This window comes from Rutidosis leptorrhynchoides, chromosome 1, assembly GCF_046630445.1.
Source record: "Rutidosis leptorrhynchoides isolate AG116_Rl617_1_P2 chromosome 1, CSIRO_AGI_Rlap_v1, whole genome shotgun sequence".
In the NCBI taxonomy this organism is placed as follows: Eukaryota; Viridiplantae; Streptophyta; class Magnoliopsida; order Asterales; family Asteraceae; genus Rutidosis; species Rutidosis leptorrhynchoides.
Window position 1 is genome coordinate 381,118,008 of NC_092333.1, and position 72,089 is coordinate 381,190,096.

Genomic DNA, 72,089 nt, shown 5'->3' on the forward strand with positions numbered 1-72,089 from the left:
AATTTCTAATGGAATGTGATGATGGTTCACAGATCTTACCCTCATCATGTGCCATGATACATAACTCTTTCATTCTACTTAACCTCTAAACATATCAAGAGATTATTTTCTTGATAGTTCTATCCTTACAGTGATTCCAGCAGTTTGCTAATTAATCATGGTATTACATTTTCTTTCTGATTATAAGATTTCCTTAAATTTCTTGAATTTCGGAAATCCACCTTGACTACGTCAAAATTTCAGACGAAACTTTTCACTCTTTTGTGATAGCTTCACTCATACACTTCACATGATCGAATCGTTTTATCTATATTAATCAATAATAATAAAACTCTATTTATCAACTCATATTCGTCATGAAAACATTTTTATTGTTAGCCATGACGACCTCACTCAAATTTCGCGACGAAATTTCTTTAACGAGTAGGTACTGTGACGACCCGGAAATTTCCGACCAAATTTAAACTTAATCTTTATATGATTTCGACACGATAAGCAAAGTCTGTAATGTTAAATCTTAAAAATTTTGAACATGTGTTTATGTATACATTTAATATTTGACTGCGCTCGATGATTCACGAACCTATAAACGTAAATAGAAATGTACATGTAATTAACTATGCGTATAAATAATCATATTTTGTAAAATAAATATAGTAAAGAACTGATATATAATTTAGTTGTTATGAAAGATAAATTAAAATAACTAAAACTTTTTATTAAACGATTTCAAACATAATTTGTCAACGATTAACAAAATATTAAATGGATAAAGTTATACTTTGAGTTTAAATTGTGTTGATATATATATAAAGAATACATCTATATAAGTAATGAACCTGAATATGTAAAATATAATTATATATAATAGATTGAATATACATATGATATATACACATGTTTATTAATATATGTATGTTGATAAAATGTATAAATAATAAGTATTTAATAAAAGTTATTACATATGATTATCAAATACTACATAATTAATAATGTATTATTAACAAATTAAAATGTAATTGTTATATTAATATTATTATTACTTCCATTACTATTATTAATATTAATATCAGTGTTATCATTATTATTATTATTATTATTATTATTATTATGTATAACACATAATTATGGAATTTTATACAATTAATTATTTATACTATTATCATTAATAACATGATTATTATATTTTTTTATGATTTCCATTAATATTATCAGTATTATTATTATTAACATAATAATCATTATTATTAACATTATTGACATATTCATTAGTAATATTTTGATTTAACTAGTAATATTATTATTATTATCATTTCTGATTATCAGTAATTTTAATATATTAATAATATTATTATTATTAATATTAATATATTTATTATTAACATATATAAACATTATATACCATCAGATTGCGTTTTCAATCACAACAAAACTGTTTTGGATCTTGTTTTATCTGTAAAATTGGTAACAAATCGAACCAAGATCACAGAATACAACAAAATTGGTTATAAGTCGATATCCTCTTTTATTTATTTTATTTTATTTTCCTTTATTTCTTCCTTACGTGGTCTACTCTGTCGACTGTATTTGGGTAGAAAACAAATCGATTCTCTCGGAATTTCTATGACAATCATTCACAAGCAAACAGCAAAATTACTTACACATTTCAATATTCATTAATATCCAAAAATCAAACGATTTTGAGAAGGATATAAACCGTTCTCTGTTCTTGAGTAAAAATCCCGAAATCCACGAAATCGATTACAAGTCAAATACATAAATACAGAAGGGTTAGGAGTCGACTGTTTAAACTACTTGTAAGATTTCAGGATTCAATTCTTTGAATTGAGTTCTAATTTGTTGAGTCAAACTATAATCTTAAAAAGTCAAATATTATGTTCATGTAAAAATTCGTAATTTCTCTAATGATTTAAATTAAATTGTCGACTCAGAAGTGTTTTAGGAAGGAATTCCAATCTTTTTCATGTTGAAAGTATTGTCTAAAACGTTCTTGAATTGAAGATTTAAGTTTGAGTTTTGAAATATATTTTTTCGTGTTAAAAATAACAGGCCTCTTTTATTTCTGTTTGAGTTTTGTTTTCTGATTAATTTCAATATATCCAGTTGATTACATTTCAATTATAATTGTTAAAATAAACGATTAACATCTGATGATAAACATGGTCTCTGGTCGATTGCTTATGGTATGGAAGAAGTAGATAACAGATAGATACAGTTTAAATAAATAATAGGTTGGTATTGATTTAGAAAAACGAACTTGGCAGAATGGTTGAGTGTTGTGTTGGTGAGCGAGAGGTCTTGGGTTTGATTCTAGGCTTGGTCATCTAAATTTTTTTAAAGCTCCTTCAAAGGTAGTCTCATGTTCTATTAAATTTTTATTATTATTATTATTATTTTTTTTTTATTTTTTTTATCATTGTTATTATTATTATTAATATTGTTACCATAGGTAGTATTATTAAAATTATCATTATTAATATTAATTCGATCCTTTTAAGTATTATTATTATTAGTAGTAAATCAATATTAACTAAATTATCATGTTTACAAATAAATCTTTGGTACACTATATATATATATATATATATATATATATATATATATATATATATATATATACATATTACATATACTCGAATTGTATTAATAATTCACATAACAAACAAATAATATTTCGTAAATACAATACTAAACACATATATGTTCATAGATTTATTAATATCACTAGTTTCATAAATATTAATCAATATAAATATAAATATATATATATATATATATATATATATATATATATATATATATATATATATATATATATATATATATATATATACACACAAAAACGATATATAAAATATAATTTAAGATATAATATAAGTATACGTTTTAAAATGGAATTTAGTATAAATTCTATATAACTATAAATATATAAATAATACATACTAATAAAGGAAATCTTGTGATTTACATTATATGTGTTAATAAATATACAAATGATATAGGTTCGTGAATCCGAGGCCTACCCTGCATTGTTCAATGTCGTCATATGTATTTTTACTACAAAATATAGTACAGTGAGTTTCATTTGCTCCCTTTTTAATTGCTTTTGCAATATATAATTTTGGGCTGAGAATACATGCGCTGCTTTTATAAATGCTTTACGAAATAGAGACAAGTGATTAAAAATAATATTCTGCGGATTGATGTGCTAGGTAATTTAGTTACATGTTAAAAGAGCATGTGAGCGTGAATCCTAAAGATAGATCTATCGGGCTTAACACCCCCATCCTGTAGGCTGCACTAGACATAAGAGCTAGTGGTCGGATGTTTAGTACTTCAAGGATTATTTATACACTTGCGAGTATACGTATCCATCTTTGCGAAGATGAATTATTATATTATTGTTAAGGTAGGTTACGGAGGCCTCAACATAAGCAGAACGGTTTTATACACTTGCGAGTGTACATATATTTATAAACGGAAATCTTGTGGTCTATTAATATATTGAAATGATTATTATGATAAACCTATGAACTCACCAACCTTTTAGTTGACAATTTTAAGCATGTTTATTTTCAGGTATGAAAGAAATTTTCCGCTGTGCATTTTCTCATTTTAAAGATATTACTTGGAGTCTACATGGCATATTTAGGTCAGTACCTCACAATGGGACCAGATGTTGATGACTTCGTCCAGGTGGATAAGGACGGGTCGTCACATGAGAGGGACAGTTTATGTAATTTTTATTTAATAATTAATGATCGAATTTTATACCATAATGACTGAAATAAATAAAGACATTTAATTTAAAATTATGGAATTTTTTGAAGGACTTTTGGTCGCCGCTAATTAACAACGGCGCACGAGATAATGCCTGAAATCTTATGTCGATTAAATAGTAACCGATGGCTATCCTATTTCATTTCCTGTGCTTGATTGAGTGATTGAATTTATTTTTCATTCACTTACTACATTATGATTGTAAATATAATATATATATATATATATATATATATATATATATATATATATATATATATATATATATATATATATATATATATATATATATATATATATATATATATATATATATATATCACATATGAGAGGAAAAGCACGATCATCTCTTTCTCTCACTTGTCCATCTCTCTATCTTAATTCTGTTTTCTGTTCTTCTATCACCAACATACACACCATTGTTGCTTCTATCAATAATGCTGCTATATCGACTGCTACTATTTCAAATGGATCAACCTTACCTCTATTTGTACTTGTGAGTAACGCAACCAGAAAATCATTCAAACAACCTCCACACCCGATCAACCTCACCCTCGGTTCAATCACCATTAAGCCTCACCCGTCTAACAAACCATGTCACTATCTTCAAATTGCCACCCTACACCATAAACAACCACCAACATTATCTATTGTTCCGGTTACCATCAAGAATCACCACCAACGACTACCATCACCTTGAACCCATTTCCATGCGTCACCACAACAACTCCATAACCACCATCATTAAAACACCACTCAATCTCCATTCATTCATGTGAACTGCTACTATTGTTTCGCTGTTAACAACAAGAGTCATATGTAACCACCACTATAACCATCAAAAAAATATAAAGGTCTTCCTATTCTTTATCTTTGCTATTATTAGAACTAGCCAAACCATGTTTTACTACTACTTGTCGTGATCTTCTATTGCCTTTATACTACATCTGTTTCAATCAAGACCCAAATAAAACTGAGCCACCACCACCAACGAGTCCTACTTCTGTATTTATTTTTTTCTGTTTCGTTAATGACCTACAATGAATCTAATTTACCACCATTTACTATTCGCTTCTATCTTTCTTGTTTCCTATTCGTTCAGATCAAACCCAACACAGACACCATCGTGTTTTACTGCTACTGTAGTCTACTTATTTTCTGTTTCTAATTAGGCCACTACGCTGCAATGGCAGCTGCTATTTTTCTCTTTAGTTCGAACAAAAACAAACCCTTAAACCACCACCTTTTGCTTATTTTTTTTCTCAAACCATCCCCACTTGTAGGTTGTTTTCCCATTTATTTATTTATTCAAAATATGGAACTTTACTCCCAAATACTTATATCAATAGTCCACTTGTGCATATGGGAACTGGTATATAAAGGAGGAGACAACGTGTTTTTGGTTATTGATAATGGGGTGTGGGGCATGATAGCGACATGCACTAGAAGGAATAGGTCAGATGGTTAGTTTAAAATTATTGAGATTGATGTAGTACTCATTCGTTTAACAGCAAATATACGTGGGACTGATTAAGGCTTAAATAAACGTGGCTTACATATTTCAAATATGGGCATGTTGGGCCAAAGTGAAATTGGGCCAGACTAATGATTGGTATATTACATATAAAAATTTATTAACATAATTACTGCTAATGGATTTTGCTGGTAACGTGCTCTAATATCCACAAGAAAGAGAGATAACGAGATAATGGTTATCAGGTAAAAAGTATAAAGGTGATGATGATTGCGATTAGGATAAAGATGATGATGTAATATTGACGAGTATTAGATTATAAAAATGATCGTTAGATGATGGTGATTATATGACTTAGATGATATTGACGATACATGATAATGATGTTAAAGTTAAGGTGAAAAGATGATGATGAAAATGAAGCAATGATGATCATGTTATGAACGACGAGTTGATGATGAGTAAGAATTTGAGTTGATATGGGATGATCAGGTTATGATGTATGATGATAATAGAAGGTGAAGGTTAAGTAAACAGAAATTAACGGGTTAGATATAATTGAATCTTGAATTAAAACAGATAAGTAGTAACATAGGAATGGTCTGAGGAATTATCGGGTTAGCGGGATATCGCGGGTTCAAACCCGGACTTGGGCATTTTTTTTAAGAGCTACTTCTTTGAGGTAGTATTACTATTACCATCATTGTTATTATTATTATTATTATTATTATTATTATTATTATTATTATTATTATTATTATTATTATTATTATTATTATTATTATTATTATTATCATCATTATGATGATGATGATGATGATTATTATTATTATTATTATTATTATTATTATTATTATTATTATTATTATTATTATTATTATTATTATTATTATTATTATTATTATTATTATTATTATTATTATTATTATTATTATTATTATTATTAAACAAAAGTATCATTTTTAAAAATATCATTATTATTATTATTATTATTATTATTATCATTTTTAAAAATGTTATTATTATTATTAGTAAATCATTAATATCAAAACTATCATTTTTAGAACAAATAAATATATTGTACATAAAAACATACTTATTATATATAATACAATTATATTAATATTCCATATAGCTATATATAAATCATATTAACATTGCTTATATAAAAACTTACATACAACAAATTAAGTATTTTTAATATAATACTAAATATATAGATATTAATATAACTATATTAATCACTTTAAATACATATACTATATATATATATATATATATATATATATATATATATATATATATATATATATATATATATATATATATATATATATATATATATATATATATAATTTAAGATATAAAATAAAATATATGTTTTAAAAAGGAATCTAGTATAAACATTATATAACTACAAAATATATAGAAATAATATATATATTAATAAATGAAATTATGATAATTCTATTATATGTTTTAATAAGAATACAAATGATATAGGTTCGTGAATCCGAGACCAACCTTGCATCGTTCAGTTGTTCAGTATCGTCATATATATTTTTACTACAAAATACAGTATGTGAGTTCATTTGATTCCCTTTTACTCTTTATATTTTTGGGACTGAGAATACATGCGCTGTTTTTACAACTGCTTTATTAAATGCTTTGGAAATATATTTTTGAACAGCGAATGAATGAAATGCTTTTATAAATGTTTGACGAAATAGACACACGTACTTATAAACATTCTACGAATGAGTTATTAGGACGTACACCGGATATCACCCCTTTTAGTCTGGTAATCTGAGAATTTGGAAACCGAGCTCCAAATTAACGCGAATCCTAAAGATAGATCTATGGGCACTAACAAGCCCCAGTCAGAGAATTTGAACTGCTTTATTACTTCGAAATAGGTATACAACCGCCAGCTTTAAAAGATATGATCTGTTTGTGAGGTGTACACAACCATCATATTTAAAAGAGTGGCCTGTTTGTATGCTATTGCATGACTGTGCGGAATGCCGGTATGCGGGGGATATTCTATATGCATCTTGTTAAGGTCGATTACCAGGTGTTTGTAGTTCGTATGAATGACTTTTATCTCTATGCCATGCGAAATGCCTGATATGAGATTATGTTTATGAAAGATATTAAAAATCGCGAGGCAACCTACGGGGGGAGAAAAGGATACGAACCTACTCTGCTAAGCATTATGAAATATAGTTTTGTACACGAGATAGGTGTACTGTATTTAAATCTTGTGGTCTATTAAAATGATGAATTTTTTGTTTATGATAAACCTATGAACTCACCAACCTTTTGGTTGACACTTTAAAGTATGTTTATTCTTAGGTATGAAAGAAATCTTCCGCTGTGCATTTGCTCATATTAGAGATATTACTTGGAGTCATTCATGACATATTTTAAAAGACGTTCAATTCGAGTCGTTGAGTTCATCAAGATTATTATTAAGTCAATTATAGTCGGATATATTATGAAATGGTATGCATGCCGTCAACTTTCGATGTATTGATTGTAATGCTCAATTGTCATTCGATAGATAGTAAACGAGTTAAAAAGAACTTATGTGATTTTGAAATAAACGGTGATCCGAAAATGAGTTATATAAAGTATAGGCTTATTAAAAAATATATTTAGGAACTATTTGTTGAGTTTTAAATTTTTTTATATTTTACTTATGGTTTGGGGTGAATAATTAATATAATTTTTATTTAATAGATAATGATTGAATTTTATACTATAATGACCAAAATAAATAAATATAGTTAATTTAAAAATTTAGGATTTTTCAGAAGACTTTTATCCGTCATTGATTAACAATGGAGCACGAAACCCAGTCCAAAAATAAGTGTCGGTACATACAACCAAGAATCATGGCTGCTTTACTATAGATATTACTATTTAACACGTTCAATTTGCTTCATTCCTTTCCAACTATTATATTTATTATTAATTATTAATTATTAAATTATAATGTTATATATAGATATATATCACATATATACATATACAAGTGATACATATAATTTTAAAGAGGTAGTCATTTTCGTCGAAAGAACGACATCTTGATGACCATTTTGAAAAACATACTTCCACTTTGAGTTTAACCATGATTTTTGGATATAGTTTCATGTTCATAAGAAAAATCATTTTCCCAGAAGAACAACTTTTAAATCAAAGTTTATCATAGTTTTTAATTATCATACCCAAAACAGCCTGCGGTGTTACTACAACGGCGTATGTCCAGTTTTACGGTGTTTTTCGTGTTTCCAAGTTTTAAATCATTAAGTTAGCATATCATATTGATATAGAACATATGTTCAGTTGATTTTAAAAGTTAAGTTAGAAGGATTAACTTTTTTTGGGAACAAATTTAGAATTAACTAAACTATATTCTAGTGGTTACATGTTCAAATCTTCGAATAAGATAGTTTTATATATATGAATCGAATGATGTTATGAACATCATTACTACCTCAACTATAGTAGGTAAACCTACTGGAAGTGGTAAAAATTGATCTAGCTTCAAAGGATTCTTGGATAGCTTGAAAGTTCTTGAAGTAGAATCATAACACGAAAACAAGTTCAAGTAAGATTTCCACTCGAAATAAGATTGTTATAGTTATAGAAATTGAACCAAAGTTTGAATATGAGTATTACCTTGAATTAGAGAGATAAACTACTATAAATAACAAAGGTTTCTTGATCCTAGATGATTACTTGGAATGGATTAGAAAGCTTGAAAGTAGACTTGCAAACTTGAAAGTGTTCTTGAAGTTTTCTTGAGTAGTTGTTTTGTATGTTGATATAGGTTAGGATTTATGAGCAAGATTGATGTAGATTATGAAGGAAATGATGAAGAATACTTAGAACAATGGAAGAACACTTGAGAGAGAGTTGTTTGATGGAAAAATAATTGAAAATGAATGTGTTTGTGATGAGTACCAAAAACATGATTATGCTAGTCAATATAAGGTCACATTTGTTTGTTATTTTGTGAGATATTTCATGCTAGATGTTAAATGATGGTTCCTACATGGTTAGGTGACTCACAGGGGCTGCTAAGAGCTGATCATTGAAGTGTATATACCAATAGTAAATACATTTAGAAGCTGGGTATTGTACGAGTATAAATACGGGTGCATACGAGTAGAATTGTTGATGAAAATGAATGAGAATGCAATTGTAAGCATTTTTGATAAGTAGATGTACATTGATATGTATCTTGAAGTCTTTCAAAAGTGTATGAATACATCTTAAAATACTACATGTATATGCATTTTAACTGAGTCGTTAAGTCATTATTAGTCGTTACATGTAAGTGTTGTTTTGAAACTTTTAAGTTAACGATCTCATTTAATGTAGTTAACCCATTGTTTATTATATCTAATGAGATGTTAAATTATTACATTATCATGATATTATGATGTATTAATATATCTTAATATGATATATGTACATTAAAATGTCGATACAACGATAATCGTTACATATATGTGTCGTTTTGAAATCCTTAAGTTAGTAGTCTTGTTTTACATATGTAGTTCATTATTAACATACATAATGATATATATAATTATCATTTTATCATGTTAAATATAGTGTAACAATACCTTAATATGATACATATGTATTTAGTAAGGCGTTGTTATAACAATAATCGTTATATATATCGTTTCGAGTTTCTTAACTTAGTAATCTCATTTTTTTAGGTATATAACTCATTGTTAATATACCTAGTGAGATACTTACTTATCATAATATCATGTTAACTATATATATATATATATATATATATATATATATATATATATATATATATATATATATATATATATATATATATATATATATATATATATATATCCATATATATATCATCATATAGTTGTTACAAGTTTTAACGTTCGTGAATCGCCGATCAACTCGGGTGGTCAATTGTTTACATGAATCTCATTTTAATTAATCAAGTCTTAACAAGTTTGATTGCTTAACATGTTGAAAATATTTAATCATGTAAATATCAATTTCATTAATATATATATATATATATATATATATATATATATATATATATATATATATACATATACATATATATATATATATATATATATATATATATATATATATGGAAAAGTTCGGGTCACTACAGTACCTACCCGTTAAATAAATTTCGTCCCGAAATTTTAAGTTGTTGAAGGTGTTGACGCATCTTCTGGAAATAGGTGTGGATATTTCTTCTTCATCTAATCTTCATGCTCCCAGGTGAACTTGGGTCCTCTACGAGCATTCCATCGAACCTTAACAATTGGTATCTTGTTTTGCTTAAGTCTTTTAACCTCGCGATCCATTATTTCGACGGGTTCTTCGATGAATTGAAATTTTTCATTGATTTGGATTTCGTCTAATTAAATAGTGAGATCTTCTTTAGCAAAACATTTCTTCAGATTCGAGACATGAAAAGTATTATGTACTCCGGCGAGTTGTTGAGGTAAGTCAAGTCGGTAAGTTACCGGTCTAACACGATCTATAATCTTGAATGGCCCAATGTACCTTGGATTTAGATTTCCTCGTTTACCAAATCGAACAACACCCTTCTAAGGTGAAACCTTAAGCGTGACCATCTATCCAATCTCAAATTCTATACCTTTTCTCTTAATGTCCGCGTAGCTCTTTTGTCGACTTTGAGCAGTTTTCAACCGTTGTTGTATTTGAATGATTTTCTATGTGGTTTCTTGGATAATTTCTGGACCCATAATCTGTCTATCCCCAACTTCACTCCAAAAAATCGGAGACCTGCACTTTCTACCATAAAGTGCCTCGAATGGTGCCATCTCAATACTCGAATGATAACTGTTGTTGTAGAAAAATTCTGCTAACGGTAGATGTCGATCCCAACTTTTTCTGAAATCGATAACACATACTCGTAGCATGTCTTCAAGGGTCTGTATTGTCCTTTCACTTTTCCCATCAGTTTGTGGGTGATAAGCCGTACTCATGTCTAGACGTGTCCCCAATGCTTGTTGCAACGTCTGCCAGAATCTTGAAACAAATCTGCCATCCCTATCAGAGATAATAGAGACTGGTATTCCATGTCTGGAGATGACTTCCTTCAAGTATAAATGTGCCAACTTTTCCATTTTATCATCTTCTCTCATTGGCAAAGAGTGTGCTGATTTGGTGAGACGATCGACTATTACCCAAATAGTATCATAACCACTTGCAGTCTTTGGCAATTTAGTAATGAAATCCATGGTAATGTTTTCCCATTTCCATTCTGGGATTTCGGGTTGTTGAAGTAGACCTGATGGTTTCTGATGTTCAACTTTGACCTTAGAACACGTCAAACATTCTCCTACGTATGTAACAATGTCGGCTTTCATGCCTGGCCACCAAAAGTGTTTCTTGAGATCTTTGTACATCTTTCCCCTCCAGGATGTATTGAATATCTCGTTTTATGTGCTTCCTTAAGTACCTTTTCTCTCACATCTCCAAACTTTGGTACCCAAATTCTTTCAGCCCTATACCGAGTTTTGTCTTCCTGAATATTAAGATGTTTCTCCGATCCTTTGGGTATTTCATTTTTTAACTGTCCTTCTCTTAAAACTCCTTATTACGCCTCCTTTATTTGAGTAGTAAGGTTAGTACGAATAATCATATTCATAGCCTTTACCCGTATAGGTTCTATGTCCTTTCTACTCAAGGTGTCGGCTACCACATTCGCCTTCCCCGGGTGGTAATGAATCTCAAAGTCATAATCATTCAACAATTCAATCCACCTACGCTGTCTCATGTTCAGTTGTTCCTGATCAAATATATGTTAGAGACTTTTGTGGTCGGTATATATGATACTTTTGACCCCATATAAGTAGTGCCTCCAAGTCTGTAATGCAAAAACAACAGCGCCTAATTCCAAATCGTGAGTCGTATAATTTTTCTCGTGAATCTTTAATTGTCTGGACGCATAAGCAATTACCTTCGTTCGTTGCATTAATACACAACCAAGACCTTGCTTCTAGGCGTCACAATAAATCACAAAATCATCATTCCCTTCAGGCAATGACAATATAGGTGCCGTAGTTAGCTTTTTCTTTAACAATTGAAACGCTTTCTCTTGTTCATCCTTCCATTCAAATTTCTTCCCTTTATGCGTTAATGCAGTCAAGGGTTTTGCTATTTTGGAAAAATATTGGATGAATCTTCTGTAGTAACCAGCCAGTCCTAAAAATTGACATATATGTTTCGGAGTTTTCGGGGTTTCCCACTTTTCAACGGTTTCAATCTTTGCCGGATCCACTTGAATACCTTCTTTATTCACTATGTGACCGAGGAATTGGACTTCTTCCAACCAAAATGCACACTTTGAAAACTTAGCGTACATTTTTTCTTTTCTCAACAATTCTAGCACTTTTCTCAAATATTCTTCATGCTCTTGATCATTCTTTGAGTAAATAAGTATGTCATCGATGAAAATAATGACAAACTTGTCAAGGTATGGTCCACACACTCGGTTCATGAGGTCCATGAACACAGCTGGTGCGTTAGTCAAACCAAATGGCATAACCATAAACTCGTAATGACCGTAACGCGTCCTGAAAGCAGTCTTCAGAATATCATCCTCCTTCACCCGCATTTGATGATACCCGGAACGTAAATCGATCTTCGAAAAATCTGACGAGCCTTGTAGTTGATCAAATAAGTCGTCAATTCTCAATAGTGGGTAACGGTTCTTGATGGTAAGTTTGTTCAACTCTCGTTAGTCGATACACAACCTGAATGTACCATCCTTCTTTTTGACAAACAAAACAGGAGCTCCCCATGGTGATGTACTTGGTCGTATAAAACCACGCTCTAAAAGTTCTTGTAATTGGCTTTGGAGTTCCTTCATTTTGCTGGGTGCGAGTCTGTATAGAGCACGAGCTATTGGTGCAGCTCCTGGTACGAGATCTATTTGAAATTCAACAGATCGGTGTGGAGGTAGTACCGGTAATTCTTTCGGAAATACATCGAGAAATTCTTTTTCTACGGGAACATCATTGATGTTCTTTTCTTCGGTATTGACTTTCTCGACGTGTGCTAGAACGGCATAGCAACCTTTTCTTATTAGTTTTCGTGCCTTCAGGTTACTAATAAGATTTAACTTGGCGTTGCTCTTTTCTCCGTACACCATTAAGGGTTTTCCTTTTTCTCGTACAATGCGAATTGTATTTTTGTAACATACGATTTCTGTTCTCTCCTTTTTCAACCAGTCCATGCCGATTATCACATCAAAACTCCTTAACTCTACTGGTATCAAATCAATCTTAAACGTTTAGCTAACCAGTTTAATTTCTCGATTTCGACATATATTATCTGCTGTAATTAATTTACCGTTTTCTAATTCGAGTAAAATTTTATTATCCAAGGGCGTCGGTGGACAACTTAGTTTAGCACAAAAATCTCTACTCATATAGCTTCTATCCACACCCGAATCAAATAAAACATAAGCAGATTTATTGTCAATAAGAAACGTACCCGTAACAAGCTCCGGGTCTTCCTGCGCTTCTGCTGTATTAATATTGAAAACTCTTCCGCGGCCTAGCCCATTAGTATTCCCCTTATTCGGGCAATCTCTATTAATGTGGCTCGGTTTTTCACATCCAAAACAAACTATGGCGGCATTATTTGTTCTGACATTATTTGTTCTTTTAATTCTGTTATACATTGGTCTGTAGACCTCACACTTCGTCGCGCTATGACCATTTCTTTTACACCTGTTGCAAAATGTCGTGCAGAATCCCAGGTGATGCTCTTCACACATTTAACATGGCTGTTTTTGGTTTTTGTTGCCATTGTTGTTGTTGAGATTGTTGTTGGGATTTTTATTGTTGTTGAAACGATTATTGTAGTTGTTGTTGTTGCTGGGACGTTTGTTGTAGTTATTGTTAGGATTGCGGTTATTGTTGCGATTGTTGTTGTGGTTGTTGTGATTGTGGTTGTGATTGTTGTTGTTGTTGTATTGGTGACCCTTGTCACTGGTTTCTTCCCACTTTCTCTTGACCTATTTCATGTTGGCCTCTTTGGCCGCCTGCTCCTTAATCCTTCCCTCAATCTGGTTTACTAGTTTGTGAGCCATACGGCTTGCCTTTTGTATAGAGGCGGGCTCGTGTGAACTCACATCTTCTTGAATCCTTTCTGGTAACCCTTTAACAAATGCGTCGATCTTCTCTTCTTCATCTTTGAACACTCTTGGACATAATAGGCACAACTTTGTGAATCGACGTTCATACGTGGTAATGTCGAATCCTTGCGTTCGTAATCCTCTAAGCTCTACTTTAAGCTTATTGACCTCGTTTCTGGTGCGATATTATTCATTCATCAGGTGTTTGAATGCCGACTACGGTAGCGCGTAGGCAGTATCTTGTCCCACCTGCTCGAGATAGGTATTCCACCATGTTAACACAGTGCCTGTGAAGGTATGCGTAGCGTACTTTACTTTATCTTCTTCAGTGCACTTACTTATGGCAAACACCGATTCGACCTTCTCGGTCCACCATTTTAATCCAATTGGACCCTCGGTTCCATCGAATTCCAAAGGTTTGCAGGCAGTGAATTCTTTGTAGGAGCATCCTACACTATTTCTTGTGGAATTAGTTCTACTGCTAGATCCAGAGTTGTTGTTATTTTGCATCGCAGCCTGTACTACAGCTATGTTTGTTGCAAGGAAAACACGGAAGTCTTCCTCGCTCATGTTCAAGTTCTTTCGAGTAGTCGGTGCCATTCCCTTCAAAAATAGCCAAAAGAATTAAGTTAATCATATAGAATATTAAGAGTAGTCAATAGTATTTCGTAGCATAATATGAACTTATTTATAAAAGCTTTTTCTTCATATTAGCGTTTTATAATTTTTCATTCGGGTAGTACCTACCCGTTAAGTTCATACTTAGTAGCTAATATACAATTCAACTACTATAATTCTATATGAAAAACTGATTACAATAATATTTCGCGTTCAAACTTTTATACAATATTTTACAAACTTACAATACCACTATATTACATATAGTATAAAATATAGCACACAATAACTTTAATACAAGGCAGTTGCGAAGACAATTCTAGTTAATACGCAAGTCGTTCAGCAAAGGCAATAAAGACACGTAATTCATAAGTCCAAAACAAGTCATGCATTCGGGTTTTACTAGTATTATTTCCCATCCTTGATCTTATTGAAAATAACTGTTGTGACCGTTGGCTAGGAAGCATGTTGTAACGTCTTCAAAAGGACGAGGGTTACGTAATGCCCAACAGTCCCGTAATAATCTAAAAATCTTATTTCTCACCCCACCTACTGAATCCGTCACTTGTGGGAATGTTTTATTTAGTAGTTGCAATCCTATGTTCTTTTTGTCGATTTGGTGAGAAACGAACATTACTAACCCATAGACATAACATGCTTCTTTATGTTGCATGTTTGAAGCTCTTTCTAAAGAACGAAGTCCTATTTTGGGATAGGTAGAGTCAAAATAGGCTCTCAACCCGTAGTGTAAAATTGCATCTGGGTTCCCCGCATTCAATGCTTTAAAGAAAACACGGTGTAACTTATGGTCTCCCCAATGTGATATACCCCATCTATTAAAGGAAAGCCTTTTATAAACTAAGGCATGCCTGGAACGTCTTTCAAATGTTTGACAAACTAATTTCACCATAAATAATTATGCCGATGAACTCTGACCGACTCTAGACAAGATTTCATCAATCATGTCCCCGGGTAGGTCTTCTAAAATATTCGATTGTCTATCCTTAACGTCCATTGTGTGTTTTTATACTGTAAAATAGACGAGGATTAGATTCGTAAAAGATAATTAACAAACAATACAAGCAATTTTTACATATAACATGAAAATACAAGCACACTACAATACATATATTACACAACATGATTACAACTCTTTATTCTGACTCACTCGTTTCTTCCTCTTCGGACTTGGTTCGTTTCGCTAATTTCCTGGGGATATATGGTGCTCCCCTAATATGAGCCGTTCTTTTCTCAAATGGTCTAGAAAAACCTGGTGGCTTAGATGTTCCCGGGTTATAGTGAAAGTTTAAGAAATACGGGTGTTTACGGTACACCCCATCAGGGTACTTCATGTTAACATAAAGTTCATCGGTTTTGGGCTCGGGTTTTTCTATTTTAATGCCTTTTCCCTTATTGTTTTCTTTTGCTTTGTCAAATTGGGTCGAGGTAATTTCTATAACATCATCGGAATCCTCATCGGGATCCGATTCATCAGAAAACTGGTAATTTTCCTAATATTTTGCTTCCTTGGCGGAAACACCATTGACCATTTTTAACTTTGGTCCATTGGTTGAGGATTTTCTTTTATTTAACTATTTTTCTGTAGTTATTAATATTTTTTCCTCCGGAACCTCTTCTTCTTCCGGTTCCTCCTCTTCCGGTTCCTCCTCTTCCGGTTCTTCCTCGGGAATTTGTGAATCTTCCCAAAATATATTCGACTCTTCATTATTATTAGGTGAGTCGATGAGATTTGTACTAGAGGTAGACATCTATCACACAATATCAAACACGTTAAGAGATTAATATATCACATAATATTTACATGTTAATAATATATAGTTTCTAACAAAAAGTGTTAAGCAATAATTTTTGAAGAAAACACGGTCGAAATCCAGACTCACTAATGCATCGTAACAAACTCGGTAAGACACGCTAATGTAAATTTCTGGTTCTCTAAGACCAACGATCGGATACCAACTGAAATGTCCCGTTCATATTGATTATAAACGTTCCATATTAATTGATTTCGTTGTGAGGTTTTGACCTCTATATGAGACGTGTTTCAAAGACTGCATTCGATTTTAAAACAACCCATAACCATTATTTTATCGATAGAGCTTTAAAAATATTACGACGATTATCAAATAATGATAATCTAAAATATAGCGTTTTCACACGATTATTTCATAATGGTTTACAATAATATTACACGTCAATTTAAATCTTCGAATGCAGTTTTTAAACAATATTATACAAGCATGCTGACTCCAACTCTTGTCCATAAATTAGCATGCAACAGTGAAAGTTCTTAATAATCACCTGAGAATAAACATGCTTTAAACGTCAACAAAAATGTTGGTGAGTTATAGGTTTAACCTATATATTTATCAATTCGTAATAATAGACCACAAGATTTCATATTTCCATTTCTTGTAAACAACATGCATGCATAAAAATCATTCATATAGTGAACACCTGGTAATCGACATTAACAAGATGCATATAAGAATATCCCCATCATTCCGAGACATCCATCGGACATGATAAAACAACATCGAAGTACTAAAGCATCCGCAACCATGGATGGGGTTTTTTAGGCCCAATAGATCAATCTTTAGGATTCGCATCAATTAGTAGATCGGTTTACTAATTCTTAGGCTACCAAGCAAAAAAAGGCATATTCGGCTTCGATCATTCACCCATAGAATGTAGTTTCGATTACTTGTGTCTATTTCATAAAACATTTATAAAACTGCATGTATTCTCATCTCAAAAATATTAGATTTTAAAAGTGGGACTATAACTCACTTTCACAGATTTTTACTTCGTCAGGAACTAAGACTTGGCCACTAGTCGATTCACGAACCTATAAAAAATATGTACATATATATCAAGTTATGATCGAAATATATTCACAACATTTTTTATTATGTTTTAATGATTTAAGTTTATTAAGTTAGCAGTCCAACGTTAGTAATCTACAACTAGTTGTCCACAGTTAGATGTACAGAAATAAATCAATATTATCTCGAATCAATCCACGGCCCAGTGTATACAAGTCTCAGGCTAGATCACAACTCAAAGTATATATATTATTTTGGAATCAACCTCAACCCTGTATAGCTAACTCCAGCATTACTGCATATAGAGTGTCTATGGTTGTTCCAAATAATATATATAGATGGGTCGATATTATATGTCAAAACATTGTATACGTGTCTATGGTATCCCAAGATTATATAATATGTATAATACAATATAAATTAGTTAGGATATATTTAGTCTAGATTTGTTACAAAATTTTCGTAGCTAAAACTAGCAAGTTTATCCAATTTTGTTTTACCCGTCATTTCTTCGTTTCAAATCCGTTTTGAGTAATTCAAGTTGCTATGGTTTCATAATGAACTAAAATTTATGAAACTAAATATAAAAAGTATAAGTTTATAGTTGGAAATATATGTTACAAGTCATTTTTTAAAGAGGTAGTCATTTCCATCGAAAGAACGACATCTTGATGACCATTTTGAAAAACATACTTCCACTTTGAGTTTAACCATGATTTTTAGATATAGTTTCATGTTCATAAGAAAAATCATTTTCCCATAAGAACAACTTTTAAATCAAATTTTATCATAGTTTTTAATTATCATACCCAAAACAGCCCGCGGTGTTACTACAACGGCGTATGTTCGGTTTTACGGTGTTTTTCGTGTTTTCAAGTTTTAAATCATTAAGTTAGCATATCATATAGATATAGAACATGTGTTTAGTTGATTTTAAAAGTTAAGTTAGAAGGATTAACTTTGTTTGCGAACAAGTTTAGAATTAACTAAACTATGTTCTAGTGATTACATGTTCAAATCTTCGAATAAGATAGTTTTATATATATGAATCGAATGATGTTATGAACATCATTACTACCTCAACTATAGTAAGTAAACCTAATGGAAGTGACAAAAATTGATCAAGCTTCAAAGGATTCTTGGATGGCTTGAAAGTTCTTGAAGTAGAATCATGACACGAAAACAAGTTCAAGTAAGATTTCCACTCGAAATAAGATTGTTATAGTTATAGAAATTGAACCAAAGTTTGAATATGTGTATTACCTTGAATTGTAGAGATAACCTACTATAAATAACAAAGGTTTCTTGATCCTAAATGATTGCTTGGAATGGATTAGAAAGCTTGGAAGTAGATTTGCAAACTTGAAAGTGTTCTTGAAGTTTTCTTGAGTAGTTATTTTGTATGTTGATATAGGTTAGGATTTATGAGCTAGATTGATATAGATTATGAAGGAAATGATGAAGAACACTTAGAACAATGGAAGAACACTTGAGAGAGAGTTCTTTAATGCAAAAATAATTGAAAATGAATGTGTTCGTGATGAGTACCAAAAACGTGATTATGCTAGTCAATATAAGGTCACATTTGTTTGTTATTTTGTGAGATATTTCATGTTAGATGGTAAATGATGGTTCCCACATGGTTAGGTGACTCACAAGGGTTGCTAAGAGCTAATCATTGAAGTGTATATACCAATAGTAATTACATTTAGAAGCTGTGTATTGTACGAGTACGAATAAAGGTGCATACGAGTAGAATTGTTGATGAAAATGAATGAGAATGCAATTGTAAGCATTTTTGATAAGTAGAAGTACATTGATATGTGTCTTGAATTCTTTCAAAAGTGTATGAATACATCTTAAAATACTACATGTATATACATTTTAACTGAGTCATTAAGTCATCGTTAGTCATTACATGTAAGTGTTGTTTTGAAACTTTTAAGTTAACGATCTCATTTAATGTAGTTAACCCATTGTTTATTATATCTAATGAGATGTTAAATTATTACATTATCATGATATTATGATGTATGAATATATCTTAGTACGATATATATACATTAAAATGTCGATACAATGATAATCGTTACATATATATCTCGTTTTGAAATCCTTAAGTTAGTAGTCTTGTTTTACATATGTAGTTCATTGTTAACATACATAATGATATATATAATTATCATTTTATCATGTTAAATATAGTGTAACAATACCTTAATATGATACATATGTTTTTAGTAAGGCGTTGTTATAACAATAATCGTTATATATATCGTTTCGAGTTTCTTAACTTAGTAATCTCATTTTTTTTAGGTATATAACTCGTTGTTAATATACCTAGTGAGATACTTACTTATCATAATATCATGTTAACTATATATATATATATATATATATATATATATATATATATATATATATATATATATCATATAGTTTTTACAAGTTTTAACGTTCTTGAATCGCCGGTCAACTCGGGTGGTCGATTGTCTACATGAATCTCATTTTAATTAATCAAGTCTTAACAAGTTTGATTGCTTAACATGTTGAAAACATTTAATCATGTAAATATCAATTTCATTAATATATATATAAATATGGAAAAGTTCGGGTCACTACAGCAAACTTGTTCTTTAAGAACATCAAAACACTAACACATTATAATCTAGTGATTTAACACCCAAACCATGAAAAATACTTTCAAATTCATCATCAAACCCTAAACCCATAATAATCGGGTTTACTTACACTAGCAATACAACAAAACCTCCAATTTCATGAGAAATGGGGTTTAGAACCCAACAAGCTCAAACCCTAAACATAAACAAGAATCTTACAATTAAATTCAGAGTTAGGGCTTACCAACACTACCAAAACGTAGCCAAGAACGAGATGAACAACTTTAACACCCGAGCTTTTGATCGATTCAAGCTTCTTCTTCTCCAAAACCCCAAATCTCTCTCTAGAACTCTCTCTCTCTCTCTAAGATAGATGAGAGTGTTTGTGGATGTGAAAGTGAAAGTGATCCAAAATTGGATCTAAGTCTGATAATAAGGCTACAGATCCGTCCTCAAGTGAAAAGACCAAAAAGCTCCTCATTTAACTCAAAATAGAAAAAGGCAGAAAACTGTCCAAGGTGGAGTGCGCGGTGCGCACCCTTGAATGTGCGCGGCACGCACAAGGGTCTAAACAGATTCTGAAGTTCAGGGACTGATTCTGACTAATCCTGATTCTGATGTAAATTCTGAAAACGCTTAAGTGTTAGGTAGACCTTTTGTGGCGCTTTCTGATGCACACATTTACTGACACTTTCAGGAACATTCTCTGATGCACAAAATTCAGGATCTTACATTCAATCAGTTTGATCACCTTCGCTCATTTTCATCAAATTAGCACGAAGTCGTATTTACAGTTCTGACATTTAGATTATCTTGAAAAGCTTAGCGAAGGTGTATTATCATTGTTAGAAAGTTAGTCAATCGATTAAATAGATTTATTTCAACAGCTCATTCGAATTATGAAGATTCAAGCAGTTTATTATAGTTTGTGGCAAAAACTCTTACATTCACACGTTTTAGGCTTGAATCTATGATAAATTGAATTGTTCTGGATTCAGTAGTGACCGGTTAGTCATTACGCATCAATTTGATCAGTCAATTTCAACATTTTGATTGAAAGCGGAAATTTGATCAACATTCGCACAAGTAACTGCCTGTGCGAATCTGGTTCATCGGTGAAATTCATATCCAGTGTTGTTTCTTAAGTCGTGTTATTGATTCAGTAACATTCGAATAAGAGTTACGAAGCTAATTCAAGTGATTCCAGAGGATTTCTGAGCAATTCTCAGGATTTTGGTATCAAAGTCGCACGTTTCAAGTGCTACAGTTCATTCCCACGCTACAGTGCAGATCCTGACAATCAAATTCTAACACCACATTCGGACGTATGTATTTTCACTTGTTACTAACTTGTTTTCTGTGTGCACAAGGTGAATCAAGCATTACTTGTCTGAATCTGACTAATTGTGATTCTATGCGAATTACAGTTGTGCGAATTTGTGTCCGAATTTGACAACTGAGACTATCTCAGTTTATCTTCACATTATATGAATCAATGTTTAGTGTTTCATTGTGTGAATTAGTGTTAATCCTTATATTGTGCGATTTTTACCATGCACGAATCAGTGTGCGAATCTCCTGATAGTGAAGAAAGATATTGTCCGAATCTGACAGTGTCTGAATCTTTGTGCGAATCTAACAGTTAACCTTTTTCACTGTGCAAATTTGCTAGTTCTCCTGATAGTTGTTACTGTCTGAATTGATCTTAAGAAGTCATTGTCCGAATCTACTAGAAGTTGTTAAAAATGATTACTCAAGACGCTTTGATCATTGGATTCGATTCCAAACCTCATGTTCTATTTGAAGGACAATATTACCAATGGGTACAACGTATCACTCAACACATTGACTATAAGGGTGAAAAGCTAAGTATATCTGGGCCTCTTGAAATGAAGGATCAATTGTTGAAGAACACCCTGAAATTGGTCTTCCAATACTAGTATATCAGCTTAGCGGTGATAAACGTGAGCGTGCCCAGGGTGATATTGAGGCAAAGAACATCATCATGCAAGCTATCTCGTATGATCTTTTTAGAATTTTAACAGCAGCACATGTGACGATCCGGGAATTTCTGACCAAATTTAAACTTAATCTTATAATAATTACGACACGATAAGCAAAGTTTGTAATATCGAGTCTCAAAGTTTTGAAACTGTTTACATGGATTGATTTAATTTTAGACAATTCCCGATGATTCACGAACCTTTAATTATAAACAGAGATGTATATATAGGTAATTATATATGTGAATAATTATACATAATAAATTAAATATATAAAGGAACTATTAAATGAATTAGTTATTATGAAAGATAATTAAAATAACTGAAACTTGTTATTTCGAATAAATAGGATATATTGAATATAATGGATTTTTGAACTTAATTGATCAACGTTAACAAAATGTTAAATATATAATGTATACATTAAATTAATTTTTTTCAATATATATATAAATATATACATGATATCTATACATAACGGTTAATTGTATGTAATATATTATTATATATTAAAAGGTATAAAATACTCAAAATATATTATTATATAATATATTAAATAAATAATTAATAATATGTAATATTAATAAATTAAGTTTAATTACGAGTTTAAAATATAGTTGTTATACTTACTTTCATTATTATTAATAGCAGTATTAGTTTTATATAGATAGGAAGGTTGATATACATGAATTGTTATTTCCAAAAATTAAATTTAGTATTTTTATTATAATTTTCATTATTGTTAATATCAATATTATTATTATTATTAACTTTATTCTAAATATTAATATTAATAATATTATTATTAATATTAACAGTATTATTACTTTATTATTATTTTGCAGCATATTTATTATTAATGTATTTATTTATATATATTAATCATTAATATATATATATATATATATATATATATATATATATATATATATATATATATATATATATATATATATATATATATATATATATATATATATATATATATATATATATATATATGTAAATAAAACAACTAATAACCGAACCTGGTAGCAAACAACTTTAAATTTTTCTTTCATCTACTGCTCATGATTTTGGATCCTGTCTGATGGTAGTCGAACCTAATCCCATTATAAAACGAATTCATCATCAGGATCACACTTTATTTTTTATTTTTTTTCTCAGATCGAATATTATGGCCCCAAGTTTGTTACACGTCTAAATCCACTCATAATACAAACAAATCGATTGTAACATTCTTGACAGCTTCAGTTGTACGTTTACAATTTATAAATAATGTTAACTGATTCTGCAATTGAAAAACAAAAACAGAAATTATCAATTTAAGCTCGTAACCTCTGTTTGAGTCAAAAAATTTAATAGCTCAAACCATACTCAAATTTCAAAAACTATAATTGCAGTATTGTTAGAATTCTCACACTCAAGTTATCTGCAAAATATCAATTTCCAATTCATCTTAATAATCGAGAATTTTCAAGTCAAAGCTTAAACGTCAAAAGGTCAAAATATTGTTCTTCGTAAAAATTTGATTTCGTTTTAAGGTTTTTAGTTTAATTAATGATTTGGAAAGTTTATGGAGATGATTTACAATGTATTTCATGTTGAGATTTTAGTCTAAAACGGCTTTGATTTCAAAATCATGGTTTGAGTTTCATAACTTGTTCTTCAAAAGTTTTAGCTGCTGCTGTTATTTTTTTCTGATAATTTCAAACATCTAAAACTAAATCGTTTACGTTTTGTTATTAAATCCCAAAAACAATTTAAAAGTTATGATTAATTATACACTGATTGATTCGTTATGAGTATGAAGAAGAAGAGGGAATAATGAGGAAGAAGTATGCGGGTTATAAATAATTAAGGGGAAATAATCTTATAAAAATTGAATTAGACGAACGGTTGGGTGTTGGAAGTGTGAGCGAGAGGTCGCGGGTTGAATCCCAGTTGTGGGCAGTTTTTTTTTTTTTAAGGAGTTCTCAAGGTAGTTTTTATTTCTAAATTTTGATATTGTTATTATTATTATTATTATTATTATTATTATTATTATTATTATTATTATTATTATTATTATTATTATTATTATTGTTTATTACTATATTTACTAAGTATTATAATTAAAATTAGTATTGTAATTATTAGTAATGTTATCATAATATTAAGTATTATAACCATTATTATTATTATTAATCTTAAAAGTATTATTAATATATTTATTTAATCATTTAAGTATAATTATTACTATTATCATGATTGTGATTATTATTATTGTTATTATTACACTTACCATTATTATTGTTATTATATTCATCAAGTATTAGAATTATTATTATTATTATTATTATTATTATTATTATTATTATTATTATTATTATTATTATTATTATTATTATTATTATTATTATTATTATTATTATTATTATTATTATTATTATTATTATTAGTAAGTGTTATGAATATTAGTTATTACTATTATTATTACTAATATACGTATTAGTTATCAAATATTATTATCGTTATCATAACCCTAAGTGCAATTAAAATTATTATTATTATTGTTATTACTAAGATTATTATCACTATAAGTATTATTGTTAAGTAAAATGATTATTAATATTATCATTATTAATAAAAAAACTACTTTTTAAAATAGATAAATATTCTATACATAAAATATACTTATTACGTATACTATAATTATATTAAAATTTCACATAACTATATATATCAAACTTACTAATATTATTTATATAAATACCTACAAATAACAAATTATTGATTTTTAAATATAACATTAAACAAGTATGGATATATTAATGTAACTATATAAATAATAACCATTTTAAATATAAAAAAAATTAAATATACAATATATAAATTAAGATATAATAAATTGTTCGATTTCGATTATACGTTTTAATAAATATACAAATGATATAGGTTCGTGAATCCGAGGTCAATCCTGCATTGTTCAGTTGTTAAACATCGTCATATGTATTTTTACTACAAAATACATTATGGTGAGTTCATTTGATTTCCTTTTACTCTTTACATTTTTGGGACTGAGAATACATGCGCTACTTTTACAACTGCTTTATTAAATGCTTTTGAAATACATTTTGAACTGCGAATACATGAAATGCTTTTATAAATGTTTGACGAGATAGACACAAGCAAAACATTCCTCGAATGAATTATGTGAACGTGATAATTGCCACCATTGAATTATGTGGACGTGATAATTGCCACAATTGATATGAATATTTTTCCCCTGATTATTATTGCTTGGTAACCTAAGAATTAGGGAACATCACTAATTTTGAGAATTAGTGCACGCCTAATTGACGTGAATCCTAAAGGTAGCTACCGAGTTTAACACCCCCACCCAGAATGTTCACTAGACGGAAGGGCTAGTGGGCGTGGTGTTTAGTACTTCGAAGTTTATATAATTATTATACAGACGAGATATTCTATTTTGGGGATATTATTATGCGCATTATACGTTAAGGTCGGTTACCAAGCCAAGCTATGAAATAAATGAAAAGTGAATGTTATGTATCGAGAGAATGATTTTATACACAGGTTATGTGTATGTTATTTTTGTGCACGAGATATGTGTACGGTTACTAAGATTTATGAAAGATGATTTCGTACACGAGAAAGGTGTACTGTATTTAAAAGATATCGCATGTACATTACAGGTGGGTATAGGATTCGGGCCCATTTGTACCATGCAGCATTTAAATCTTGTGGTCTATCAAAATGATGAATTTTATTGTTTTATGAAAAAAACTTATGAACTCACTAACCTTTTGGTTGACACTTGAAAGCATGTTTATTCTCAGGTATGAAAGAAATCTTCCGCTGTGCATTTGCTCATTTTAGAGATATTACTTGGAGTCATTCATGACATATTTTAAAAGACGTTGCATTCGAGTCGTTGAGTTCATCAAGATTATTATTAAGTCAATTATAGTTGAATATATTATGAAATGGTATGCATGTCGTCAACTTTCTATGTAATAAAAGTTTGTCTTTTAAAAACGAATGCAATGTTTGTAAAATGTATCATATAGAGGTCAAGTACCTCACGATGTAACCAAATGTAATGTATTCGTCCATATGGATTAGGACGGGTCATAAAAGTTGGTATCAGAGCGGTGGTCTTAGCGAACCAGGTCTTGCATTAGTGTATCTAACTGATAGTTGTTAAGATGCATTAGTGAGTCTGGACTTCGACCGTGTCTGCATGTCAAAAGTTTTGCTTATCATTTCTAGTCGGAAATCATTTGCTTATCATCCTTAGGAAATTACATGTTTATCATTCTTAGTCTGGACACATCTTACTGCATTGATTGCATGAATAGTGTATATACAAATTCATATCTTAGCGTATCTATTATTGTTACCTATGCCTAACATATTCCGTAGATTCCTCCGTAACTTATCGGATTTTAGTATTATATATGCATATGTAAATTATGTATTGCAGGGTACTAATCTACATCCTATAATCTATTTCTTATCGAAAAATCCTTCATCTGATCGTATGATATGAATCCCTCAACCAGTTCGAGTCCCTTAGATTATGATAGCTATTCCGATAGTTATTCCGACAGCTATTCCAATATGGATTTCCACTCGAACTCCGAAAGCAGTGTAACCGGAATGGAGCAACCAATCAGCCATCCCCAATTCATCTGATGGGTTCGTAGTCGACTTAATCAATGGAGACGCGAAGAAGGCGATCCTTTTCACCAACCGAATTTACCTCTTGACGATGAACCTAAAGCACTTACCGGCGAACCTGTCCGTAATACCATTTTCTCGCTCATTTCCAGAGTATCTCATCATGATTATATTCTATCCACAATTCTAAACCTTATTCATTCACTCGTTCTTACCGACAATCATCCCGGAGTAATCGAAGAAGTCAACGAAATTCGCGCTCGAGTAATTAATTTGGAAAACGTGGTGCAAAAATCTACCAGCTTCAACTACAGCACCGGCAACATCAGTACCACCAACAACCCAAGTTTCAACATCACATGCGTCAACATCTTATTCTGTACCTCGAGTATAATCATCGTTCTATATGACATTCTACATCTTCGTTCCTCGTGATGATTATTCTCTAACGTTAATCAAATGAGTTTAATATCATATTAACTCATTAAATCTATATTACATCTGAAGAATATATATATATATATATATATATATATATATATATATATATATATATATATATATATATATATATATATATATATATATATATATATATATATATATATATGTAAGTATATTTTCATAAAGATTGTAATTAAAAATTCTTTTGTATAAACTGTTAATGGTGAAAATATTTTAACGGGTAGGTAATACCCTAGAAATATTTGGATTTCGCATTAATAAGTTACACTGTACATTCTTCGAATTTGATTCAACGATCATTTACTATCCTATTTACAACCACCGATATACGTATCCGTTCACCAAAGAATAACTATTTTCATTCAAATTCAATTTCATATTTGAATTTTGACCTATCAGAATCCAACAAGTGGCATAATGAAGAAATAATGGACATAATAAAAATTGATTAGAAACAGACTAATTAACAATATGAAATTTTGTTAAGAAACCACGCTAACAAGATCCTAGCTAACTGTTAATTCCGTATTACATTTTATTTTATCGCAGTTTATTTATCGCAATTTATATTCGCAATTTTATTTATCGTCATTTAATTTCTGTTATTTATTTTACGCACTTTAAATATCGGGACACGTATACAAGGTTTTGACACATCATATCGACGCATCTATATATATTATTTGGAATAACCATAGACACTCTATATGCAGTAATGTTGGAGTTAGCTATACAGGGTTGAGGTTGATTCTACAATAATATATATAGTTTTAGTTGTGATCGAGTCTGAGACAGGTACACGGGTCACGATCCGTATTAATTAATTTGAATATTATAAATTAAACTATATATGAATTATTGGACTGTTAACTGTGGACTATCGACTGTGGACTAATAACATTGGACAATTAAAATGAATTAAATTATTGATTATAACATATGAAACTAAACATTTCTTCAAGTTTGCCACTTAATTTCATCTTAAACCTCATTTGTATCTTGACGATTACAATCTGCATTCAAACCTTTCGTAATTCTTGAAAACACCTCAATCGAGAGGATGAACCAACCGCACTTCATCTACGTAAGAAGAGATTGATGCATAAAGTTATGCACTTGAAAACTCTTGGAACCTGAGTAAATGCTTAACACGTATCTGTACTAGTTCCTTTGGCATTGTTATTACCGAAAATAACTTTGCAATTCCTTTTCAAATTAGCCAATTTTGTCACAGCTCCAACAAGTCAACTTCGACTTTCATTCGAATAAGCCTTATTATAACCTTGATATATAAGTTTTTCTTTTGTCATCGTTACCGGAGAGTCGTTTATATCCCATCACATTAGCAGTAAACTTACCAGCAACTTCATTACTCATTGGCTTAAATCTCTCCGAAGAACCATTATATCGGTTCGTTAAAACTTATTCATGTACTCATTCACATCTTATAACGAGAATTACCACATCAAATACCAGGTATTAGCAATCAATATTTTGAAATCTCGCAGCATGTCTACATCAACAGTTATACGTATACATATAACCTTTATCTCTTAGAATTATGGTCTTCCATTCTGAAATTCTGAAAAGCACCCAGTCTACAAATCAGTACTTCAAATTCGGAAAAAGCTGAATACAGCAGCAAAAACTGCACACGACCTTAGCAGTCGAAGGTATAAAGATAAAGAATAGTATGTTGGCAAAGCCCAGAAAAGTTGGAACTGGAAAAATTGGATTGAGCAAACTATAAAGGAGACTGTGGACAAATCATAAGGATTAAACCTGTACTTAACGAATTCAGATGATTCTGTATCTGATGAACTCTTCAGCGAATATCTTGCTCCTTATCTATTCTAAATCCTTACGAAAGGATTTTCTTCATCAACCTTCGATCTTAGAAATTCCAAAATATCATCATAAATATCTTCGATATTTCTGAAGATATTTCCATAAATGTTCTCGTCCGAAATTATATACCTCTTCGTGCTATCTGTAATACATTATATTGGAAATTTCTGTAAAATCTAAGTATAAACTATGAATGAATTCTGAAGTAGTGTTGGGGACTGAAGCATGAGTTAGTATAATATAATGACACTTGATCAACGTGATTATATTACAGTAAGTCATGCTGAGCTTCTAATGAAACGTGATGATTCACATGTCATAACGCCATCATGTGCCATGTCACACGATTCTTACATTCTATCTAATCTCCAAACATATCAGAACGTATCTTCTTGAAATTTCTATCTTTTCTCGTGACTTCGGGTAATTTAATCAATCAAGATCATGCTATTATAATTTCTCTCTTAGAACGTAAGCCATATTCATTTGAAACTTCATACCTACAAATTCTGGACCATTATTCGCTTGACATAAAGTCGGGAAGAGAAAACAAAAGTATAGAACTCCAAAATATAAAAGAAACAAAGGGGGTGGATTTATAGGGAAATATCAGACAGAGCAATCGAGGCAGATCACCGTATTTAATTATAGAGATCTTAATTTTCTTATTCGTAGAAGAATTAAATCTTTTAGATTTTGAAGATTTTCTTCAAACCCCTTGAATTCCGGAATTCAACCAATACCACGTCGAAAGTTAAGACGAAACTCTATTTTTCATTCCACTCTTTTTGAGAAAACTTCACTCGTACTCTTCAAGTAATCGAATCTTTTCATCTATATTACTCAATAATGATAAAACTCTATATATCAACTCATATTCGTCATAAAAACATTTTTATGATTAGCCATGACGACCACGATCAACTTTCGGGACGAAATTTCTTTAACGGGTAGGTACTGTGACGACCCGGAAATTTTCGACCAAATTTAAACTTAATCTTATGATAATTACGACACGATAAGCAAAGTTAGTAATATCGAGTCTCAAAGTTTTGAAACTGTTTAGATGGATTGATTTAATTTTAGACAATTCCCGACGATTCACGAACCTTTAATTATAAACAGAGATGTATATATAGATAATTATATATGTGAATAATTATATATAATAAATTAAATATATAAAGGAACTATTAAATGAATTAGTTATTATGAAAGATAATTAAAATAACTGAAACTTGTTATTTTGAATAAATATGATATATTGAATATAATGGATTTTTGAACTTAATTGATCAACGTTAACAAAATGTTAAATATATAATGTATACTTTAAATTAATTTGTTTCAATATATAAATAAATATATACATGATATCTATACATAACGGTTAATTGTATGTAATATATTATTATATATTAAAAGGTATAAAATACTCAAAATATATTATTATATAATATATTAAATAAATAATTAATAATATGTAATATTAATACATTAAGTTTAATTACGAGTTTAAAATATAGTTGTTATACTTACTTTCATTATTATTAATAGCAGTATTAGTTTTATATAGATAGGAAGGTTGATATACATGAATTGTTATTTCTAAAAATTAAATTTAGTATTTTTATTATAATTTTCATTATTGTTAATATCAATATTATTATTATTATTAACTTTATTCTAAATATTAATATTAATAATATTATTATTAATATTAACAGTATTATTACTTTATTATTATTTTGCAGCATATTTATTATTAATGTATTTATTTATATATATTAATCATTAATATATATATATATATATATATATATATATATATATATATATATATATATATATATATAAATAAAACAACTAATAACCGAACCTAGTAGCAAACAACTTTAAATTTTTCTTTCATCTACTGCTCATGATTTTGGATCCTGTCTAATTGTAGTCGAACCTAATCCCATTATTAAATGAATTCAGCATCAGGATCACACTTTATTTTTTATTTTTTTTCTCAGATCGAATATTATGGCCCCAAGTTTGTTACACGTCTAAATCCACTCATAATACAAACAAATCGATTGTAACATCTTAGACAGCTTCAGTTGTATGTTTACAATTTATAAATAATGTTAATTGATCCTGCAATTGAAAAACAAAAACAGAAATTATCAGTTTAAGCTCGTAACCTCTGTTTGAGTCAAAAAATTTAATAGCTCAAACCATACTCAAATTTCAAAAACTATAATTGCAGTATTTTTAGGATTCTCACACTCAAGTTATCTGCAAAATGTCAATTTCCAATTCAACTTAATAATCGAGAATTTTCAAGTCAAAGCTTAAACGTCAAAAGGTCAAAATATTGTTCTTCGTAAAAATTTGATTTCGTTTTAAGGTTTTTAGTTTAATTAATTATTTGGAAAGTTTATAGAGATGATTTACAATGTATTTCATGTTGAGATTTTAGTCTAAAACGGCTTTGATTTCAAAATCATGGTTTGAGCTTCATAACTTGTTCTTCGAAAGTTTTAGCTGCTGCTGTTATTTTTCTCTGATAATTTCAAACATCTAAAACTAAATCGTTTACGTTTTGTTATTAAATCCCAAAAACAATTTAAAAGTTATGATTAATTATACACTGATTGATTCGTTATGAGTATGAAGAAGAAGAAGGAATAATGAGGAAGAAGTATGCGGGTTATAAATAATTAAGGGGAAATAATCTTAGAAAAATTGAATTGGACGAACGGTTGGGTGTTGGAAGTGTGAGCGAGAGGTCGCGGGTTCAATGCCGGTTGTGGGCAGTTTTCTTTTTTTTTAAGGAGTTCTCAAGGTAGTTTTTATTTCTAAATTTTGATATTGTTATTATTATTATTATTATTATTATTATTATTATTATTATTATTATTATTATTATTATTATTATTATTATTGTTATTATTGTTTATTACTATATTTACTAAGTATTATAATTAAAATTAGTATTGTAATTATTAGTAATGTTATCATAATATTAAGTATTATAACCATTATTATTATTAATCTTAAAAGTATTATTAATATATTTATTTAATCATTTAAGTATAATTATTATTATTATTATCATGATTGTGATTATTATTATCGTTATTATTACACTTACCATTATTATTGTCATTATATTCATCAAGTATTAGAATTATTATTATTATTATTATTATTATTATTAGTAGTATTATTATTAGTAAGTGTTATGAATATTAGTTATTACTATTATTATTACTAATATACGTATTAGTTATCAAATATTATTATCGTTATCATAACCCTAAGTGCAATTAAAATTATTATTATTATTGTTATTACTAAGATTATTATCACTATAAGTATTATTGTTAAGTAAAATGATTATTAATATTATCATTATTAATAAAAAACTACTTTTTAAAATAGATAAATATTCTATACATAAAATATACTTATTACGTATACTATAATTATATTAAAATTTCACATAACTATATATATCAAACTTAGTAATATTATTTATATAAATACCTACAAATAACAAATTATTGATTTTTAAATATAACATTAAACAAGTATGGATATATTAATTTAACTATATAAATAATAACCATTTTAAATATAAAAACAAATTAAATATACATTATATAAATTAAGATATAATAAATTGTTCGATTTCGATTATACGTTTTAATAAATATATAAATGATATAGGTTCATGAATCCGAGGCCAATCCTGCATTGTTCAGTTGTTAAATATCGTCATATGTATTTTTACTACAAAATACATTATGGTGAGTTCATTTTATTCCCTTTTACTCTTTACATTTTTGGGACTGAGAATACATGCGCTACTTTTACAACTGCTTTATTAAATGCTTTTGAAATACATTTTGAACTGCGAATACATGAAATGCTTTTATAAATGTTTGACGAGATAGACACAAGCAAAACATTCTTCGAATGAATTATGTGGGCGTGATAATTGCCACCATTGAATTATGTGGACGTGATAATTGCCACAATTGATATGAATATTTTTCCCCTGATTATTATTGCTTGGTAACCTAAGAATTAGGGAACATCACTAATTTTGAGAATTAGTGCACGCCTAATTGACGCGAATCCTAAAGGTAGCTATCGGGTTTAACACCCCCACCTAGAATGTTCACTAGACGGAAGGGCTAGTGGGTGTGGTGTTTAGTACTTCGAAGTTTATATGATTATTATACAGACGAGATATTCTGTTTTGGAGATATTATTATGCGCATTATATGTTAAGGTCGGTTACCAAGCCAAGCTATGAAAGAAATGAAAAGTGAATGTTATGTATCGAGAGAATAATTTTATACACAGGTTATGTGTATGTTATTTTTGTGCACGAGATATGTGTACGGTTACTAAGATTTATGAAAGATGATTTCGTACACGAGAAAGGTGTACTGTATTTAAAAGATATCGCATGTATATTACAGGTGGGTATAGGATTCGGGCCTATTTGTACCATGCAGCATTTAAATCTTGTGGTCTATCAAAATGATGAATTTTATTGTTTTAGGAAAAAAAAAACCTATGAACTCACCAATCTTTTGGTTGACACTTGAAAGCATGTTTATTCTCAGGTATGAAAGAAATCTTCCGCTGTGCATTTGCTCATTTTAGAGATATTACTTGGAGTCATTCATGACATATTTCAAAAGTCGTTGCATTCGAGTCATTGAGTTCATCAAGATTATTATTAAGTCAATTATAGTTGAATATATTATGAAATGGTATGCATGTTGTGATGACCCGGGAAGTTTCGACCAAATTTAAACTTGAATCTTATATGGTTTCGACACGATAAGCAAGATCTGTAATGTTGAGTCTCAAAATTTTTGAAATTTCATTCATGTAATCAATTACCCTTTGACCGTGCTCGACGATTCACGAATATTTATGCATATATGAATATTATTTGTAAATATATTATAACAATAAATAATTTTTTTTAAAAATATAATTATTATTTAAAATATATATAAAGTATATTAAATGTATATATATGATTACTGTACATAATATGTAAATTATAAGATAGAATATAATATTACTTTCATTATTAATAATGATATTAATATTATTAATAGATTAATTTAATATATAGTGTATATATATATATATATATATATATATATATATATATATATATATATATATATGTATATATATATATATATGTATGAGATTTGATATGTATAAATTGTTATATCAATATTATTATTACTACTTTCATTATTATTATTAATATAAATATTTGTATTATTAATATTATTATATGAATTGTGATTTATACAAGTATTGCCATTAATATTATTATTATCAATACTAATTCTATTATTATTATTATATTTAGTTTCATTATTATTAATATTAAAGAGTAATATATATGTAATTAATAGTATTAGGTTCCTTACATAATTAATATAAAGATATATATATATAATCAACATATAATTATACAAATACAGTTATATATGTAAATACATATACATATACAGAATATCGATATATATATACATATATAAATACATATACATAGACATATAAATAAACAAATACCGTATATATATATATATATATATATATATATATATAAAAGAATACTTTATATACTTAAAAATTATATAAACTTGAAATAGATTGTATTCTGTTGCAACTCGTTATCAAACTGTAGATGAATTGCTTTCTGTCAATTAACTAGTACAAATCAGTACAGGATCATTTGAACAAAGTCCAAAATCTGTTAGCAATCGTATTCAAACTTTAATTCTTCCTCTTGTCCTTGTTGTCTGATTAAAGAGAAGTCGACAGATTTATACATTATACAATTAATCATCTCAGGAGTTAAACGAATCGTTCTCCATTATCACTATCACTTATATCACCAACCGGGAACCACACCCTCGATCACCACCTTCCTTTATCTCTCTCTCTCTTTCATAACCTTAATTTTCTTCTTTCATATTTTAGAACTACCATCACCACCTTTGAACACGACCCATAATACTTAAACCGCCACCCACTTCAACCTTTCATCCCCATCAACAACCACAACACCTTTAATCACCATTCTCGCTGAACCAACTGTTATACTTCTTCCTGTCTCTCTCTACATGATCAAAACAGCCACCATCGAACCCTCACATCCCTTTCACTATTTCTGTTTCTTCTTTTTCTTCGTAAAACCATAATCAATTACGTTAACTACTACTACCGCTGTTCATTTTATTCTCCCTTATGAAACTTTGAACGAACAAGATATAAGAAACTCATGATTTAAGAATGATAAAAGGTGAGATAATGGAAAGAATTAAAATAAAATAAGGTATGTGGTGTGTTCACAGATTGTGGTCTTCAATATTGAAGGAATTAAAGTTCCTTTAAGAAACAATATACAAATTTCAAGTGGGTTACTTTAATCACTAGCTGGCCGACCATATGAACATGTAGGGTATACAAGAAAATGTGTTTCCAGTATCATTTTTTTTCCCGGTCCTTAAGTGTTTAACAACTTGGGCTAGCTGATATCATCACTCACCATTGAGTAACGGGCCATTAAACTTAAATTGGGTTTGCAGTTGGGCTGTCTTGTGTTTTGCTTGTTTGGACCGAGATTACCAGCCCAACTTCTGTTTCCAGTAGAACTATAGATGTCGATGAGTTGATATTACGAGTTAGATTGATAAAGAAATAATTATGATGAAGAGGATAAACAATTATGCTATGTTAATCATAATCGAAGCTGATGAGGATTATGAATTATGAAAAATTCTTGTCGAATGAAAAATTGAAGGAGAAGAAGAAATAAGAAACAGGTTAATTACGGGTTATATATATATTTGGTGTCAAATTTGATCAGAAAACTAGAAATGGTGTAATGGTTAAGGGTGTTTGTGTTTAACTGAGAGATCGCCGGTTCGAGCCCAGGCTGAGGCGATTTTCTATTTTTTTGGAGGCTTATTCTTAAGGTAGTATTTTATTATTATTATTATTATTATTATTATTATTATTATTATTATTATTATTATTATTATTATTATTATTATTATTATTATTATTATTATTATTATTATTATTATTATTATTATATCATTAATAGGAATATAAGTATTATTATTATTATTATCATTAATATGAATATAAGTATTATTAGTATCATTATTATCATTAATATTAAAAAGTGATTATTACAATTGTAAGTATTGTTATTATTATCATTATAAGGATATAACAATTTTTTTTACTTACTATTATTATTATTATCGTTATTTCAAAATGAGTATTATTATTATTATTATTATTATTATTAATATAACTACTGATGTTATTATTATAAAGATATCATGACTTTTGGTGATTTAATGGTATTATTTTAACCAAATAAATATTAATTACACAAAAATATATCTAATACATATAATTTAACTCTATTATTATTTTATAATAAGTAAGATATAGAAGTTATTAATTGAAAAACATAAATCACTTAAATAACAAGTATATATCAAGTATAGCACTAATAATATATAAATTCGTTCGATTAAGAGTATATGTGTTAATGTACATATAAATGATATAGGTTCGTGAATCCGAGGCCAACCTTATACTTGTTCAATGATGTTATATGTATTTTTACTACAAAATACAGTATGGTGAGTTCATTTATTCCCTTTTTACTCATTACATTTTTTGGGCTGAGAATACATGCAAATGCTTTATTTACTGTTTTACAATATTTATATGCGTGAGTTTCATTGATTCCCTTTTTATATATATTTTTGGGACTGAGAATACATGCGCTGTTTTTATAAATGTTTTACGATATAGACACAAGTAATCGAAACTACATTCTATGGTTGAATTATCGAAGTCGAATATGCCCCTTTTTATTAAGTCTGGTAATCTAAGAATTAGGGAACAGACACCCTAATTGACGCGAATCCTAAAGATAGATCTATCGGGCCCAACAAGCCCCATACAAAGTACCGGATGCTTTAGTACTTCAAAATTTATATCATGTCCGAAGGAGGATCCCGGAATGATGGGGATATTCTTATATGCATATTGTTAATGTCGGTTACCAGGTGTTCAATCCATATGAATGATATTTTTTGTCTCTATTCATGGGACGTTTATTTATGAGAAATGAAAATATCAAATCTTGTGGTCTATTAAAATTATGAAATGATTATTTATGTTAAACTAATGAACTCACCAACCTTTTGGTTGACACTTGAAAGCATGTTTATTCTCAGGTACGAAAGAAATCTTCCACTGTGCATTAACTCATATTAGAGACATTATTTGGAGTCATTCATGACATATTTCAAAAGACGTTGCATTCGAGTCGTCGAGTTCATCAAGATTATTACTAAGATAATTATAATTAGATATATTATAAAATGGTATGCATATCATCAATTTTCGATGTAAGGAAGTTTATCTTTTCAAAACGAATGCAATGTTTATAAAATGTATCATATAGAGGTCAAGAACCTCGCGATGTAATCAACTATTGTGAATCGTTTGTAATCGATATGGACTTTGTCCGGATGGATTAGGACGGGGCATTTCAGTTGGTATCAGAGCGGTGGTCTTAGCGAACCGGGTCTTGCATTAGTGTGTCTAACTGATAGTCGTTAGGATGCATTAGTGAGTCTGGACTTCGACCGTGTCTACATGTCAAAAGTTTTGCTTATCATTTCGTGTCAAAAATTACCTGCTTATCATTCTTAGAGAATCACTTGCTTATCACTCTTAGTCTAGACACATCTTACTGCATTGGTTACATAGACAGTGTATAGATAAAGTCATACCTTAGCGTATCTGTTATTGTTACCTTTGCCTGACAGTTTCCGTAGATTCCTCCGTAACTTATGGGATTATAGTACTATATATGCATATATAAATCATGTATTGCAGGGTACTAATCTACATCCTATAATCTATTCTTTATCTAAAATCCTTTATCTGATCGTACGAGATGAATTCCCTCAACCAGTTCGAGTCCCTCAGATTTCGATATCTATTCCGATAGTTATTCCGGCAGCTATTCCGATATGGATTTCCACTCAAACTCCGAAAGCAGTATAACCAGAATGAATCAACCAATCATCCATCCTCAATTCATCTAATAGGTTCGTAGTCAACTTAATCAATAGAGATGCGAAGAAGGCGATCTCTTCCACCAACCGAATTCACCTATTGGCAAAGAACCTGAAACACTTACCGGTGAACCAGTTTGAAACACCAATTTCACCATCATTTCCCGAATATCTCGCCATGATTATATACTATCTCCAAATTCTAAACTTTATTCATTCGCTTGTTCCGATCGACAATCATCCCGGTATAATAAAAGAAGTCAATGAGCTTCGCGCTCGAATTGTAGCCCTGGAAAGTATGGTGCAAAACGTACCAGCTTCAGCAACATCACCTGCGACACCAGAACCACCAACAACCCAAGTTTCAACATCATACGCCTCAACATCTCATTCCGTACCTCGAGTATAATCATCGTTCTACGTATGGTGCTACATCCATTATCTTCGTCCTTCATGGCGATTAAGTAATCTCTAATGTTTTAGAGATTATGTATTCTAGTTCTAACGATAAATCAAATGAGATTAATATCATATTAACTCATTAAATCCACGATTTACATCTGAAGAAAATATATATGTATATATATTTTCATAAAGATTTTAATTAGAAGTTCTGTTGTACAAACTATTAATGGTGAAAATATTTTAACGGGTAGGTAATACCCGAGGAAATATTTAACTGTCATATTAACATGTTATACTGTACATTCTTCAAATCTGATTCAATAGTCATTTCCTATCATACTTACATCCACAGATACATGAATCCGTTCACCACAGAATAACCATTTCCATTCAAATTTCATATTTGGATTTTGACCTATCAGAATCCAACAAGTGGCATAATGAAGAAAACATTTGACGGAATAAAATTTATTAGAAATAAACAAATTAACTATGAGAAATTTTGTTAAGAATCCACACTAACAAAATCCTAGCTAACTGTTCCTAGCTAACTGTGGACTAATCAAATGAGGACTACCAACAGTGGATAATTAAAATGAATTAAAATATTAATTATAACATATAAAACTAAACAAATCTTCAGGTTTACCATTTGATTTCACCCTAAAAACCTCATTTGTATACTGACGATTAAAATCTGCGTCCAAACCTTTCGTGATTCTTGAAAACACCTCAATCGAGAGGATGATTTAACCACACGTTACCTACGAAAGAAAATCGATGCATCTAGTTATACACCTGAAAACTCTCGAAAACTGAGTAAACGTTTAACGCGAAGCTGTGCTAATTCATTTAGCGTTATTATTACAGAAAGTAACTTTGCAATCTCTTTCCAAATTAGCCAATTTTGTCACAGATTCAACAAGTCAACTTCGAATTTTTCGTTCGAAACAACCTTATTTTAACCTTGATATATATGTGTGCTCTTTTATTATTACCGGGGAACCTTTTATATTCCATCATATTACTAGCAGAAGTACCAGTAACCTCGTTGCTCTTTGGTTTAAATCTCTCAGACAAATCACTATATTTATCTATTGAAGTCTCATCATGTACTCATCCGCATCTTGTAACGAGAACTGACATACCAATTACCGGGAATCAGCAATCAGTACTTTGAAAACTCACAGCATATTTACAACAACAGTTATATGTATAACATTCATCTCTTAGAATTATGATCTTTCATCTGAAATCCTGAAAAGCACTCAGTCTACGAATCGATACTCTGAATGTTGGAAAAGCTCAGAAATGTTGGAACTGGAAAACGAATAAAGTTAACCATGAAGGAGACCAAGGGCAAATACAAGAACCATACCCTATATTCAAAGAATCTAGATAATTCTGATTCTGTTGAAATCTTTAAAGAATATCTTGCTCCAAAGTCATGTTAAAATCTTGTGGAAAATCTTTCTCCATCAACCATCGAACTTAGAAATTTCAAAATATCATCATCAATATCTTCGATATTTCTGAGGATATTTTCATAAATATTCTCGTCCAAAATTATATGCCTCTTCGTTCTTCCTAGGTATCATTATATTCAATAGAAAATTTAGTACCGAAAAGCAGATCATGCGAAACTATGAAGAAAGCCGTGGACAGATCACAAAGAATAAGTTTGACTTCAAAGAATCCAAATGATTCAATGTCTGCTAAAGTCTTTAGTGAATATCTTGCTCCTTACTCTAAACCCTTGCAGACAATAGTTTCTATCATTCTCTGATCTTAGATATTCCGAGATATTATCGTATCTTTCATTATAAATATCCTCCATATTTCTGGAGATATTTTTATAACTATTCTTATCCGAAATCATTAATCTCTTCGTGTTATCAGTATTACATCATATAGAAACTGCTAGTTTCTATATTCTGTAAACTTTCGAGCTTAAAATATGAATGTTGTTGAAATAATGTTGGGAATTGATGCATGAGTTAGTATAATATAATGACACTTGATCAGCGTGATTATATTACAGTAAGTCATGCTGAGTTCTAATGGGACATGATGGTTCACAGTAGATCATACCACCATCATGTGTCATGTTACATAACTCTTTCATTCTAATTAACTTCTGAACATATCAAGAAAGTATATTCTTGATAACTCTATTCTCAATGATTCTGGTAAATTGACGAATCAAATCGTGCTATTACGTTCTTTCTTAATTATAACATTAAATTCATTCAAAACTCCATATTTACAAATTCTAGACCATTACTCGTTTTACTTGAGATCGAGAGGAGATTAAAAAGACGAAGAGCTCCGAAACATAAAGGAAGATATAAAACTCGACAACAACACTGAAATTACAATAATTAAAAATTAAAAACATCACGGCATTTAAAAATTAAAAGATTACAATCAAACTACTCTTCGTCGTCAATTGTCATCTGCAAAGTAGCGTTCACCAGTCATTTCACCATCCGTGAGGTACTCTGGAGACATCGGTATTTATCTTGATGCTTCAACTGCTGCTTCAGCTGATTCATCGAGGTAACGATAACCCAACGTCTCTTCATCTTCAAGAACCGCATACAAAGAAATGCGTTCACCGCGATCTTCAATGGTATCTTTTATAAAGAACCATTGATCATCGGTACACAGAAAACTTGCCCTACAATCCGCATCATAATCGTCTTTATAAAAGAACACAGACGTGAATTCACACGGAACTTTTTCCTTCAGAAAGGAGAGCAAGTCTTGTAAACCAACATCATGAATGTCGATATCTTCAAATGAAATACTGTCGCCCCACTTATATTCCTTCATTTGATTACAGAAATCACCTCCGTAATAAACAGCGAATGAAACAATCATTGGGGGAAGTGTTAACATTTTGCAGTTTGGGAGTGTTTGATTTTAATTTTGAGAAAGGTGGATATATAAAAGAAATATATGTTTGAGTGTATAAAATGAAGTATATGGTTGGTGTTTATATAGTGTAAAGGTGACCGTTGGGATAGCCGTTGGAATTTTTTTTTACTAATGGCTAAAAAAATTTAGGCAAGTTTTTGGGCGAAGTTGGACGATGCCCGTTGGGACCTCTCTCATGATAGTTTCATTCGTGCTCTTCGAATAATCGAATTATTTTATCTGTATTATTCTGTAATGATGAAAACTCTATTTATCAGCTCATATTTGTCAAGAAAACATATTTATTGTTAGCCATGACGACCTCACTCAAATTTCGGGACGAAATTTCTTTAACGGGTAGGTACTGTAATGACCCGGGAAGTTTCGACCAAATTTAAACTTGAATCTTATATGGTTTCGACACGATAAGCAAGATCTGTAATGTTGAGTCTCAAAAATTTTGAAATTTCATTCATGTAATCAATTACCCTTTGACCGTGCTCGACGATTCACGAACATTTATGCGTATATGAATATTATTTGTAAATATATTATAACAATAAATAATTTGTTTTAAAAATATAATTAGTATTTAAAATATATATAAAGTATATTAAATGTATATATATGATTACTGTACATAATATGTAAATTATAAGATAGAATATAATATTACTTTCATTATTAATAATGATATTAATATTATTAATAGATTAATTTAATATATAGTGTATATATATATATATATATATATGTATGTATGAGATTTGATATGTATAAATTGTTATATCAATATTATTATTACTACTTTCATTATTATTATTAATATAAATATAAATATTTGTATTATTAATATTATTATATGAATTGTGATTTATACAAGTATTGCCATTAATATTATTATTATCAATACTAATTCTATTATTATTATATTTAGTTTCATTATTATTAATATTAAAGAGTAATATATATGTAATTAATAGTATTAGGTTCCTTACATAATTAATATAAAGATATATATATATAATCAACATATAATTATAGAAATACAGTTATATATGTAAATACATATACATATACAGAATATCGATATATATATACATATATAAATACATATACATAGACATATAAATAAACAAATACCGTATATATATATATATATATATATATATATATATAAAAGAATACTTTATATACTTAAAAATTATATAAACTTGAAATAGATTGTATTCTGTTGCAACTCGTTATCAAACTGTAGATGAATTGCTTTCTGTCAATTAACTAGTACAAATCAGTACAGGATCATTTGAACAAAGTCCAAAATCTGTTAGCAATCGTATTCAAACTTTAATTCTTCCTCTTGTCCTTGTTGTCTGATTAAAGAGAAGTCGACAGATTTATACATTATACAATTAATCATCTCAGGAGTTAAACGAATCATTCTCCATTATCACTATCACTTATATCACCAACCGGGAACCACACCCTCGATCACCACCTTCCTTTATCTCTCTCTCTCTCTTTCATAACCTTAATTTTCTTCGTTCATATTTTAGAACTACCATCACCACCTTTGAACACGACCCATAATACTTAAACCGCCACCCACTTCAACCTTTCATCCCCATCAACAACCACAACACCTTTAATCACCATTCTCGCTGAACCAACTGTTATACTTCTTCATGTCTCTCTCTACATGATCAAAACAGCCACCATCGAACCCTCACATCCCTTTCACTATTTCTGTTTCTTCTTTTTCTTCGTAAAACCATAATCAATTACGTTAACTACTACTACCGCTGTTCATTTTATTCTCCCTTATGAAACTTTGAACGAACAAGATATAAGAAACTCATGATTTAAGAATGATAAAAGGTGAGATAATGGAAAGAATTAAAATAAAATAAGGTATGTGGTGTGTTCACAGATTGTGGTCTTCAATATTGAAGGAATTAAAGTTCCTTTAAGAAACAATATACAAATTTCAAGTGGGTTACTTTAATCACTAGCTGGCCGACCATATGAACATGTAGGGTATACAATAAAATGTGTTTCCAGTATCATTTTTTTTCCCGGTCCTTAAGTGTTTAACAACTTGGGCTAGCTGATATCATCACTCACCATTGAGTAACGGGCCATTAAACTTAAATTGGGTTTGCAGTTGGGCTGTCTTGTGTTTTGCTTGTTTGGACCGAGATTACCAGCCCAACTTCTGTTTCCAGTAGAACTATAGATGTCGATGAGTTGATATTACGAGTTAGATTGATAAAGAAATAATTATGATGAAGAGGATAAACAATTATGCTATGTTAATCATAATCGAAGCTGATGAGGATTATGAATTATGAAAAATTCTTGTCGAATGAAAAATTGAAGGAGAAGAAGAAATAAGAAATAGGTTAATTACGGGTTATATATATATTTGGTGTCAAATTTGATCAGAAAACTAGAAATGGTGCAATGGTTAAGGGTGTTTGTGTTTAACTGAGAGATCTCCGGTTCGAGCCCAGGCTGAGGCGATTTTCTATTTTTTTTGGAGGCTTATTCTTAAGGTAGTATTTTATTATTATTATTATTATTATTATTATTATTATTATTATTATTATTATTATTATTATTATTATTATTATTATTATTATTATTATTATTATTATTATTATATCATTAATAGGAATATAAGTATTATTATTATTATTATTATTATCATTAATATGAATATAAGTATTATTAGTATCATTATTATCATTAGTATTAAAAAGTGATTATTACAATTGTAAGTATTGTTATTATTATCATTATAAGGATATTACAATTTTTTTTACTTACTATTATTATTATTATCGTTATTTCAAAATGAGTATTATTATTATTATTATTATTAATATAACTACTGATGTTATTATTATAAAGATATCATGACTTTTGGTGATTTAATGGTATTATTTTAACCAAATAAATATTAATTACACAAAAATATATCTAATACATATAATTTAACTCTATTATTATTTTATAATAAGTAAGATATAGAAGTTATTAATTGAAAAACATAAATCACTTAAATAACAAGTATATATCAAGTATAGCACTAATAATATATAAATTCGTTCGATTAAGAGTATATGTGTTAATGTACATATAAATGATATAGGTTCGTGAATCCGAGGCCAACCTTATACTTGTTCAATGATGTTATATGTATTTTTACTACAAAATACAGTATGGTGAGTTCATTTACTCCCTTTTTACTCATTACATTTTTTGGGTTGAGAATACATGCAAATGCTTTATTTACTGTTTTACAATATTTATATGCGTGAGTTTCATTGATTCCCTTTTTATATATATTTTTGGGACTGAGAATACATGCGCTGTTTTTATAAATGTTTTACGATATAGACACAAGTAATCGAAACTACATTCTATGGTTGAATTATCGAAGTCGAATATGCCCCTTTTTATTAAGTCTGGTAATCTAAGAATTAGGGAACAGACACCCTAATTGACGCGAATCCTAAAGATAGATCTATCGGGCCCAACAAGCCCCATCCAAAGTACCGGATGCTTTAGTACTTCGAAATTTATATCATGTCCGAAGGAGGGTTCCGGAATGATGGGGATATTCTTATATGCATATTGTTAATGTCGGTTACCAGGTGTTCAATCCATATGAATGATATTTTTTTTGTCTCTATGCATGGGACGTTTATTTATGAGAAATGAAAATATGAAATCTTGTGGTCTATTAAAATTATGAAATGATTATTTATGTTAAACTAATGAACTCACCAACCTTTTGGTTGACACTTGAAAGCATGTTTATTCTCAGGTACGAAAGAAATCTTCCGCTGTGCATTAACTCATATTAGAGACATTATTTGGAGTCATTCATGACATATTTCAAAAGACGTTGCATTCGAGTCGTCGAGTTCATCAAGATTATTACTAAGATAATTATAATTAGATATATTATAAAATGGTATGCATATCGTCAATTTTCGATGTAAGGAAGTTTGTCTTTTCAAAACGAATGCAATGTTTGTAAAATGTATCATATAGAGGTCAAGAACCTCGCGATGTAATCAACTATTGTGAATCGTTTGTAATCGATATGGACTTTGTCCGGATGGATTAGGACGGGGCATTTCACATGTCGTCAACTTTCTATGTAATAAAAGTTTGTCTTTTAAAAACGAATGCAATGTTTGTAAAATGTATCATATAGAGGTCAAGTACCTCGCGATGTAACCAAATGTAATGTATTCGTCCAGATGGATTAGGACGGATCATTAAAGCACATCTACTATAGCAATATGGGATGAGATTAGAAGATAGTAGGTAGGCTATGACATGACTGATATCTCTAAAATGAATAATGCACTTGGTCTTTATGAATACTTTAAGTAAGAACCTGATGAACTTCTCTGAGACACCTATAAGCGTTACAATGGTGTTTTGAATGAATTGAAGAAATGCAAGATCACTAAGGTTAATGCTGAGGTTAACATGAAGTTTCTGAAAAAGCTCAACATTGATTGGACTCCGTATAGAACCATCATTCAATCTAGCAAGGAGATTGATAAACTGAACATTCATGAGCTTATCGGTGTCCTTATGCACTATCAGCCAGCCGTGTCTAGAACCCAAGCTGAAAGCAAAGAGTCAACTCCGAGTGATCCACTTGCACTCATTGTGTAATTGGGTGTGTAAACCTTATGGTTGTAACCTAGGGTTTGGTTGACGAATTTGTAAGTTAACTGTCTTTCATATGGTATTTGAATCACTAGAACACTTGTGAACTAGTGATATTGTTGTTATATGAACTTGATTTTGTTCGAAAAACCTCAATTTAGGTCAAATATGTGTTAGTTTTGAATTGGGTCATTGAGTACTTGAAGTACTTGACTTTGGATCAAAATTTGGTGAGCTTGAGTCTTAATCACAAGCTAATAGTGATTATGGGTATTTTTGGGCGTGTATTGACTTAGTCAAAGGAAGTCAAGTGCAATTTGGATCGAAATTTCACTTGGGGTGTTTTGGTTATAAAAGCTATAGTTGATTATAGCTTGTTGTGTGAAATGTAATAGGTATTTATATTGTTGATTGATGAAAGTACAAGCTTGAGGGTTCATCCTTCAAGTTAATTAAGGTCACTGGAATAATTAGATGTGTATGTATATGATTTATTTGCTTGTGTGGGGTGTGGTTAGTGATTCCGTGCATGAGGATTCACTATAGTGTTATCAGTACGTGAGGATCTCACTACTGCTTGATGGAGGCTACATTGTGTGTCATGATGTTGGTGGTCTTAATATCACTTCGTCGACAACATCATAACATGTGGGGATGGGTGGCTACGACCGATTTCATCGGTTCACTCTATGCCACCATAGGGAGTAACTTTGTATTTTGTGCTGTATAACGTTATCGAAAAATGCGATTACCGGTGGGAAATGCGAGTACCATTCCCGTGTTTATGTGAAGATGGATCCATATTGCTAGGTGTTGAAATTATTTAGCATATTATTATTATTTGTAATTATATGCTAGCGTCACATTGTATGCTTGGTATGCAAGTTGTTATGTGGTAAAAGTAGGTAAGTTGTATGCATATATGTATGATTATTGCATTCACTAAGCGTTTCTTACCTCTCGTTGTTTATCAATTTTATCGTTCGAGCGCGATCCAGGATAAGGGTAAGAATGTGGAGTAGCTTGCTTACTTGCGGGTGGATATGCTTGGGTCGTTGTATTTGTTACATTATTGGGTGGTGTAAACCATCTATGCTCGGGTCTATCTTTTTATTAAACTTAAATTTTGTCGAATTTGTCTGGTGAATTGTAACGGGTCGTCGAACCTACTTGATAATTAATCATGTTGGAATTAAATTTGTAATCAAGTTTGAAGTGTTAAGTGTGTTTGAACAAGTTTGGGTCAACATTGATATGTAATGGCTCACTTTTCAACACTTAGAGAATTTTGGATTTGATTCAGTGGCTTTATGGTTACTGTCTTCAGAAACAAGTATAAAATGCGACACGCAGATGGGCAGGAATTGGTCACCAGGTCTGGGTAAAAGTTTGTTGTCAAAACTAGTGTTAAATCGTGATGCGCGAGAGATTTGCGCGGCACGCTAGTCTAATGTTAAAAAAAATTGAATCGATTTCTCTTAAAGCGTGTTGAGTCATCCTACATGGTAGGTCAGTCTATCCTACGTTGCAATCAGTCTGACCTACGTGGCAGTTGTAGCGACCCGACAAAATCGTCATTGACGGCGCCGCTAACTTAGGTCCCGTTACGTGGACGTAGTCCCTATATGAGACTCGTTTGACCAAAACTATGTCGCATTCATTTGAAAAGTACAAGACTTGCAAAGTTGAGTTTACCAAACGGATCGACAACAAGTTTAAGTTTACAAAAGTAGTAATGTATAAATGAAATAACTTGCGACATAATTAGTTGAAAATCACAGTTGCTATAAATAGCGTAAGTATGTATGTATGTATGCATGCTTGACTCCAAGCAAGAAATTAGAGTGTATGCATGTATGCTCGACAACAAGCAAGTATGAAAGTACGCGGAAGCATGTATCAAATAGCCATGTATGAACCTGAGAAAACATGTAGAAAACTGTCAACGAAAAACGTTGGTGAGATCATAAATGTATTTGTAAAAGTATGTTTTTGAATCACAAGGTTTAGTATCAAGCGTATACATCTCTAAAGATGTGTTTGTATCAAAAAGTATACATCTCAAAAGATGTTATTTGTAAACCATAAGATTTTGTATAAAGTGAATATCAAGCGTATACATCCCAAAAGATGTTGTCTGTTTCACGAGCACCCAATTACCAAAACTTAACTGAATCTTACCTCAGCATAATAGTGTTGAACCTATACTATACACCGAAAATACATTTCATCCGTCAGACGAGGGTTCGTCAAACCCGTATGGCCACACAACATAAATTCTCGCTCACACCCTACAAGTGTAACTAATGGTAATTGAACTTGAGGATTTTTGTTCTAACTCGTATGTTTCTTTGCTCTTGTATTCGTATTTGTGTTCAAAGTATGAAAGTATAAACCGTATAAAATGTATATAAAGTATATGTTTCTCAGCTCACGATTTAAAAGTATAAAAGTATTTGCAAAGGTGGGACTATGATCTCACCTCGAGTGCACGAGTATAAAAGTACTTCACAAAGTAAACGTGTGCATGAAAGTTGCTTAGCCTTGACCTAAACAAGTAAGTTATATCAATTAACCGGTTACGACACAAGGTCGGGTGAAATGTGTTCAATTAGTCCTATGGCTCGTTACGACTCGAATAAATAGCATGTGAATCATGTTATCAAGTTTCATGTAAGAATCAAGTATAAAATAAGATTAGAACGATTGCATAAGTGTTTTGTTATGTTTGACTAAAAGTCAAACTTGGTCAAAGTCAACGAAAAAGTCAACGGGGTCGGGTCGAGTCCCGAACTATTTTCCTAAGCTTAGAAATCATATATGAGCATGTTGTCCAAGTTTCATGTTGATCGGGGGTGTGTAGCATACTTAGAATTAAGCGAAATTTGACATTTTTGGGCAGTCTGCCTCAGATGCGCCGCATCTGCACCTGCATCAGCCATTCTGGGGCAGTTTATCACTTAGACGATTTCAACTTCAAACGATCATAACTTTTGAGTTGTTAACATTCAAAACACGTATCTTATATCGTTTGAAAGGTAATTTAAAGAGGAATACAACTAAACACATTTCATGAATCAAATCCATTATTATCAACAATGAAAACCTCAATAAATTATCATTAAACGTTCAAAATCAAGGTTTCAAGTTCACAAAACGCATTTCTTAACTCGGGAATCCAATTTACACATACAATACATCGTTTTGAAGGTAATGAAACATACAATACAATTAAATACTTACTAACAACATTAACAAGCATTCAATGCATCAAAATCCCATTTTAAAGTTCATCAAACCCTAACCAAAATCATGAATTCAACAATTTTGTAAAGGAAGCTTTTCTAAATCAACCTACACATCAATTTGAAGCTAATGATGCTAGTAACACTTTTAATACATGAACTTTAACATTTAAAAAATATTAACTCATCTAAAATCAAAGATTAAGCAAGCACTTTTCATGTTCAAGCTAGTTACACCAAAAACAACAAATCGAGCAAACAAAACATATATTCATGCTAGACACGAGCCATAGACACTAACTAATACCATTTCAAGTCAAAAACACGAATTTATAGAAATCTAGAGTTTTAAAAATGTTACCCAAATGTGAAGAAATTGATACCAAAACGTAGAGGATGAAGAGAGGATCAGGAAAATGTAATTTGTTTTGATGTTTGCTTCTTGATTCGGATTTGGATGATGAATCTCTTGTTTGAAGATTGAGAGAGTTTAGTGAAAGAAGTTAGAAAATGGAAAAAGAAAAAGAAAATAATGAATGGATGAGGAAGAGTGTTGACTAGTTGACCTAGTCACCTCTTTGCCCTTTTGACAAGTTTAGTCCCTCATGTTTCAAAGCGGGTGCGGGATTTAACCGAACGGATATTTTAAACACGCGAGAGTAAACGGAATATGTTATAATCCAATAACAGAAATATTAAGAACATTAGTCAACGAAAGTTACGAATTTTAAATAACGAAAGATATTATTAAAAAAAGACAGTGTTAAAAATAAATTTAACGGAAAAACGCGGGATGTTACATTACCTACACCTTAAAAGAAATTTCGTCCCGAAATTTAGTTGGAAGTAGTAGTCGTTGTTTCTTCTTCGAAACCTTGCATTGTAAATTCCATGAATAAGTGAGGGTACTCCCTTGGGCATTTCAACGAACTTGACAGTCGGGATTTCAAATCGTTTTAAGGTTTGGATTCACGATCCATAATTTTGACCGGTTCTCCTAGGAAGTGGAGGTTGTTATCGATAGTAAGTTCATCGAAAAGAATAACAAGTTCTTGCTCGGCAAGACACTTCTTTGAGTTTGATACATAGAATGTAGGATGAACGGAGACTCAAATGGGTCGGAAAATCTAAACGGCTAGCAACGGGTCCAAAACGCCCCAAGATTTTAAAAGGATCAAAATATAGCGGATTTAGCTTTCTACATTTTCGACACGGATTACACCTTTTCAAGGCGCGACTTTTAACATTTTGTGGTTTCCCACATGGAATTCAAAAGGTTTACGTCTAACATCAGCGTAGCTCCTTTGGTGACTACGGGCCGTCTCGAGCCTTTCTTGGATTTGAAATGATTTTAACGGTTACTCCATGAATGAGTCCGGGTTCGGTGACTTGATTATCATTTACTTGGTTCTACAAAAGGAGGATGACATTTCCGATCATATAAGATTTCAAAAGGTGTGACGTTAAGACTTGAATGATAACCATCGTTGTAAGAGAATTTGGTTAAAGGCAAAAACTTTTCTCAAGTATATTTGAAGTTGATAACATGAACTCGTGTTTATGGTTTCCAAGGTTCGAGTCGTACATTTACTTTGTTCGTCGGTTCGTGGATGACACGCGGTACTTATGTCTAAACGTGGTCCCGAGACTTTTGTAAGGCACCCCGAAATCTAGAAGTGAAACGAGGATTTCGATCCGAAACGAAGTATATCTCCTTAAGATATATTTTGAACAAGTTTTTGTTTCTCAAGAATTTCGCACCACGGAAGATTTATCGATTTTCGAAAACGTTCGTTAGGACTATTCACCCTGCAGTGAATACTAGTATAACGTGAAGAGTCTCTCTCAATTGAGAATGTAGAATAAAGATTTCCTTAAACGGAAGTACGAGTGTAATGCGAGAGAAGTTTCCGCCTCGATGTAAGCATAAAAAGCATATTGTAGTTCGTCGATAAAACTGCGCGAAGACGAGATAGTATACTCGTGTAACATGTGATTGAAGTTGAAAGAGTTCGTCATTCACTCGGAAGCATAAATATGGTTCGACAATAATCGAAGATGTGTCCCTAGTATGGTTGTTATTAATATTCTCGGAGTTTTCGGATATCCAAACAAGAAAAGTGAAGTCATGTACATGGCACATGGTGGTGATTAGGTTGATCGAGTCCAACCACCATCACGTGTCATTAGAACTTTGGTATGAATTACCGTAATATAACCACGTTGATCGGGTGTCGTTATATTACGCTATCTCATACCTCCATTCCCACATCACTCCATGGATTCAAGTTCGTGTAATCGTGAAAATTTAAAATGAATAAAGTGTAACGACGTCTCTAACGTGACTCGTATTGAATCGAAAGAATTAGTGCAACTCTAAAGAAGCGTTCTTCGAGGGAAATGTATAAATGATTGTCACATCAATGCGGTTCAAGTCAAACAATAATGTATTCCGGTACGAGAAGTGTAACGAATCATGATAACGAATAGTACGCAACCGTAGTGATAAATAGTGATGACGAGACTCACCTGGAGTAGTGGTGGTAGTAACACGAAATGGTAGATAGTAAGGAACACCGGTGTGACACCGATAGTAAGTTGAGACGGTTGGCGAATAACAACGTGGGAGACAGAGTTCCCGAACTAGTGTGACTAATGAAGTCGTCGTCATCCTTATGCATATGAATCTTGAATTTACGCGTGTTACCAGAAAGTTGCAGAATACGAGTTCGTATGATGAAAACTTGGTACCATTAAGAAGTTTGCCTAAGAATGATTCAAGTATAATGCAAAAGTAGTCAAGTAAGTGCTATCTATAGTAAATGTATGTCAGAATGCAATGGCTAACTATCCGGTTGTAGTCTAGATTCACTAATGCGTCCTAACGACTCTGTCAGACACACTAATGCACATCCTAGATCCCTACAACCAACGCTCTGATACCATCTGTAGCGACCCGACAAAATCGTCATTGACGGCGCCACTAACTTAGGTCCCATTACGTGGTCGTAGTCACTATATGAGACTCGTTAGACCAAAACTATGTTGCATTCATTTGAAAAGTACAAGACTTGCAAAGTTTAGTTTACCAAACGGATCGACAACAAGTTTAAGTTTACAAAAGTAGTAATGTATAAATGAAATAACTTGCGACATAATTAGTTGAAAATCACAGTTGCTATAAATAGCGTAAGTATGTATGTATGCTTGACTCCAAGCAAGAAATCAGAGTGTATGCATGTATGCTCGACCCCAAGCAAGTATGAAAGTACGCGGAAGCATGTATCAAATAGCCATGTATGAACCTGAGAAAACATGTAGAAAACTGTCAACGAAAAACGTTGGTGAGATCATAAATGTATTTGTAAAAGTATGTTTTTGAATCACAAGGTTTAGTATCAAGCGTATACATCTCTAAAGATGTGTTTGTATCAAAAAGTATACATCTCAAAAGATGTTATTTGTAAACCATAAGATTTTGTATAAAGTGAATATCAAGCGTATACATCCCAAAAGATGTTGTCTGTATCACGAGCACCCAATTACCAAAACTTAACTGAATCTTACCTCTGCATAATAGTGTTAGAACCTACACTATACACCGAAAATACGTTTCATCCGTCAGACGAGGGTTCGTCAAACCCGTATGGCCACACAACATAAATTCTCGCTCACACCCTACAAGTGTAACTAATGGTAATTGAACTTGAGGATTTTTGTTCTAACTCGTATGTTTCTTTGCTCTTGTATTCGTATTTGTGTTCAAAGTATGAAAGTATAAACCGTATAAAATGTATATAAAGTATATGTTTCTCAGCCCACGATTTAAAAGTATAAAAGTATTTACAAAGGTGGGACTATGATCTCACCTCGAGTGCACGAGTATAAAAGTACTTCACAAAGTAAACGTGTGCATGAAATTTGCTTAGCCTTGACCTAAACAAGTAAGTTGTATCAATTAACCGATTACGACACAAGGTCGGGTGAAATGTGTTCAATTAGTCCTATGGCTCGTTACGACTCGAATAAATAGCATGTGAATCACGTTATCAAGTTTCATGTAAGAATCAAGTATAAAATAAGATTAGAACGATTGCATAAGTGTTTTGTTATGTTTGACTAAAAGTCAAACTTGGTCAAAGTCAATGAAAAAGTCAACGGGTTCGGGTCGGGTCCCGAACTATTTTCCTAAGCTTAGAAATCATATATGAGCATGTTGTCCAAGTTTCATGTTGATCTGGGGTGTGTAGCATACTTAGAATTAAGCGAAATTTGACATTTTTGGGTAGTCTGCCTCAGATGCGCCGCATCTGAGGTAGATGCGCCACATCTGCACCTGCATCAGCCATTCTGGGGCAGTTTATCACTTAGACGATTTCAACTTCAAACGATCATAACTTTTGACTCGTTAACATTCAAAACACGTATCTTATATCGTTGAAAAGGTAATTTAAAGAGGAATACAACTAAACACATTTAATGAATCAAATCCATCATTATCAATAATGAAAACCTCAATAAATGATCATTAAACGTTCAAAATCAAGGTTTCAAGTTCACAAAACGCATTTCTTAACTCGGGAATCCAATTTACACATACGATACATCGTTTTGAAGGTAATGAAACATACAATACAATTAAATACTTACTAACAACATTAACAAGCATTCAATGCATCAAAATCCCGTTTTAAAGTTCATCAAACCCTAACCAAAATCATGAAATCAACAATTTTGTAAAGGAAGCTTTTCTAAATCAACCTACACATCAATTTGAAGCTAATGATACTAGTAACACTTTTAATACATGAACATTAACATTTAAACAACATTAACTCATCCAAAATCAAAGATTAAGCAAGCACTTTTCATGTTCAAGCTAGTTACACCAAAAATAACAAATCGAGCAAACAAAACATATATTCATGCTAGACACGAGCCATAGACACTAACTAACACCATTTCAAGTCAAAAACACGAATTTATAAAAATCTAGAGTTTTAGAAATGTTACCCAAATGTGAAGAAATTGATATCAAAACGTAGAGGATGAAGAGAGGATCACGAAAATGTAATTTGTTTTGATGTTTGCTTCTTGATTCGGATTTGGATGATGAATCTCTTGTTTGAAGATTGAGAGAGTTTAGTGAAAGTAGTTAGAAAATGGAAAAAGAAAAAGAAAATAATGAATGGATGAGGAAGAGTGTTGACTAGTTGACCTAGTCACCTCTTTGCCCTTTTGACAAGTTTAGTCCCTCATGTTTCAAAGCGGGTGCGGGATTTAACCGAACGGATATTTTAAACACGCGAGAGTAAACGGAATATGTTATAATCCAATAACAGAAATATTAAGAACATTAGTCAACGAAAGTTACGAATTTTAAATAACGAAAGATATTATTAAAAAAAGACAGTGTTAAAAATAAATTTAACGGAAAAACGCGGGATGTTAGAGTAGTCAGTCTGACCTACGTGGCAAGTCAGTATGTCTGACGTGGCAACCAGTCTCTCCTGTGTGGCAGTAAGTCTATCATACGTGGAATTTTTTTTTATATAAACAAATAAATTTTAATTGTAAATTTTTTTATTCAGTCTTTGATCACAGATTGAAGAATAGGTGCATATGATAGGTGCATGTGTATTCAATCTCTTAGTTCTTTGATATCTTTTCACTCTTGGTTCTCTCTCTCTATATATATATATATATATATATATATATATATATATATATAATAGCTCTATCAAGCGTCGATTTATTAGCGACTTTACTGTCGCTTAAAGCATAAATTAAACTTCGGGTAGGTTTAAAACCCATGAAAATTTGACTCAACTATTTTCATGACGTCTCACTTTTTTTAACCTAATTATTGTGAGATTATATATATATATATATATATATATATATATATATATATATATATATATATATATATATATATATATATATATATATATATATATATATATATATATATATATATATATATATATATATATATATATATATGCATGTGCATATATATTTATACATATAAATATATTTATTTATTTTTTTTAAAGGCAAACTCACACACCCCTTATTACTAACACGAATATATACACTACAAAATGTCCTAAGCATGACTCGAAACATCAACCTCAAGGTTGTAAGGGTGACCTCGATACTGCCAGACAATTATCTATTTGGTATACATATATAAATATAAATAGATTTATATATATATATATATATATATATATATATATATATATATATATATATATATATATATATATATATATATATATATATATATATATATTATGCTTTAGACATACATAATCTTATTGTAATATATTTACGAATTCGTCCACAGAGAGCAGAGTTAAGGATTTGAAAAGTAATAATTATTCCGAAGATTTAGTTTTAAAAATGGGGTTTTTATTAAAAAACTAATTAAAACAAAGAAAGCAAATACGAATTCAAATAGATAAAGGGGTATTCACTTAGATTCAATTTACTAGGATCATGATACTTTTATTATGATCAATGTAATTAAATCTCTAAGTATAACTCTCGTTAACCTAGTTCATATGCACCTCAATTAGTTACTAATTATATCATGAAAGTGTCAGTTGTTCACGCTGGTTTCTCGCACGCTTCTAAAGAACAAAATCAATCAATTATAACTACTCAAGATGGTGATTCAGCTGAAGGGTAAATCAGTGTCCCTCTTTAGATTTCACAATTACCTACTCAATTGATGAGATTAATTACTAGTCTAATTACACTGGTGTCCCGCATGCAATTCAACCTATCTAATTATTTTTCAATAACCTAGATAAATTAATCAATCTAGTAACTCTCGTTACATCAACCAACAAACTAGTAATTAATGGGATCAATTAATGGGAGTAATTACGAATCATGATCATGAGCAATTAGTAAAACATACAAAAGTTCAAGCAATCCTTCACCGAGGTTTAATCCTCTAAGTGAACACTAGGAATTTAGCTACTAATGGCAATGACAAAAGCAATTAAACACAAAGATATATCAAAATTCATCATGATATAAATCAAAGATAAGAAAAGATAGTTACCAATGATTAAAACTATATCAATGATAATCCAAGTGTTAGAATACTTTAAAACCACTTTGAAAAGCTTAAAAATTCGTAACCCTAGCTAAACTATTTATAATATAAAAACTGCATAAGAGTTTTGGGGTATAATCCTATTTATAGGGAAAAAATTATGTTGTTGGCCGACTTGTTTCTCGCGACCGTAATTGACACAATCGCAACCACGACTTGCGGTCTCTCGACCGTAATGTGCTAGATTGCGAGCGCAAAGCTGCACTTTGCTTAACCCATGTTCTGTTGATAAATCGCGCCCGTAACTAAGATCATCGCGGCCGTAATAAGGTGAATTGCGACCGCGAGATGACACGGCAACAACAACTCGACTTTTTCACTTCGATTTTCATATAAACTTGCTCACTTGATGCCAAAACTTGCTGCAATCGTCCAAAATACCCACATGAAGACTCATTAAGCTGCAACCATCATTTTTATCATAACCACGAACCAAAGTCTTCAATCTTCATAAATTTATATCCGAAAAGAACAAGATATCGCGAGTAATATTATGTATAAATGAAGCGATATCAATATATATTGTCTATATATTTAATTACTATGAGTGAGTTACTATTCACAAGGGTACAATAGTAATTTCACTCATAATAATTAGTGGAGTATATATACAATGTAGATTAAACTTCTTTTTTTTATCATATTTTCTCGAAACTTTTTTTTACCTTTTTTGTAACTTTTTTTCACCTTTTATTTATAACTTTTTTTCAATTCCGTTTCAGGTCGTTATTTTCTAACCGTCCAATTAACCGACCACTAACCAACCACAATCATCGACCGTTAACTTACCGCTTACCGACCAATATCGTCAATCGCTAACCGACCAAAATCGCCACCCTGCAGCGAAGCACTGGTGTATTTTCCTCGTATATATATATATATAGGGGCAGGATCAATGGGGAAGTAACCAATCGGGGGGAAGCAAAAACTTTTTTTTTCGTTTTTTGAAAAAACTTTGTTCACGAACATTATAGATGAGATGAAAATATGAACATTTAGTAGAGACACTTTGTGATAAATGTTTTTATTTTGGCGGAAAAACGCTCGAAAAAGTAATATATAACAATTATCGTGTTTTTCGAGCGTATATTGAGGTTTTAGCTATTGGGGTTTAGATATTAGAGTTTAGATATTAGGGTTTAGAAATTTAGGGTTTAGGGTTTAGATTTAGGATTTAGATTGAGTTTTTAACACGAACGGTTTAGAGTTTAGGGTTTAGGATTTAGGGTTTAGGGTTTGGTGTTTTGGGTTTATGGAATAAACCCAAAACACCAAACCCTAAACCCTAAACCCTAAACTCTAAATCGGGCTAAATTTTACTTCACAAAACATGAAGAAAAAAAAACGTTCATATTCTTCACGAACAATATTATCTTGAATGTTATTTTTGTCGATCGTTTTCCCGCCTAAAAATAACATTCATCACGAAGTGTCTCTTCTAAATGTTCATATTTTCGTGTGATCTTGATGCCAGGAAAAAAAATTCCAAAAAAAACAAAAAAAAAAAAATTTTTGCTTCCCCCCACTTCTCTCCGATTGGTTACTTCCCCATTGATCTTGCCCCTATAATCATGTGAGAACATTCTCACAAATGAAAATGGTGAGAACAAAAAAAGGCCATTCATTTATTAGATCAATGGTTAGAAAATTTATAGCAGTTTCAAAGTTAAATATAGTTAGAAAGGGTATATATGGAACATTACAAATTCCCTAAAATTTCTGATATAGTTATGTACACAAATAAAGCTTTTTACGGAGTAGTCGATAACCAATTCTTTTCTTTTCAACTAAACTTCTTCCACTGAGATTTACATACCACCATGGCAACATCGATATTACTTCTTAATCTTAGGTAGAGTGATGGTGTTTGTCACACAAAAAGAATCGATATCCATTTGAGATGATTATTAGTTAATTAATTAATTAAAATTAAAAAATAATTAAAGGGCATTAGTGGAATTACGTTTACCTCTCTCTTCCATTTATATCCTGACGAACTTCACCTCTCAATTTTTTAGATTGTACATTTGTATTCCATAACCGCTATTCGTTCCCTTCCATACACCAAGTAATTAATATCTAGGCCACCAATGAAATGGATGCAAACAACAAATATGTATTTGTTTTTGTAAATTGATGCATCCCCTTTATTAACATATGCATGTATTCTTGTTTTTGTTGATTCAACTCACAGTAAATTTGATTGATTCATATAAGAAATTTATGTTCAAAGCATCCATATTTTTAATGTATATATGATATATCTATATCAATATTGAGATGATAATGCATCCTATAAATTTTAATGTTCCTTTGTTTCGTATTTAAGATTAAATAACACGAAGAATTCTTTTATCAATTTGGTGTGCATCAATAACTCAAATGCTTATTAATCTAATTTTTAGTGATCATCCTCTTGCCAGATTTGAAGATCTAGATGTGTATGCATCATGCATCCTTTTTCATTTGCATCAAACATTCTTTGAGAAACACCTAAAATGTTCATACGACTTATGAATAAAAAATTGGCAGGTGTAGTTTACTTTTTGTTCTTGAAATAAAAGTTTGGAGAGAGAGACTATATTTTAGGAGATTCTAAAATGCTGGAAACATGTAAATTTCCTTTGGTACCACTGTTCTCATTTTTTATATATGTGAGAATGTTCTCTTACAAATATATATATATATATATATATATATATATATATATATATATATATATATATATATAGTGGACCAATCCATGGATAAGCACTAAATGGGGCACAAACTGGATAAGTAAAATTTCAAAATTTTTTTTTAAAAAAAAAACGATCCTTTAATATGCAAATAGAAGAAAACGAAAAAATTTTAAAAAGTTTTTGAACAAAATCATTCGAAAATCGATGATGAATGGTAAACATCGATGATGAATGGTAAAAATTGATGATGAATGGTAAAATTAACCATTCATCTGGTTATTTTACCATTCATCTGGTTATTTTACCATTCATCTGGTTAATTTATCATTCATTTTTGTTCGCGATGAATGATAACATTAATCAATGCTAAAAAAAAGCAGATGAATGGTTAATTTAACCATTCATCTGTTTATGATGAATGATAAAAAAACAGATGAATGGTTAATTTAACCATTCATCTGATTTTTTTTAGCATTGATTAATTTTATCATCAATCGTAAACAAGATGAATGATAAATTAACCCGATGAATGGTTAATTTTACCATTCATCATCGATTTTTGAAAGATTTTGAACTTTTTTTTATGAAAAAAATTGATTAGAGGTGCATTTTAATGCAGATTTATGAATGTAAAAAAAAATTAAAAAAAAAAAATTTATTTTGCTTATCCGGTTTGTACTCCTTTTAAGCTTATCCATGGATCGAGCCCCTATATATATATATATATATATATATATATATATATATATATATATATATATATATATATATATATATATATATATATATATATATATATATATATATATATATATTAGTGGATAGCCCATGAATTGTGACCTGAATAGTAACTTTTCTTTGTTCTTGATATATACAATTATAAATGTACGGAGTGAAACCATCTTTCTCAGTTTGTACAGGCCGATAACACACGTTTATATATATACTCTATAGAAGCAAGCATTACAAATAATCTAACAAAGGGACTTGCCTTTGATATAGAATCAATTAACGATCCCTCATATGGACGCCTTGAATCTCACATATTTGATTGGTTCCTATTTAGGATAAGTGGCGTAAAATCAACTACATTTCAAATGTAATGTAAGTTACTTGATTGAGAATCGTCACCCGATAAACGATACAATAAGTCAACTAGCACGGCCATCATGGACCGTATTAATACAATCTGATGTATTATCAAATTACTTATCTATGACAACGAACGTACTTAATAAAGGAAGAGAAAAAATAAGACAATTTGGACCCAAAGCTTATCTTAAATCTAAAGACGCGATAGTAGGAATACTAACAACCATACAAACGTGTAGTTTATAAAGCTTGTAGGGACTTCGCTTTAAATGAACATAGAGACACTTTCATAGAAACACTTTCGTGTTATAGTTTGTCAACCGTTGCCATTTTCTTCTAATAAAAACAAATTTTGATCTGCGATTGAACTTAACTTAGACTTAGAAATATGCTTCTAAGTACTGCAGATGGGATTATGTTATGTTAGGGACATAAAAACAAACCATACGTATTCATTATTTTGCATACAGATATTTAGACCACTTTTTCTTTATAAAGATGATCCACATATTTACATATAAAATCATCTTAAACGATAAATAGTACCTACGTGTTGCAAGTACTTGAAATAAGTCAAAAGTCAATTTTTCAAGTTATATTGTGCGAGAACTTTTTTTTTTTTGGACGGTAGAATATTTTATCTTTTAAGGCGAATATAATTTTTCTTGGTGGAAGACTTACTCTCATTAAGTCGGTTCTTAAAGGGCTTAGTACGTATTATATTGTACGAGAACTGAATTTGATTTTTCACTAGAGATTTTTGACAATCACCAAACTAGTCAACAAGTCGTTTACCGGAGCATTTTCAATAGGCCATCCGAAAAAAATCTCAAGAGTATCAAAGTAATCACATGAATATACGCAACATTATTAAAAAAAATAAAAGTGAGGCTTAAGTGCGTAACCAATATATATTTGTAACATCAATATGGAGCCTTTGGTATATGAGGAGCTCGTTAACTGAAAGTTTGCGAGTTTAAGAGGTTTGTTTTTTAGTCTGCAGATCTTATTACGTCTTATGTTTGTGTGTCCGCAGACGTTTTTTTACTGTAGATTGTTTGGTTTTTCTAAGACATACGATAAAATAATGTCTTATTTTATCTGCAAACTCGCATACTAAAAAATATGTTTTTAAGTCTTGCAGAGACATTAAAATTATTTTGCAAACATAAAAACAAACAGTTCACAAGTCAGCATACAAACATTTAGGTCATATATTCTCCATAAATATGATCTACATACACAAAAACACCTTAAAAACAAACAGTACTGAAGTCTCGTTGGAAGACAATTATTTTGTATACATGTGTCAATGTTCTTGCATAAATAATAGACTTTTTTGCTTAGTTGATCCATGTATTATATCTTATATTGGTAACAGCGTCTCTGTAACACCCTCTTTTTTTTATATATAACACAGCGGAAGATTGAATTTACACAAACACCCTTAGTTAATTTCAAACATGATTATAACAAATCATCTAGTTAATTACTTAGTTACAACCACAGGTGTTACGTTAAACGTCTAGTTACATATTTACAAAAGTTAAGACATCAGAGTTCGTCTTGTCAAACATATCGTCAGCCCGACTCTCGTCCTTACCAGCACTAAGATCAAGAACCTGCAGGGGAGGAGGTGAAGGGTTAGCACAAGGCTAAGTGAATGGAACTATCAAGAGGTATAGCATACAGTACCAACTTGTACTCCTATGATAACAGCTTCATACAACCACATACAACACATAACAACTAGCAACTAGCAACTATGCTCCAACTAGAGGACCGGCGGCTTGTACGGGCACACGACCCAAGCTGTTCAGGCTAGAATCTACCGATAGTCCTTACTACTGAATCTCAGTATAGTCATCCACACGCAGGTGATGCGCCATTCAGCACTATAGTCAATAAACAGTAGCCAACTGGACCCAACCACAACTAGGTTGACCTCTCTGAGCTGAACCTAACAGATCAAGGTTCCAACAACAACAACCTGTGCACATACAACCAGTCAACTACTACTACTACAGGCAACTAATACTACTAAAAGCATGGCAACTTTAACTGCGATCGACTGTACAATATAACTACTAATCATGGCAATTATCAACAATATAAACATAGTAGCGCAACTTGCTACTCTATACTACACCAAGAGAGAATCCCACTCATCGAATACCAGCAACTAGCTAAGATAATCTATCACTGAGCTTCTTCCTTATCCTTATCACCTGAACATAAGGCAAATCAAGTTAGTAACTGTCCGTTAGCACAAAACAGCACAATACAGTAAATTAGTAACAAAAGTTTCACTAAAAGTGTGATGCCCCGTACAAAACCATCGTGTACGAATCATCAACAACAGGATCATTACAAGGTCAAACACTATATGCTATTTCAAAATACGTTTGCATTCATGATAAAAGGTGACGTCATAACCAACGTCAAATGTTTACATCAAAAGTATGCTTTAACGAATGGAAGCATGGATAATAGTAGGTGACCCTTAGGTCGTTACAAATCATAGTTTCATAAGTAAATAAGTTTGAATGCAAGATAAACAGTTCATGAGGTGATAACTCTAGAGCAGCGGGTGTCTACAGCAAGACTAGTACACGGCGGAAGCAACCTTAAGCACTTGAGAAAAACATGCTTAAAAACGTCAACACAAAGGTTGGTGAGCTATAGATTAAGTATAACAGTATGTAAGGTAGGCCACGAGATTTCAGTGCTACAAAGAGCGTTTCAAAACAGTATGATAAAGTATATGTTAACCGTGGGCACTTGGTAACTAACTTAACGTTTATACCCCCTGAAAGTACACTTGGCAAGTGCGTATGTTTACGAAGTATTAAACACTCGTTAAATGCTAGCGCGACTAGCCCGAGTAGGGATGTCAAACCCTATGGATCCATATCTAAGATTCGCGTTCACCGGTTCAAAAACCAATGACTAAACGTTACCGAGCTAAAGGGAATGTTTATGCCGTTGTATAACCCACACATATATAAGTTTAAGTACTCGTGCCTAGTATGTATAACGTAAAATGCGCATGTATTCTCAGTTCCCAAAATAGTTAAAGTAAAAAAGGGATGCTATAACTCACAGTGGTAAAGTAGTGGTAAATTCGAGTCGGGAAATAAGCAAGTAATTAGGTCCGGAAAGTCCTCAACCTAAGTCAAATAGTACTAAGTCTGTAAATCATCCCAATAGGTTTAAATGTATGTAAATAAGGTCTTAAGGGTCATCATCATTCATCATCAAACAAAAGGCATAAAGTAAGTTTCGTTCATGAAAAGAGTTTAAAACAAAGGCTGATTTCGGTCAGTCACCACGGCCTCTATACCTACTGAAATAAGGTGAGACCAGTGGCCATGGCTCCGTTTATGAGTCCATTAGTTGTGGTAAAAATTCCAGAAGCAAACTCGTCTTCGTTTGACCGTGGTGACGGTCTAAGTGCGAGTAGGTCAGAATTTTCAGCACAACGTTAAAAGACATAGTGACACTCGGAGGGCCATAAATCCTAAACCGTAACTCGGATTAAGATGAGTCCTAAATGAAAAGTTATCTAATCGAACAGAGCTAACTAAAAATCATCTTTACAGTAGCCCAGGTCGTACTGATTAGACCCAGTAACAGTAAACAGTAGGTTTCGGGGTTTCTTGGTACTCGATGCTTATCACGGTTCTCATCCTTGATGCATATAGCTTCAAGTGTACAACTCGTTGATGTGTTTGCATCATCTTAACCAAGGTTTCACCATCATAACACTTGTGTAAGTCCAAGACATGTAGCACAACTCATTTAAGTGTTGCAAGTGTTTTGATGAACCAAAGTTACATCAAAGTCTTAGATCCGACACATACATGAAATATAAAAGTAATATTGAACTACAAACTTGAAAGTAAACTAACTAATCAAGATCTTAAGATGTAGAACATAGTTCTTAGTTAGATCTTGAAGATCCAAGACCCAAAAGTCTAAATCTAAAGTTATTAAGTTAAATCTGACACAAGTGTATGAAGTTATAACTAAAGAGTTATACTTCCATGTTCTTGAACTTTCAAGTTAACTTTTAGTTCCAAGAAGTATGAGATCAAGACTAACTTGTAATACTTGACCATTTAAACCAATAAACATGAAATTAAAGTGCATAATATGAAGTAATAAACTTAAATAAACAAGTTAATAAGTTCATGGGTTTCATACTTTTAAAGATTCAAGCCTAAGTCTTGATCTTTAGAAAGTAAACTTTAAGTTTACTTCATGAACTTCAAGTATGGTTTTAACTCATGAACTTTAATCTTTTAAAACAATAAAGGTAGAATCATAAACTAGTAAGTTTATGTTCTTGTATGTCTTGTAAGAACAAGTTGATATGAAGAATCAAACTAAAGAGTTTGATTCTTAGTAATTAGTAAGTAAATAACAACAACTAACAACTACAAAGAATTAAACAACAACAAAGAACAAAAGATGATGATGTATGAGATGTTTGGTTCAGTTTTTAGGGAGGAAAAGAAGAGAAGAAAGTTGTTCAAGTTACTTACAATCTTTGAGAGAAAAATGAGAGAAAAGAAGTAAGTTTGATGTGTGTGTGTAAAGTGAAATGGAACTAGTGAAGTATGTAAGTAACAAGTGATAAAAAAAAGATTTGAACTCCCTTAAACCCCTTGGAGGTCGACGGTTCAACAAGCAAGAGGGGGAGGGAGATTATTCACTAGTTACTAGCATGTAAAGGCTTAAAAAGATGGATATTAGGTGTATGTGCATGGGAAGTAGATGTGTAACTAGATTCCATAAGTCTTTAATCAATTAGTTAAGTTTGTAAGTGATACTTGCATGTGTTGGGCTAGATAATCCATTTAGTTAAGTAGAGTGGGCTAACAAGTCCATTAAAGAAGTAGGGTGGGCTTTCTAGTCCAATAACACTAATAAAGGCCCAAGTTCAAGTAATTCTCAAGTTAATCCAATTAAAGCCCAAGTAATTAACTAATAACCTTAGTTAATTAAAATGATTAATAAAATTAATCATGAATGTAAATAATACTCAAAAATATTATTCATGTAATGTACGTGTGTCACAAAGACGTTTCGGGCATTCAAAGTTAAGCGCGATAACAAGTAAATGTATATAAACAATACATTCATTAAATCACAAGTATTAATAATAATTATTAATAAATAAACATTGAAAAATCCAGGGTTGTTACATTACCCACCTGTTAAAGAAAATTTTGTCCCGAAATTTTAAGTTGAGGTAGATGGAGGAGTCGGAAAAAGGTGAGGATAATTCTGCATCATCTGATCCTCTCGCTCGCAGTTAAACTCAGGTCCTCGTTTGGCATTCCATCGTACCCGGACGATCGTAATCTTGTTGCATTTCAAAGTTTTGATCTCACGATCCATAATTTCAACAGGCTCTTCCACAAAGTGGAGTTTATCGTCAATTGTAAGTTCTTCAAGTGGTATGATAAGTTCGGGTGTAGCAAGACACCTCTTCAAGTTTGACACGTGGAAGGTAGGATGAACTGAGCTCAATTGAGTTGGAAGATCCAAACGGTAAGCAACGGGTCCAATACGTTCCAAGATTTCAAAAGGACCAATGTATCGTGGGTTTAACTTTCCACGTTTTCCAAAACGGATCACACCTTTTGTTGTGACCCGAACTATTCCATGTTTATATATATATTAAATGAAATTGTTATTTACATGATTAAGTGTTTCCAACATGTTAAGCAATCAAACTTGTTAAGACTTGATTAATTGAAATACGTTTCATATAGACAATTGACCACCCAAGTTGACCGGTGATTCACGAACGTTAAAACTTGTAAAAACTATATGATGACATATATATGGTTATATATATAGTTAACATGATATTATGATAAGTAAACATATCATTAAGTATATTAATAATGAACTACATATGTAAAAACAAGACTACTAACTTAATGATTTTGAAATGAGACATATATGTAACGATTATCGTTGTAACGACATTTAATGTATATGTATCATATTAAGAGATATTCGTACATCATAATATCATGATAATATAATAATTTAAAATCTCATTTGATATTATAAACATTGGGTTAACAACATTTAACAAGATCGTTAACCTAAAGGTTTCAAAACAACACTTACATGTAACGACTAACGATTACGTAACGACTCAGTTAAAATGTATATACATGTAGTGTTTTAATATGTATTCATACACTTTTGAAAGACTTCAAGACACTTATCAAAATACTTCTACTTAACAAAAATGCTTACAATTACATCCTCGTCCAGTTTCATCAATAATTCTACTCGTATGCACCCGTATTCGTACTCGTACAATACACAGCTTTTAGATGTATGTACTTTTGGTATATACACTTCAATGATCAGATCTTAGCAGCCCATTTGAGTCATCTAACACATGTGGGAACCATCATTTGGCAACTAGCATGAATTATCTCATAAAATTACAAAAATATGAGTAATCATTCATGACTTATTTACATGAAAACAAAATTACATATCCTTTATATCTAATCCATACACCAACGACCAAAAACACCTACAAACACTTTCATTCTTAAATTTTATTCATCTAATTGATCTCTCTCAAGTTCTATCTTCAAGTTCTAAGTGTTCTTCATAAATTCTACAAGTTCTAGTTTCATAAAATCAAGAATACTTCCAAGTTTGCTAGCTTACTTCCAATCTGGTAGAGTGATCATCCAACCTCAAGAAATCTTTCTTATTTACAGTAAGATATCTTTCTAATACAAGGTAATACTCATATTCAAACTTTGATTCAATTTCTATAACTATAACAATCTTATTTCGAGTGAAAATCTTACTTGAACTGTTTTCGTGTCATGATTCTGCTTCAAGAACTTTCAAGCCATCCAAGGATCCTTTGAAGCTAGATCCATTTTTCTCATTTCCAGTAGCTTTATCCAGAAAACTTGAGGTAGTAATGATGTTCATAACATCATTCGATTCATACATATAAAGCTATCTTATTCGAAGGTTTAAACTTGTAATCACTAGAACATAGTTTAGTTAATTCTAAACTTGTTCACAAACAAAAGTTAATCCTTCTAACTTGACTTTTAAAATTAACTAAACACATGTTCTATATCTATATGATATGCTAACTTAATGATTTAAAACCTGGAAACATGAAAAACACCGTAAAACCGGATTTACGCCGTCGTAGTAACACTGAGGGCTGTTTTGGGTTAGTTAATTAAAAACTATGATAGACTTTGATTTAAAAGTTGTTCTTCTGGGAAAATGATTTTTCTTATGAACATGAAACTATATCCAAAAATCATGATTAAACTCAAAGTGGAAGTATGTTTTCTAAAATGGTCATCTAGACGTCGTTCTTTCGACTGAAATGACTACCTTTACAAAAATGACTTGTAACTTATATTTTCGACTATAAACCTATACTTTTTCTATTTAGATTCATAAAATAGAGTTCAATATGAAACCATAGCAATTTTATTCACTCAAAACGGATTTAAAATTAAGAAGTTTTGGGTAAAACAAGATTGGATAATTTTTCTTGTTGTAGCAACGTGAAAATTGGTAACAAATCTATATTAATCATATCCTAGCTAACTTATATTGTATTATACATGTATTCTAATATATTATGTAATCTTGGGATACCATAGACACGTATGCAAATGTTTTGACATATCATATCGACCCATGTGTATATATTATTTGGAACAACCATAGACACTCTATATGCAGTAATGTGGGAGTTAGCTATACAGGGTTGAGGTTGATTCCAAAAATATATATACTTTGAGTTGTGATATAGCCTGAGACGTGTATACACTGGGTCGTGGATTGATTCAAGATAATATATATCAATTTTTTCTGTACATCTAACTTTGGACAAGTAGTTGTAGGTTACTAACAAGGACAACTGACTTAATAAACTTAAAACATCAAAATGTATTAAAAGTGTTGTAAATATATTTTGAATATACTTTGATATATATGTACATATTTGTTATAGATTCGTGAATCGACCAGTGGCCAAGTCTTACTTCCCGACGAAGTAAAAATCTGTGAAAGTGAGTTATAGTCCCACTTTTAAAATCTAATTTTTTAGGGATGAGAATACATGCAGGTTTTATAAATGATTTACAAAATAGACACAAGTACGTGAAATTACATTCTATGGTTGAATTATCGAAATCGAATATGCACCTTTTTATTAAGTCTGGTAATCTAAGAATTAGAGAACAGACACCCTAATTGACGCGAATCCTAAAGATAGATCTATTGGGCCTAACAAACCCCATCCAAAGTACCGGATGCTTTAGTACTTCGAAATTTATATCATATCCGAAGGGTGTCCCAGAATGATGGGGATATTCTTATATATGCATCTTGTTAATGTCGGTTACCAGGTGTTCACCATATGAATGATTTTTATCTCTATGTATGGGATGTATATTGAAATATGAAATCTTGTGGTCTATTGTTACGATTTGATATATATAGGTTAAACCTATAACTCACCAACATTTTTTGTTGGCGTTTTAAGCATGTTTATTCTCAGGTGATTATTAAGAGCTTCCGCTGTCGCATACTTAAATAAGGACAAGATTTGGAGTCCATGCCTGTATGATATTGTGTAAAAACTGCATTCAAGAAACTTATTTCGTTGTAACATATTTGTATTGTAAACCATTATGTAATAGTCGTGTGTAAACAGGATATTTTAGGTTATCATTATTTGATAATCTACGTAAAGCTTTTTAAACCTTTATTGATGAAATAAAGGTTATGGTTTGTTTTAAAATGAATGCAGTCTTTGAAAAACGTCTCATATAGAGGTCAAAACCTCGCAACAAAATCAATTAATATGGAACTTTTTTAATCAATAAGAACGGGACATTTCACCTTTCCAAGGTGCAACCTTCAACATTACACGGTCACCCACGTTGAATTCAAAGTCTTTACGTTTAAGATCGGCATAACTCTTTTGGCGATCACGGGCAGTCTTAAGTCTCGCTTGAATCTGAGCAATCTTCTCCTTTGTTTCATGGACTACCTCGGGTCCAGTGATTTGCTTTTCGCCTACTTCGGCCCACCAAATAGGAGATCGGTACTTGCGGCCATACAATGCTTCAAAAGGTGCAGCATTAATACTCGAGTGATAACTGTTGTTGTATGAGAATTCATCTAGCGGCAAATGCCTTTCCCAGGCCTCCAAAATCAATGACACATGCACGCAACATGTCTTCCAAGGTCTGAATCGTTCGTTCACTTTGCCCGTCGATCTGTGGGTGATATGCAGTACTCATGTCGAGACGGGTTCCCATGGCTTCTTGTAAAGAACGCCAGAATCTGGAAGCAAAACGGGGATCACGATCTGAGATGATCGATAAAGGTACACCATGATGAGATACAACCTCTTTGATGTATAATTGAGTAAGTCTCTCCATCGTATCAGTTTCCTTCATCGCTAGGAAGTGTGCAGATTTAGTAAGGCATTCAACAATAACCCAAATGGTATCGTATCCGCTTACCGTCTTCGGCAGCTTAGTAATGAAATCCATTGTGATCCTTTCCCACTTCCATTGCGGGATTTCCGGTTGCTGAAGTAATCCAGAGGTTCTTTGATGCTCGGCCTTAACTTTCGAGAAACTCAAACACTTACCAACATAAGTTGCAACGTCCTTCTTAAGATTTGGCCACCAATAATGTTCTTTAAGATCGTGGTACATCTTGCCCACTCTGGGGTGAATCGAATATCTCAATTTGTGTGCTTCATCAAGTATAAGGTTCCGTAGATCTCCATAAAGAGGTACCCAAATTCTTCCGGCATAACATCGGAGTCCAGACTCCCTAACCTCGAATCGAGAGACAAGAATGTTCAAATGTTCATGAGATATATTCTCCTCCTTGAGAGCCTCATCTTGGGCTACTCTGATCTGACTGTTGAGATTTGAATGGATGGTGATGTTCAGAGCCCTAACACGAAGAGGTGCCGTCCTCTCCTTTCAGCTTAAAGCGTCAGCTACAACATTGGCCTTGCCAGGATGATAGCGAAGTTCACAATCGTAGTTGTTCAGCATCTCGATCCATCGACGTTGTCTCATATTCAGTTTCTTCTGATTGAAGATGTGCTGGAGACTCTTGTGATCGGTGAAAATAGTGCTCTTAGTTCCATACAAATAGTGTCTCTACAATTTGAGCGCAAAGACAACGGCTCCAAGTTTGAGATCATGAGTAGTGTAGTTCCGCTCGTGAATCTTCAATTGGCGGGAGGCATAGGCAATAACCTTTGATCGTTGCATCAGTACACAACCAAAACCACTTTTCGAAGCATCGCAATAAACAACGAAATCGTCACTGCCTTCGGGAAGCGATAAGATAGGTGCGGTGGTTAACTTCTTCTTCAAAGTTTGGAATGCTGATTCGTGTGCGGGTTCCCAAATGAACTTCTTGCCCTTGTGAGTCAGCGCGGTCAAAGGACGTGCGATCAGAGAAAATCCTTCAATAAACCTTCGGTAGTAACCGACGAGACCTAAAAATTGGCGAATGTGCGTCGGAGTAGTGGGGGTCTCCCACTTACTGATAGCTTAAATATTGGCGGGATCAACTTTGATACCCTGGTCGCTCACAACATGACCCAGAAATTGGACTTCCTTTAACCAAAATTCACACTTGGAGAATTTCGCATAAAGTTTCTCTTGTTTCAAGAGTTCAAGTACTAGTCGGAGGTGTTGCTCATTGTGACAACCCGAAAATTTCCAACCAAATTTAAACTTTAATCTTTATATGTTTCCGACACGATAAGCAATATTTGTTAAGTTAAATTTCAAGAATTTTAAACTATGTTCATACATTCATTAAACCTCGACCAAGTTCCAACGATTCACGAACCATTAAACGAATATGATTATATATGTATATGTGTATATATATTATAACTTGAAACGTAAACAAAATATTAGATTAAATACTTTATATGATTGTATCTGTTTCAAAATATTTATCAATGGAATTAGAAGATAAGATCAAATGATTGAATTATCAGATATATTGAATTATGATTACAAGTCTCTGTTGAAAGGCCCACGTTGATTTGAGAAATCTTTCCATTTTAACAATATTCGTAAAATGGTAAACTGATTTATAAATAAGAACAAATTGTCAATCATTGAGAACTAGACAAAGGATAG